The sequence below is a fragment of the Manihot esculenta genome, chromosome 4, assembly GCF_001659605.2.
Source record: "Manihot esculenta cultivar AM560-2 chromosome 4, M.esculenta_v8, whole genome shotgun sequence".
Lineage (NCBI taxonomy): Eukaryota > Viridiplantae > Streptophyta > Magnoliopsida > Malpighiales > Euphorbiaceae > Manihot > Manihot esculenta.
Window position 1 is genome coordinate 23,418,336 of NC_035164.2, and position 71,859 is coordinate 23,490,194.

Sequence of the window (71,859 nt, forward strand, 5' to 3'; positions counted from 1 at the left end):
AATTGCATAAAAAAATAGAGAGATCTAATTCTAGCTACCCAAACGCATGGAGATATCGCTAGATCATGCAATTTCCTTAGTTTTTACACCAAGTGTTCTTGTGTTTGAACAATCTAAGCAATTACAGACTTAAAACTATTCAAACTAATAATATACCACCTTGCAATCAAGAATCAATTGGCCACATTGATCAAAATAACAAAGCAATAATGGAATCAAGCATGAAATTGCATAAATATTGAATAAACAAAAGTTAAACAATGTGTGTTCAGATCTCTCAATCCATAAAACAACTAAAGTTTCAATCAATTTTCAACTAGAATAAAAGGTTTTAGCCACTCATGGCTGAAACAAAACAAGAAAATAAAGAAAAGAAGAAGAAAAGAGAGTGGTCGAATCCTTGGAGAAGAATGGAGTGGTCGATTGTCTTGTGAAGATGGAGTGGTCGTGCGGCTCCTTGAAGAGATGCTTATATAGGCTTTATGTGCTACCCTAGCTCCTTACTTGCTGCCCTTGCCGCCCAATGCACATTAATGAGGTGGAGCCTCTCTTTTGAATTTTGAATGTGCAAGACTTGGGGGGCAAGTATGTCTTCTTTAGCTTCCTTGACAAGCTGAGTTTGAATTTCGAATTTGAATGTGCATCTTCTTGAGATTTGGCTTCTTCAATAAGGAAAAGGATTTTTGAAGATTTGAGTTTCAAATTGTTCTGCTGACTGCACTTTTCTTATTTGCCACTTTCTTTATTTAGCACTTTCCTTAATAAGCTGAATCTTGAATTTTGAATATTCTTGGAGATTTGAAATTTGAATTTCAAATTACTTTCCTTGTTTATCTCCTCTTCAGTTGCAACTTGGCATACTTGCTCTCCTTTGTTCCATTTTAGGTAATTTTAAGAGCATTTTCTCCAAATTACCTCTTTATACCATTTTCTGTAAAATAAGATCAAAACCACAAAATTAAGTAAAAAAAAGTGTAAATTAACATCAATGACATCATGATAAAATGGTTTAAATTTGGACTCATCAGTGTTGATGATAATAAAGTGTTTCAAAGGTAGCTAGAAATGTATCGGAGAAAAAAAGATATAACTATTTTCATTTTGAAAATAAGTTTAAATTGGCTTCTCAAAAAATTATAGTTAAATTAATTCAGAAACTATTGAAAAAAAATATAAAAAAATATTGCCTATCGCGTTTGAAATTATTCGCGATGAAAATATTATTTTATTAATAAAATATTATGAAAGAGAGAAATAAAATTAAAAAATATATTTTTTTATATTTTCACATTACCCGCTGCTCTTTTCTTCCAAAAAAAAAACCTGCTCTTTCTCTGTAATTATAATCCTTTCAATCTATGGGTACTTTTGAGAAGATCATCAATCATCTCCATCTCCATAGATTTATGTGGTTTGAGTTTTTAGGTTATGATTCTCCTTCTCAATCCTTTTCCTCTCCTCCTGTACATCCTATTTTTCACATCTCTTTCAAATTCGTATTGAAATATGTGTCGTTGGATCAAGTAATGAATTTAGAATGGTTAATTCTTCAAGAAGCCACATTCAAGCATTTGGTTAACACTTGAAAGGTCTCAAATACAGTAAATAAGAAAAGAAATTCAAAGATTAGCCCACCATTTTCTCCTGTTTTTCTTTATTTTATTTCCTTCAAAAATACCATCATTGTAGAATTCATATTTACATAGTGAGCAGTATTCGACTTAAATCGAAAAAATCAATCGAATTGAATTAATTCAAAAATTCAGTTTGATTTTTTATTCATTTCAGTTAGGTTCAGGTTTTAATTTTAAAATTTTTTGTTATTTCAGTTCAATTCGATTTTAATTAGAAAAAATTAAAAAATTAAAGCGAACCGATTAGTGATAATAGTATATTATTTTTTATAATATAGAGATTAGAGTATAATCAAGATTAAAATATTTTAATTAAATTTTAAAATACTAAAAATAATGTATAAAAAATAAAAAATCTATTAAAAAGTCCAGTTAATCAAATCAAACAGAATCGAATTAAATCAAATTGATTTGATTTCTTTCCAAAATTAGTTCAGTTCGATTTTCACAAATACTAAAATTTAATTTTTAGTTTATTCAGTTCGATTTGATTTAAACCGAATCAATCAAATACTTATCACTATTTGTAGGTGCAAAAAGTAAAAAAAAAAAAAAAAAAAAATCTTCTTGTATGAGATCCTTAGTGCTTTGCATTGTTAGATAACCTATTCAGGAGTACCCAAATTATAATAACGTTGTTGATATTTATAAGTTGAAAACAAAAGAGCTTCTTTTTTAAGCATGAAAAATAATATTGTTGGTGGTATTTCTAGATTGCATTGACTGTAAAATTAATATTAAAACCGGATGAAATTAATTTTGGATTTGTCCAACAAGTTAATAAAAATCAAACTCTAATTTTATGCTATAATAATTGATGGTAAAAACATCGACTCTAATATGTAATAGTCTCAACACTTTTAATTATTGTCCAATCATAATAAGAATATCGATTAGAAATATTTGGAGACATTACGTAAATGTAATAGGAATCTCACAATTATAGCCACATTATAACTTTTTTGGCATAGTAATATAGTTTTATAAATTTTATCTTTACTCGAAATTCAATTAAATTAATACTAAAAATAAATAATTACCTTTATAAAATTGTATTTAAATACTTAAAATATACAAATAATGATATCCAATTACAGCACTCCGAGGCTTAGCCTGGTGGAAAGTGCATCCTGATGGACCTGAGAGGTCTAAGGTTCGACTCCCCCAACCCCTGTTTCAAAAAAAAAAAATATCCAATTACAACCAACAAATTATTCATAAAGTATATTACTAATAAAATTAGATGGTGTTATAATTGAGTTTAAATTTAAACAAAAATGAGAAAATACATCCTAATTAAACATGATTTTAATATTTAAGAATCAAATTTGAAGCCAAATTTTGACTTTAATTTCATTACTATTCAATTATAAATAATTTGAATATGATTTAGTTTGATTCTATTTTAGTTTTATTTTTATTTTCATTTCAATTTAGATCTTAATTTTTATACCTAAAAATATATTATTATTATTATTATTATTATTATTATTATTATTATTATTATTATTATAATATTGAAAATTAACAATAGTTATCTTAAAAAAATATTATTATTATTATATTATTTAAAATAGTAAAAGAAAATTAAATTTCTAAAATCAGAATAATAACAATAATAATAATAATAATTAATATAAACATATATTTTATATAAAATTCTTAATGACAATATGAAATTATCTCTTGATTGTATTTTTTTAGTAAAAGACACATATGTAATTAATAATTAAAAAGTATAGCATATGAATAACATGTTATTTAATAATTTAGCATATTTATCATTAGAATTATATAAAAAATATAAAAATAATATAATACTAAATTATACTCTTTCCCTGTATATTTCTTTCTCTACCCTGCCAACTCTTTTAATCAAGTTGTTTTTATCTTTCTCCATTCCTCACTGCACATTCTATATCTGGCTTTCTCTATCACAAGTTTTTTGTGTTGTATATTCCACCTCTCTTGATCATTTCCTGTTATCCAATAATCATCTAAAATAAATTATGAGTTGTCACTATAAAATAAGATCACGTGATAAGAATTTGATAAACCGATACGCAGTTCCATCCGTGAAATGGAAGACTTTGAAATCGTAACACTTGATTCTTATTCAAGACCCGTACTTCCCTAAAAGGACCAAGTCTTCATATAAAGTTACCCTTAGTAGGGACCATCCAGCAAAATCCCCATTATGCCTGTAATTACAGAATCACCAATCAATCTGTTAGGAAACCCAGAGATTACTATAACCCAAACACGCAGCGGAAAAATAAAAATCTCTGTTTTTCCTTTATGGGATTCGTGTGCTTTGCTTAATTCAAAATGAAGGATAAGAGACTAACCTGTTAAACTTGACAAGAAGATATTATTGCAGACTGATGTTGCTGCTTTTCAACGAACACCCGCTATGGTATCCACACGAATGTCTTTTACCCTTCTAGAGTTCTAGCTCTCTCAAAATGGATAAACTATGTGCTCCCGATCTGCAACTCAAAACGAATTCTCAAAAACGTTACTTCCACTTCGCAGAAGCAGTTTTTATTCATTTTTAGTCTTTTGGTTTCCCACAACTCTTTTCGTGAAAGAGTTGTATTCATAACCCACTATCACGATCTCGCAGATACTCAAATATCTTATAATAATAAATCATTAATATTAATAATAATAACACTTTATTATTATTAATTATATTAATGGGTTTTGGACTTTTAGCCCATTAATATGACATAGCACATCAACAACATTCTTTTGTGTGTGACCTAATAGGCTCACATTAATTGGCAATAGGTCTAATCCCACAAGGCCCATAAATCATAAGCGGTCTCTAGCAGGATATTATAACAACCTAATTAATATGAGGATCGATAGTCCGATAAAACCTAATAAATAGAACATGTATTAATCCCTTTTTCACATGATATCTAGTTTGAACATAAGTCATGGTCAATGTCAAACTTATAATATTCAAACTTATGATTTCTCGATCTCTAAGTAGACTGATAAATTCAAATGATATTGATCACACTATTAATTCATTTGAGCATGGCCATGCATTTCTCAGTCTCACTTATCGAGGGGCCCAGAAGATATCTCTCTCAAAGAGGGATAAATTTTATCTTGATTGTTCAATACACTCTATATAATTTCTGTTATGCTCAATCATAAATTTTATGATTGTCCGATTAAAGATAATGTTTGGTTATGTCAAAACATAACAGTCCTTATGTTGGAAACTATGACAATCTCAAGTCAAAGGATTAAAACATAACTACTTTGAAATTCACTTATGATAATAATCCATTTAGTGATCTCAGTGCGGGTCCATCCAATACTTTATTTTCTAACAAGTATCTATGATTATTGAATTATATCAATATATATATAATCATCTCATGATTATCAATAAATAACCATACTAGTTATATTTTATTATTATCAACATAATAATAAGTAATAAGGGATGTTAATCATTATTATGTAACATGCAAATAAATAATAATGATAGTAAAAACCTCTTTTATTAATAACCAAAACAACATACAAAAAGGTCCAAGATAATGGCTTAGGGCAAATACACTAACACAATCAGCTGATGGGATCCCTTATTAATTTGCTGACCACATCATTGCCGGATTTTCAGAAAATGTTATAATTAAATCCATATTCTTACAGTATAAAAGCGCTAACGATCACATAGACAAAGGTACACAATTTTTACACAACCATTCTTAAGTTCTAAGCATTATAATTCTCTCACTTTTCTCTTTAACTTATTGACTTGAGCGTCGGAATGGTTGTTGTAGGCGCCAACCACCTCACATTTTCTTTCTTACAGGATTGACTAATTACAGTACAGCTCTATTCCGGTTACATCATTTGGTCCATTGTCGAGAAATTTATTGATTTCTCTTTATTCATTTATATTAAAACTGATCTCTTATCCCTTTTCTCTTAAAAAGAAATCTCTTTTTCCTCTTTCGAAATGACCGACAATTCACAATCTGCTGTTAAGATTGCTACTAATGAGGGCCACTATCAATTATTCCACCCCGGGCAGTGAACAAAACACACTCTCTAGGGTAAAAGAAGCAGATCTCAACGATTTGAACAATAAACAAATGCTTCAATACATCAAAAGATTGCAGGCCACCCTTGAGCAATGCAAAACTCGGGAGGAGGCATAATTTACGGCTCCAAAAGGAAGGGAAGAAGCCTCCATTAATACCCTAAGGCCTCGGACAAAGACAATCCAAACATGGCCCAAAGGAAAGGCCAAGTTTGAAGAGGAAGAGTTATCAAGCGATGCGCCAAAGGATGTCAATTGGAAGCTAGTACGGGCTGTTCAAAGGTACCATAAAGAGTAAGAAGAAGACTATGGCCTAGACGGTGCCTCGCCCCTATCAAAAGAGATCCTTGTAGAAATATTCCCAACCAAGTTCAAGTTGCCAAGCTTAGACAAACATGATGGAGCAGTAGATCCTATAAGTCACCTAGCGATCTTTAGGATGACCATGCAGCTTCAAGATGTCAACGATTTCATATTATACCGAGTGTTTCCATCAATACTCATAGTTTTGGCTCAAAAATGGTACCAACATGTGAGTCTAGATTTAATTTAGAATTTTACACAATTTGCTATATTATTTAAGTCCAGGTTTATTACTTGTATGCCACCTAAAAGGGTCTTTTCTGACTTGTGAAAGATCTGCCAAGGAGAGGACGAGTCTTTTAAGTAGTTTTATTTCACGGTTTAATGCAGAAGCAATACAGGTGGAGGAATTAAATCATGAGATAGCATGTGAAGCATTAAAGAAAGAAACACACAATGTCAAGTTCATGAACTCCCTAATCAAGAACCCAATGGCTATTGTAATACCCGGCTAGACTCCGGTATCGGAATCCCTACCGTCCGGTGGGACCTCGGATGTCGGAAACCTCTAGAAGGGTAAAATCATGATTTTATGAAATGTTTTCATGTATTTCATGTTTTTAAGTAAGAATTAAATGAGTTTTTACATGAAAGATCTTTGGAGGAAAACCCAGGTTCGGCCGCCGAACTCCCAAGATCGGCCGCCGAACCTTGCATGCATGCGGAGGCACCTTCGGCCCCCGAACGTGGCCTGGCCAGCCACTATAAAAGGGACCCTTAGCCGAAATGGGCGAGGTTTTCTCCCATTTTCGGCCACAACAAGCTTCCGATCTCCCTCTCCTCAAATCTTGTGTTCTTTCACTAGATCTCCTCCATCTTTCTTGAGTTTTAAACCCACATTGCAAGTTTTAAGCTTTAAAGGCAAGTTTTGGAGCTTTGGAAACTCAGGAGCTCTCGTGCTTGGATCTCCGAGTTGAGTCATCTCTTCCTCGATCTTCAAGAGGTAAGAGCCGATCTTAAGCTCAATGTATGTTTCAAATGAGTTTCATGAAGTTTTAAGGGGTAGAGAAGCATGTTAGAGTTAGTTGAGCATATGTTAGGTTTATGTGATTTTTGAACAATGTGGCTTGCTTGATGTGTGTTTGAAGTGTTGTAGTTGGGGCATATGTTTGTATGAGGCCCCTAGGAACTGGTATGATGTGTATGCATGAGTAGAAACAAGTTTATGCAAGTTTTGAGGCGTTTTGGAGGCTGTGGACACAAGGGAGCCAAGTTTCTGCCCTTCGGCAGAAACTCAGGTTCGGCCGCCGAAGTGACTTTCGGCCGCCGAACCCCCTTGTGGAGGCAGTTTCGGCTGCCGAAGCCTGCCCCCGAAACTCAAGGTTCGTCTCTGTCTGGGAGGTTCGGCCGCCGAAAGTGCCGCCGAACCTGCATGGCTTTCGGCTGCAGAGGGACTTTCGGCCGCCGAACCTGCCGCCGAAAGTGCCCTGTTCAGCCATTTCTTGCATGTTTTCATGTGATGTTTTCAGGATGTTTTAGGGGTTTTTGGGGAGCTTTTCAGAGTCACGTTCATGTATGTTTGGTGCCTCATTTGAGTCCACCTGTGTAGGTTCGGACCCGAGGAACCGAGACCCCCGGTTGTGAGATAGTTGTTCAGAGTTCGTTGCCAAGCTTCAGTTACCAGGTGAGTGGAACAACCCTTAAGCTTTAAAGTAAATGAATAAATGAATGAATCATAAAGCATTGCCCATGCATCATTATGCCATGCAATATTAGGTTGCCTGCATTAGAATGCACGAATATGTTGCATTGCATACTTTGTTGTTGATGTGGATGAATGTTGAATGATCCATTAGCCCTTGTATGTCATGATAGCCTATGTGAGTCCAGGTGTGCCTGCTACGGCTCTACGCCCCTGGCACTATGATTGATGATGGAAGTCCGGGTGTGCCTGCTACGGCTCTACGCCCCCGGCATGTATAAGTAAGAAGGATAGGGGCTAAATGGTGACAAGTTCATCCTTGTTGTGAAATGTTTGTGTTATGACGCATACATGAAAGCATGAATAAGAACAAGAATGAAATTAAAAGTTAATTGATAATAATAATAATAAAATGAATAATAATATACCTAAAAATGGAGGAATTAAAACAAATGTTTTTAGTTTCTGCTCACTGGGCTTTTAGCTCACCCCACTCCCCTTATCCCCAGAGTTGCAGGTACAGGAGAGATCAGGAAGTCGGCTAGAGTGAAGTCAAGTCGTATGTATGTAATAGCTAGAGTATGTGGACATGATATATGATAAGAATGTAATGTAAAGTTTGAACAGTTATGTTTATGTAACTATGTTATTGAGGATAGATTTGTGCTTGACCATAATACATGTTAATCCCTTGGTATGTACATGATCTTATTATATGATGTGTATGTGAACCAACTCAACACAGATTACGTATTGCCATTGAGGTTTTGATGAAATCCCACAGAGGGATTAATGTTTATGTACATGATGATTACAGTGCATGCACAGGTTGAGTTTGGTGTATGAAGAAAAAGAAAGGTTTTTATTCTCATGTATATTTGTTGATCATGTGTGGGATTAAACAGGTAAACTGGATGTATGTAGGCTTGCTACGGGTCCCGGCGGCCTTAAGCCGATCTGGATCCTAGCGCCGGTAACGGGTCGGATTTCCGGGTCGTTACAGCTATATACCAACAGTTAATAGACAAAACCCAGAAGTATATCAGGCTAGATGATGAAATCCATATATCAAGAGAAGACAAAAGGACAAGCCAAAAATAAAACTAAAAGGCGAAAAGACGAGGATATAAAGCAGACCACAGAAATTACTCGATCTTTTGAAAAAGGGATGATCAAAGTAAGTATAAGAATTATACTCCATTAAATGACTCACGAACATGCATTTAAATGTGGATTGAAAAAAATAATAAAAAAGGCAGATGGCCTCCCAAACTCAATCCAGAGAAAGCTGAAAGGCGAGACAGAACTAAGTATTATCATTTTTATGAGGACCATAGACATATATCAAAGGAGTGTGTTAATATATAAACTGCAGTAACTTTAGCAATGTGGCAATGACAGCAACAACAGCAGCTTCCAGTAGCTTCCAGCAACTTCTAGAGCTTATTTGCTGTTATTTTACAGTTGTAACATACTTCTCTCAAGTGGACTTCTCTCCAAAGGAGTTACAACTAATTTCTCTCAAGTTACTTAGCAATGAAGTGTTTCAAAACAGCTGTTTAATTTATGAGCCAAATTTAGCGCCAATTCTGTTTTAATAGTTAGTTAGAATGGAAGATTTTGGATTAGTTAAGAGTTGTATAAATAGTAGAAGCAGGAACTTAGATTGACGGGTTGTATAATTGTAATCATTTTTTGATCATTAATGAGAAATTCTTCATTTCTTCTCATGGTATCAGAGCAGAAGCTTAGACAGTTTGCTCTGAAACTCCATTTCTTCTTCATATTTTTTGTTGCCTTTTGTGATCATTCTTGATCCTTGTGGATCGTGTCTGAGATAGCTTTCTTTGTGATCCTTGTTGATTGTATGAGATGGCAAATGCTACAAACCCTACTGCTGCAAATGTAACGCTTAATCCAGAGCTTGAATCAGCATTAACACTGTCAAATTCAGATAATCCTGGCATAAAACTGGTTAGTAATCCTCTCACTGGTCTAAACTACTTGTCTTGGATTAGATCCATGATAATTGCCTTAAGAGCCAAAGATAAGCTTGGATTTGTTACAGGCAAGATATCTAAACCTAATTCTGATGCTCCTGAATATAAGAAATGGATAACAGTAGATTCTATGATCATTTCATGGATTTTAAACTCAATTTCTAAAGATCTATCAGATGGATTTCTGTATGCACCATCTGCTCATGATCTATGGAATGACATAGCTGAGAGATTTGGGGAAAGTAATGGTCCTTTATTTTTCCAAATCAAGAAAGAATTGGCTAATATAAGCCAAGGATCTATGACTCTTGCTGCTTATTATAACAAATTGAAAAGATGTTGGGATGAATTGTCAGTACTTTGTCCCTTGCCACCATGTGCTTGCGGTGCAGCTAAGGAATTAACTACTTTTGAAGAAAGGGAGAGATTGATACAGTTTCTCATGGGCCTGAATCATCAATATGAGCATGTGTCTAATCAGATTTTGTTGCTTGATCCATTACCTTCTGCAAGTAAGGCATATGGAATGGTACAAAATGTAGAAAAACAGAAAGAAATTCAAGTAACATTTCCTGAATCTTCTGACATCACAACTGTTATGGCTGCTCAGAGATTCAACAACTCTAGAAGGCAATCTTCAGGTGACAGTAAGTTTAATTCTAAGAACAAAGCGGAAAGGTACTGTGATTTTTGTCAAACCTCTAGACACTTGAAGGAGAAATGCTTTAAACTCCATCGCTATCCAGAATGGTTTTCTGACTTCATGAAGCAGAAATATGGAGCAAAATCCAACAATACAGTGGCCTTTAATACCATAGCTGAATCTCCTTTGGATACTGAAACTACTAATGCTCCTCATACTGTCACTGACAATATGACAGATAGTATCTCCAGAATAGTGCAATTTGAGATATCAAAGGCTCTTAAAGGGAAATCTATCCAGTCAAGTGTTGAGGAGGTTTCCACTGCACATCATGCTTCAAGCTTTGCAGGTATTGCTTCTGTTAATTGCTCTAGCAACTTTAAATGTATGGATAAAGGAACCTGGATTGTTGACTCAGATGCCACAGACCATATGTAACGACCCGGAAATCCGACCCGTTACCGGCGCTAGGATCCAGATCGGCTTAAGGCCGCCGGGACCCGTAGCAAGCCTACATACCTCCTGTAAACCTGTGGAATCCCATACATAACAACATATACATGATCTGTAAAAATTTTTCTTTTCTCTTATCCAAGCAAAACCTGTGCATGCACAAAAAACATACATAAACCCCACACTGGAGTCCTCATCAAATACTCCAATGGGGTATCATCATCATACATATCAGCTTGGATAATCATGGTCATTAACATTATTACTCATTAAACACTCTGTACATAATGGGGATTCACACACCTCTAGGTCAAACACTACTATAATCCTCAATACATCATCAAATCATTCATTACATTACATGGTCATAATTACTCATTACATCATATTCATGTCCACTACTATCTATTACAACATACATGACTTGACTTCACTCTAGCCGACTTCTTGATCTATCCTGTACCTGCAACTCTGGGGATAAAGGGAGTGGGGTGAGCTACTAGAGCCCAGTGAGCAGAAACTAAAAACATTTGTTTTAATTCCTCCATTTTTAGGTATATTATTATTCATTTTATTATTATTATTATCATTAACTTTTTCTTTCTTTTTCTTATTCATGCTTTCATGTATGCGCCATAACACAAACATTTCACAACAAGGATGAACTTGTCACCATTTAGCCCCTATCTTTCTTACTTATACATGCCGGGGGCGTAGAGCCGTAGCAGGCACACCCGGACTTCCATAATCTGTCATAGTGCCAGGGGCGTAGAGCCGTAGCAGGCACACCTGGACTCACATAGGCTATCATGACATACAAGGGCTAATGGATCATTCAACATTCATCCACATCAACAACAAAGTATGCAATGCAACATATTCATGAATTCTAATGTAAACAACCTAATATATCTCATGGCATAATGATGCATGGGCAATGCTTTATGATTCATTCATTTATTCATTTACTTTAAAGCTTAAGGGGTTGTTCCACTCACAGGTAACTGAAGCTTTAACAACGAACTCTGAACGACTATCTCACAACCTGGGGTCTCGGTTCCTCGGGTCCGAACCTACACAGGTGGACTCAAATGAGGCACCAACATACATGAACATGACTCTAAAATACTCCCCAAAGACCCCCTAAAACATCCTGAAAACATCACATGAAAACATGCAAGAAATGGCTGAACAGGGCACTTTCGGCGGCACCTTCGGCGGCCGAAAGTCCTGGACAGAGACGAAACTCAGGTAGGTTCGGCGGCACCTTCGGCGGCCGAAAGTGCCAGACAGAGACGAAAGTCTCTTTTCGGGGGCAACTTCGGCAGCCGAAAGGCCTGCCTCCCCAGCCATGTTCGGCGGCCGAAAGTACCTTCGGCTGCCGAACCTGGTTTCTGCCAAAGGGCAGAAACTTGGCTCCCTTAGCACATTTCGCCTCCAAACCTTCCAAACATGCATATTGTTCAACCAAAGCATGCATACAAGTTCCTAGGGGCCTCAAACATGTATATACCCCATCTACAACACTTCAATCACACACAATCAAGCTACATTGTTCAAAAAAATCATCAAAAAAACCCATAGGTTTAACATATACCCTAACATGCATTCTACCCCTTAAAACTTCATAAAACTTGTTTAAATCATACATTGAGCTTAAGATCGGCCCTTACCTCTTGAAGATCGAGGGTTGAGGAGATCTAAACTTGGAGATGGGAGAAGTTCCAACTTTTGGTCTCCAAGCTCCAAAACTCGTTCTAAGCTCCAAGATCTTCAAAAACAAAGTTATAAACTTGTAAAGATCAGGGAAAAAGGAAGAAAAACTCAAGATTGGGGAAGGATAGCGGAATGCTCACCTTGGCCGAAATGGGGAGAAAAAGCTCGCCCATTTTCGGCTAAGGGACCCTTTTATAGTGGCTGGCCAGACCACGTTCGGGGGCCGAATGTGCCTCCGCATCCATGCAAATGTTCGGCGGCCGAACATGAGGTTCGGCGGCCGAACCTTGACTTCCCTCACTTATGCTTTCGGGGGCCTAACGTACCTCCAAAACGCATGCATGTTCGGCGGCCGAACTTCGAAGTTCGGCGGCCGAACCTGGGTTTTCCTCCAAGGATTTTCATGCAAAAACTCATTTAATTTCTTACTTAAAAGCATGAAATACATGAAAACATTTCATAAAATCATAGTTTTACCCTTCTAGAGGTTTCCGACATTCGAGGTCCCACCGGACGGTAGGGATTCCGATACCGGAGTCTAGCCGGGTATTACATTCTCCCCCCCTTAAGAACATTCGTCCCCGAATGTTCCTCAACTAACATACAAGGCATGGCATCAACATGGCATAAACATAACATACAGCATAGCATACATACAGACACTCAAAACAATTAACACTCACCTCAAAACAGATGGGGGTATTGCTGGAGCATAGACTCCCGGGTCTCCCAGGTGCATTCCTCTAAGTTGTGGTGGTTCCAAAGGACCTTTACCATCGGGATTTCCTTGTTCCTCAGCTTTCTGATCTGGGTGTCAAGAATCCGCACTGGCTGCTCTACATAGGTGAGATCCTCTTGGATCTCTACATCAGGCTCACTAAGAACCTTGCTCGGATCTGACACGTACTTCCGTAACAGAGAAACATGGAAAACCGGATGGATTCTCTCCATCGAAGCAGGCAAGTCTAGCTTGTACGACACATTACCGACCCTCTGAAGTACCTCGAAAGGACCGATGTACCGTGGAGCTAACTTACCCTTCTTCCCGAACCGAACCACTCCTTTCATAGGAGACACCTTGAGCAAAACCAAATCCCCCTCCTGAAACTCTAGTTGTCTTCTGCGGATATCTGCATAACTCTTCTGCCGACTAGCGGCAGTCTTGATCCTCTCTCTGATTATGGGTACTACCCTGCTGGTAAGCTCTACTAACTCCGGACCCGCAAGAGTCCTCTCTCCTACTTCCTCCCAGCAGATAGGTGATCTGCACTTCCTCCCATACAAAGCTTCATATGGAGCCATCCCTATGCTAGCATGATAGCTGTTATTGTAGGCAAACTCCACCAAAGGTAGATGCTGCCTCCAAGAACCACCAAAATCTAGCACACACATTCTGAGCATATCCTCTATTGTTTGGATGGTCCTCTCTGACTGTCCGTCTGTCTGTGGGTGGAAGGCAGTACTGAAGTCTAATCTGGTACCCATAGCGTTCTGCAGACTCCGCCAAAACCTGGAGGTGAACTGGGGCCCTCTATCTGACACTATAGATACCGGGACCCCATGCAGTCTGACAATCTCATCTACGTACACCTGCGCCAACTTGTCCACAGAGTAACCACTCCTGACAGGGATGAAGTGAGCAGATTTGGTGAGTCTGTCCACAATCACCCATATGGAGTCCAATCTGTTGGACGTCGCCGGTAACCCCACTACGAAGTCCATAGCTATATTCTCCCATTTCCACTCTGGAATCGGTAGTGGGTTCAACATTCCAGCCGGCTTCTGATGCTCTAGTTTCACCCTCTGACACACATCGCAGGCTGACACGAACAGTGCCACGTCCTTCTTCATAGCTGGCCACCAATACACTCTCTTCAGATCCTGATACATCTTGGTGGCCCCAGGGTGAACACTATACCTGGTATTATGGGCTTCCCCCATAATATCTCCCTTCAGACCAATGTCATCTGGCACACATAATCTGTTCCCGTAGCGGAGGATCCCCTTATCATCAAACTTGAACTCATTACTCTGGCCTGACTGAACCGTTCTGGCTATCCTGACCAACTCTGGGTCCTCATGCTGTTTCTGAGCTACCTGCTCCAGAAACACGGGTGTCACTCTCATCTGAGCCACTAAGGCACCTGTGCCAGACAACTCCAACTGTAATCCCTCACTCATAAGTCTGTGGAACTCCTTCACCACCGGCCTCCTCTCTGCTGAAATGTGGGATAGACTGCCGAGTGATTTCCGGCTTAGGGCGTCTGCCACAACATTCGCCTTACCCGGATGGTACTGAATCTTGCAATCATAGTCACTCAACAGCTCTACCCATCTCCTCTGCCTCAAATTCAAATCTCTCTGACTCAAGATGTGCTGCAGGCTCTTATGATCTGTGAAGATCTCACATTTTACCCCATAGAGGTAATGCCTCCACATCTTGAGTGCAAAGATGACTGCTGCCATCTCAAGATCGTGTGTGGGGTAATTCAGCTCATGCTTCTTCAGCTGCCTAGAAGCATAAGCGATCACCCTCTCATTTTGCATTAGCACACAACCCAGTCCCACACGGGACGCATCACAATATACTGAGAAGTCATCATCACTTTTTGGCAGAGCTAACACCGGTGCTGAAGTCAACCTCCTCTTAAGCTCCTCAAAGCTTTCCTCACACTGATCGGTCCATATGAACTTCTGATTCTTCTTTGTCAATTTGGTCATAGGAGCAGCAATCTTTGAGAAGTCCTGAACGAACCTCCTGTAGTAACCTGCTAAACCCAGAAAACTCTTGATCTCGGTCACTGTGGTGGGTCTAGGCCAGTTAGCTACAGCCTCTACCTTCTTGGGGTCTACTTCAATACCCTGTTCCGACACAATGTGCCCCAAGAATGAAATGCTCCTAAGCCAAAACTCACACTTGGAGAACTTGGCATACAAGCCATGCTCTCTCAAGGTCTGCAAAACTGTCCTCAGGTGATGGGCATGCTCCTCTGCATTCCTGGAATACACTAAGATATCATCTATGAAGACAATAACGAAGTGATCCAGATACTGACTGAATACTCTGTTCATGAGGTCCATGAATGCTGCAGGGGCGTTGGTCAACCCAAACGGCATCACAAGGAACTCATAGTGCCCATACCTGGTCCTGAAAGCTGTCTTCGGTACATCTTCATTCCTTATCCTCAACTGATGGTACCCTGATCTCAGATCTATTTTGGAGAAACAACCTGCTCCTGCTAGCTGGTCGAATAGATCGTCGATCCTCGGCAAAGGGTACTTGTTCTTGGTAGTGACCTTGTTCAACTGTCTGTAGTCGATACAAAGTCTGAGGGATCCATCCTTCTTCCTCACAAACAAAACCGGAGCACCCCAAGGTGAAGTACTCGGTCGGATGAAACCCTTATCTACCAGCTCTTGCAACTGTTCCTTCAGTTCCTTCAATTCAGCTGGTGCCATCCTGTAGGGAGGGATAGAGATCGGTCTGGTACCAGGCATTAATTCAATCTCGAACTCTATCTCCCTAGCAGGTGGTAACCCTGGCAGCTCGTCTGGGAAAACATCTAAGAACTCACTCACCACAGGCACTGAGGCGGGCTCTCTGACATGACTATCTGACTCCCTCACATGAGCTAGAAACCCCTGACATCCCCTCCTAAGCAACCTACGAGCCTGAAGAGCTGAGATCAGACCTCTAGGTGTACCCCTCTTGTCTCCTCTGAAGACGACCTCTGACCCATCCTGATCTCTGAATCTGACTACCTTGTCTCTACAGTCCAAGGTAGCACCATGGGTCGATAACCAATCCATCCCTAGAATGACGTCAAAATCTGTCAAATCTAGAACCACAAGGTCGGCGGAAAGGCATCTTCCCTCTATGAAAACTGGACTACATTGGCAGACTGCCTCTGCCACTGACGGGTCACACTTGGGTCCACTGACCCATAGGGGACACTCTAACCCAGAGACCATCAATCCTACCCTCTCCACGACTCTCGGAGCAACAAAAGAATGAGATGCACCCGGGTCCATTAAGGCATACACATCAGAACAACCAATGATGAGATTACCTGCCACCACGGTGTTGGATGTGCTGGCCTCCTGCTGAGTCATAGTGAAGATCCGTGCCGGAGCTGATGGACCTTCACCTCTGTATCCTGCTGATGAAGAGGCTGACCCTCTCCCTCTGCCTCTGCCACTGGCCTGTGTTGCGGCTGGAGCTACTGGCTGCACCACACTGCCGGAGGTGGTCTGCTGAGACGGTGCTGCAAAGGCTGCTCTAGGACAATCTCGAGCCAAATGACCCGCTTGTCCGCACCTGAAACATGTGTTTGTCCCTGCCAGACATACTCCCTTGTGTGGTCTCCCACATCTCATACATGCTGTAACCTCTGCGCCAGAGCTTGAGCCACTGCCTAAACCCAGACCTGACTTGATCTTGTTCCAGAACTTATTCTTCTTAGATTTTCTGTGGCCTCTGTCCCACTTCTTACTGCCTGCAACTGCTGCACTCAGAGAAGAAGAGTCTAACCTTTCCCCACCTGGGGTCTTGGAACCAGAAGACTGTGCCACTGACTGTTTTACCTTCCCCTCAACGATAGCACTAGCCTCCATTCTCCTAGCCATATCCACTATGGCATGGAAACTCTCCCTCTCTGCTGACTGTACCAAAGAGGAATACCTGGAGTGCAGCCTCATAATATATCTCCTTGACTTCTTTTGATCTGTGTCCAAATTCAGCCCAGCATATGGCAACAACTCCAGGAACCTGTCTGTGTACTCGTCTACACTCATGTCATCAGTTTGCCTCAACTGCTCGAATTCTATCATCTTCAATTCCCTTGAACTATCAGGGAAAGCCCATCCTGCAAACTCGTTTGCAAACTCTTCCCAATTCATGCTGTCCACTCTCGGGTTCACATAATTCTTGAACCATTCCCGTGCCTTCTTGCACTTAAACGTGAACCCGGCCATCTGAATGGCTCTACTGTCGTCAGCCCCTATCTCATCTGTAATTGCCTTGACCCGCTCCAAGTACACGAACGGATCATCACCGGTTTCAAACTGGGGAGCACCCAGCTTCATATAATCGGTCATCTTGACCTTGCTCCCTCCAGATGAGGTAGGTTTGGGTACTTGTGTTTCCGGGACAGTAGGTACTGGTGGTGGTGGAGGTACAACATCCCCTGGGGTAGGGTTTGCTGTACTGGTATAGGGAGGTGGAGGTGGGTACATGGGGTACTGAGAGTATGGTGGGTAGTAAGGTGGGTATGGCATATGTGGAGGATAAGGGCTAAAACTGGGGTAATCCGATGTACCTCCCATCGAATACCCTGGATGGTGTGAATAGGGTGGGTAGTGATGTGGCTGGACATAACTCGAGGCCTGAGTGCCTCCTTCTAATTCTCCCATGCCCTCTTCCGGCATGCTCACACCGAGACTGCCATCCCTCCTCTGATCTACTTCCATATCCTCAGACATTCCTCCCTGCACTGTTCCCCTTACTGATCTGCTTCTACCCAGATCCAAAGACCTTCTAGGGTCTCTAGCTACTCTGTCTCTGTTGGACCTACTGGACATTGCCCTTGGCAAAGCTGAAGGACGGGCATCAGCGCCCTCGTCCTGAGGTGGCACTCCAGTCAATCGTGCAGATCGACGAGTTCCTCTCATTCTATCTTCTGAAAAACAACACATAGCACAAGCAATCATTAGCATCATATGGTTCATGTGGAAACACATGAACCCTCATCACATACATAGCATCACATCATAGCATTTATGCACATGCATATCATCATGGCATATCATATCATCATATAGACAGGACTCTACATCCTATCCTAGTGGACATGATTTTCCTAGTGTGCTTGACCTTCTAGAACATCTATGAGCCCGACACTCTAGGTCCGATCATATGAACCTAGGGCTCTGATACCACTCTGTAACGACCCGGAAATCCGACCCGTTACCGGCGCTAGGATCCAGATCGGCTTAAGGCCGCCGGGACCCGTAGCAAGCCTACATACCTCCTGTAAACCTGTGGAATCCCATACATAACAACATATACATGATCTGTAAAAATTTTTCTTTTCTCTTATCCAAGCAAAACCTGTGCATGCACAAAAAACATACATAAACCCCACACTGGAGTCCTCATCAAATACTCCAATGGGGTATCATCATCATACATATCAGCTTGGATAATCATGGTCATTAACATTATTACTCATTAAACACTCTGTACATAATGGGGATTCACACACCTCTAGGTCAAACACTACTATAATCCTCAATACATCATCAAATCATTCATTACATTACATGGTCATAATTACTCATTACATCATATTCATGTCCACTACTATCTATTACAACATACATGACTTGACTTCACTCTAGCCGACTTCTTGATCTATCCTGTATCTGCAACTCTGGGGATAAAGGGAGTGGGGTGAGCTACTAGAGCCCAGTGAGCAGAAACTAAAAACATTTGTTTTAATTCCTCCATTTTTAGGTATATTATTATTCATTTTATTATTATTATTATCATTAACTTTTTCTTTCTTTTTCTTATTCATGCTTTCATGTATGCGCCATAACACAAACATTTCACAACAAGGATGAACTTGTCACCATTTAGCCCCTATCTTTCTTACTTATACATGCCAGGGGCGTAGAGCCGTAGCAGGCACACCCGGACTTCCATAATCTGTCATAGTGCCAGGGGCGTAGAGCCGTAGCAGGCACACCTGGACTCACATAGGCTATCATGACATACAAGGGCTAATGGATCATTCAACATTCATCCACATCAACAACAAAGTATGCAATGCAACATATTCGTGAATTCTAATGTAAACAACCTAATATATCTCATGGCATAATGATGCATGGGCAATGCTTTATGATTCATTCATTTATTCATTTACTTTAAAGCTTAAGGGGTTGTTCCACTCACAGGTAACTGAAGCTTTAACAACGAACTCTGAACGACTATCTCACAACCTGGGGTCTCGGTTCCTCGGGTCCGAACCTACACAGGTGGACTCAAATGAGGCACCAACATACATGAACATGACTCTAAAATACTCCCCAAAGACCCCCTAAAACATCCTGAAAACATCACATGAAAACATGCAAGAAATGGCTGAACAGGGCACTTTCGGCGGCACCTTCGGCGGCCGAAAGTCCTGGACAGAGACGAAACTCAGGTAGGTTCGGCGGCACCTTCGGCGGCCGAAAGTGCCAGACAGAGACGAAAGTCTCTTTTCGGGGGCAACTTCGGCAGCCGAAAGGCCTGCCTCCCCAGCCATGTTCGGCGGCCGAAAGTACCTTCGGCTGCCGAACCTGGTTTCTGCCAAAGGGCAGAAACTTGGCTCCCTTAGCACATTTCGCCTCCAAACCTTCCAAACATGCATATTGTTCAACCAAAGCATGCATACAAGTTCCTAGGGGCCTCAAACATGTATATACCCCATCTACAACACTTCAATCACACACAATCAAGCTACATTGTTCAAAAAAATCATCAAAAAAACCCATAGGTTTAACATATACCCTAACATGCATTCTACCCCTTAAAACTTCATAAAACTTGTTTAAATCATACATTGAGCTTAAGATCGGCCCTTACCTCTTGAAGATCGAGGGTTGAGGAGATCTAAACTTGGAGATGGGAGAAGTTCCAACTTTTGGTCTCCAAGCTCCAAAACTCGTTCTAAGCTCCAAGATCTTCAAAAACAAAGTTATAAACTTGTAAAGATCAGGGAAAAAGGAAGAAAAACTCAAGATTGGGGAAGGATAGCGGAATGCTCACCTTGGCCGAAATGGGGAGAAAAAGCTCGCCCATTTTCGACTAAGGGACCTTTTTATAGTGGCTGGCCAGACCACGTTCGGGGGCCGAATGTGCCTCCGCATCCATGCAAATGTTCAGCGGCCGAACATGAGGTTCGGCGGCCGAACCTTGACTTCCCTCACTTATGCTTTCGAGGGCCTAACGTACCTCCAAAACGCATGCATGTTCGGCGGCCGAACTTCGAAGTTCGGCGGCCGAACCTGGGTTTTCCTCCAAGGATTTTCATGCAAAAACTCATTTAATTTCTTACTTAAAAGCATGAAATACATGAAAACATTTCATAAAATCATAGTTTTACCCTTCTAGAGGTTTCCGACATCCGAGGTCCCACCGGACGGTAGGGATTCCGATACCGGAGTCTAGCCGGGTATTACACCATATGTCTGGTGACCTTGCCCTTTTTGATTCCATTTCCAAGCTAAAAACACCTAGACATGTCAGACTACCAGATGGAAGAACAAAACTTATTACCCACATTGGAACCATTCAACTTTCACCTAGAATTACCTTGTTCAATACACTTTACATCACAGATTTTCATTGCAATCTTTTGTTTGTGAATTACCATGCCTTTACCTGTAAAATCTTTGTTACTCAATATCCTGACCACTGTGTGTTGCAGGATTTGCAGAGTAAAGAAGAAATTGATGTTGGATTAGTTGTTGGTAGGTTATATCATATCAACAAACAGTCCTTTTCCATTACAAAAGTAAATAATGCTTGTACAGCACATGAACCTCACTTGTTTCAACTTTGGCATAGCAGATTAGGGCATCCTTCTACCAATAAAATGAGGCATTTATCTGTTGTACCCATCATTAGCAGTGATGTACTTCCTTGTACTGTTTGCCCAATGGCTAAACAAGAAAGACTTGTGTTTCCCTCCAAAGTTGAACATTCTCTCACTATCTTTGAATTGTTATATATGGATCTATGGGGACCATATAGAATTAAATCTGTGACAGGTGCATATTATATGTTCACCATTGTTGATGATCATTCTAGGTTCACTTGGACCTATATGTTAAATTCCAAAACTCAAGTATCTTCTGTGTTAACCCATTTCCTTGCTCTTATTGAAAATCAGTTCAAAACTCATGTCAAAACTGTCAGAACAGATAATGGTTCTGAATTCTTAAGCAATGACTGTTTTTCCTTGTTTAGTTCTAAAGGTATTAGACACCAAAGGACATGCATATATACTCCACAGCAAAATGGAGTTGTTGAAAGGAAACACAAGCATTTGCTACAAGTGGCAAGGTCCTTAATGTTTCAATCCAAGTTTCCTTCACATTTTTGGTCAGAAACTCTTTTAACTGCCACACATTTGATTAATAGACTACCATCGGAAATTTTAAAATGGAAAAGTCCATATGAGTTAGTTCATGGTCATAAACCCAAACTTGATTATCTGAGAGTTATAGGAAGTTTATGTTTTGCCACAAATCTGTCTCCTGGCAAAACAAAATTTTATGTCAGAGGTCTACCAAGTGTCCTATTGGGCTATGGTCCACAACAGAAAGGATACAAACTGTATAATCTTCATACTAAACAAATTTACATTTCTAGAGATGTTAGATTTCATGAAAATGTGTTTTCCTTTCATCTCACTAACCCTTCATCTGTTACAGACTTCTGTTTGCCTGAATGTATAGTAGATGAAATGGCTATACATTCTTCCTCTATTCCTATTGAACCTTCTTTCAATCCTCTTACAGATCAAATTCCCAATGCAAACGTCTTTGATATATCCTTATCTTCTCCAACCCCATCCATGGGTTTGTCATCACCAATACATAATTCAACTCCTGTTGAACCAAATATTGAGTTAGAACCTTTATCTACAGAAATTACTATGCCTGAGTCTTCACTATCCCAACCAGTTAGGAGAAGCACAAGAGTAAAACAAACACCAAAATGGTTAACTGATTTTATTATTCCTTCCAATATATCCAACAGCAATGCTGCCTTTACTGTCTGTAATTCTGTAAATTCTGCTAACGCTTATCCTCCCCATATTATTTTTTCCACTTCTTATAATGCTTTCCAGGCACAAGTGTCTCAAATCCAGGAACCTTGTTCTTACAAGCAAGCTACAAAAGAAATTAATTGGATCAATGCCATGCAAATGGAACTTGATGCCCTGGAGAAAAATAAAACTTGGATAATGTCTGCCTTACCTAAAAACAAGAAACCTATTGGTAGCAAATGGGTATACAGAATTAAGTACAAGCCAGATGGATCAATTGATAAATTCAAAGCCAGGTTAGTGGCCAAAGGATTTACATAGTTGTTGGGACTTGATTACACAGAAACTTATTCTCCAGTGGCAAAGTTAGTAACTGTCAGACTATTACTTGCTGTTTGTACAAGCTTAAACTGGCATTTACATCAACTTGATGTTAACAATGCTTATCTTCATGGTGAGCTTGATGAAGAAATATATATGGTGCCACCGGAGGGTTATGCTAAAGCTTTGCCGGGTCAGTATTGTAAGCTTAATAAGTCCCTTTATGGCCTGAAACAAGTAGGCAGACAATGGAACAAAATGTTTACTGCTACTATAGCAGAAATTGGCTTTGTGCAGTCCACTCATGATAATTGCCTGTTTATTAAAGGTAATGGAGATCAATTTCTGGCTTTATTAGTCTATGTTGATGATATATTGTTGACCGGACCAAATGAACATTTAATTGATGATGTCAAACAGTTTCTAGACAAGACTTTTACTATAAAAGATCTTGGTTCAGCAAAGTTTTTTCTTGGAATTGAGATTGCAAGATCACAACATGGCATGTTTATTTCCCAGAAAAAGTTCATTACTGATATGCTTTCTGAGGCTGATATGTTAGATTGCAAAGCTGTTTGTACACCTTTAATACAAGGCTTGAAACTTGTTCCTGAAATGAGGGCTCCAATTGATAATCCAGAAATGTATAGAAGGCTAGTTGGCAGGTTGATTTATTTGAGTTTAACAAGGCCTGATATAGCTCAAGGTGTTCAACAGCTTACACAATTTATGCAGAGCCCTTGTTCTGATAATTTGAAATCAGCACTGCATTTACTAAAGTACCTCAAAGGGACACTGTCGCATGGTCTCTATTATCCAGTTGAATCAAGTTTACAGTTAATTGCATATTGTGATGCAGATTGGGCCACATGCACCATAACCCGGAAGTTGGTTACAGGCTATTGTGTGTTTCTTGGAGATTCTTTAGTTTCTTGGAAAACCAAGAAACAAGCAACTGTTAGTAGATCATCTGCTGAAGCAGAATATAGATCAATGGCAACTACAGTTTGTGAACTTCAGTGGATTAGTTACGTTTTACAGGATCTTCAAGTCCCTTTACACTTGCCAATTCCTTTGAAATGTGATAATCTTGCTGCCATGCATATTGCGGTAAATCCAGTGTTTCATAAGAGAACAAAACACTTGGATATTGACTGCCATATTGTTAGAGAGAAATTAAAAGCTGGATTCATCACTACTTCTCATGTTCCATCAAAATTTCAGATAGCAGATATGTTTACCAAGGTTCTTCCTGCTGCTGCATTCAAATTTCTTGTTTCCAAGCTAGGAATGGTTCATATTTTCCCATCCCAAGCTTGAGAGGGGGCTGTTAATATATAAACTGCAGTAACTTTAGCAATGTGGCAATGACAGCAACAACAGCAGCTTCCGGTAGCTTCCAGCAACTTCTAGAACTTATTTGCTGTTATTTTATACTTCTCTCAAGTGGACTTCTCTCCAAAGGAGTTACAACTAATTTCTCTCAAGTTACTTAGCAATGAAGTGTTTCAAAACAGCTGTTTAATTTATGAGCCAAATTTAGTGCCAATTCTGTTTTAATAGTTAGTTAGAATGGAAGATTCTGGATTAGTTAAGAGTTGTATAAATAGTAGAAGCAGGAGCTTAGATTAACGGATTGTACAATTGTAATCATTTTTTGATCATTAATGTCTTCATTTCTTCTCAGAGTGCTAACAGCCGAAAAGATAAAATCGAGAAATTAATAAGTCACGACACACTTTAAAAGTTTGCTAGAAAGAACAGACAAGAGAGAAGGCTCGAACCTGAAGTAAAAAATATAAAATTATTTTATACATTTTTAGAGTCTTATTAAGACCTTTATATATAAATTTATATATATATTTTATTTTTTAAATTAAAATTAAATAATAAAAAAATGATTTTATTAGAAAATATTTTTTAAATACAAATTATTTTCTACAAATAAAAAAACTTTAAAATTAAAAAAAATCATAACAATTAAATATGAACCATTACATCATAAATAGCTTATTTAAGAAAAATTTAGGAATGATCTCATTTATTATTTACTGAAAAAAAAAAAAACTTTTTCGTTTTCTATTTTAAAGATCCAATACTTCAATTTCTAAAGTTTGATTCATTAAAATTAAATATTTTTCCGTAAAAAATCACCGTTAAGGATAATAAAAATGATCAAATTATCCTTTTTAAAAATCAACACTTTAGTTCTTAAAATTTAATTTCTGCAAATTTATAAATCTCCCAATCAAATAATCAAATCAATAAAATCTCATTTATAAATTAAAGCAATAAAATGAAAATTTCAAACCAATCTCCACAAATAAATAAAGATTTCAATATATTAAAGATTCAAACTCAATAAATATAATAAAAATCAAAGGAAAAAAATATTTTTTCATCTCTGAGATATAATATAATTAACAGATTTGTCCCTCTACTTTTTGAACCTAACGCTTTAACCTCTGAAATTTAATTCCGTCAAAATCAAGAAGGAAAATCTCAAATTCAATATCCATAAATAAATAAAAATTTTAATAAATTCAATATTCAAACTCAACAAATATAATAAAAATAAAAATATATAAAATTTAAATTATTAAAAATAAAAAATTAAAATTTAATAAAAGTTATTTTTGTAATGCTGTTCATTATCGATCACTACTTGCTATTTAAAAAATGCATTAAAATGTTTTGACATTTTAAAAAGTCTACTAGTTAGTCCTTCTATTAATTTTAGCCTTTAAGTATTATAAAAAAGAAATTTAAAATATCTTGATACAGATGGACTAATTAGTAAATTTTTTAATAATTGAAGGGATCACCTAATAAGTTTTTTAAAACTATAGAGACTAAATAGTAAAATGCTTAATGACAAAATTAACAGAGGGATTGACTAGTAAACTTTTTTAAAACGTCAAGAATGTTTTAATATGTTTTTTAAAATTAATGGACTAAATAGCGAGTTTCTCCATATTATAAAAACTAAATAGTAATTTTTTTTATTTTATTATTGATAAAAGTGTTTTTAAGATTATATTTATTCTCCATTAAGTGTAAATTATTAACCTTAATAAAAATTTTTGATGGAAAAATTTTAGATTTTAATGGAATTAAATTTTAAATATTAAAGTGTTGATATTCTAAAATTAGGGAGATTAATTCATTAATTATATCATATCTTAATGATTAAAAAATAATTTTTTCTATTTACTATTATGAGAAAGTTACTTTCATAAAATAAAATGAAATTAATTTTGCTGTTTTATAAAATTTTAGAATATAAATTTCTGCTTGTTTGTGAAAATAATTTATATTTAAAAAAATTTGTAAAAATTATTTATTTATTTATTTTTATTATTTAATTTTAATTTAAAAAATAAAATATATTAACAGATTTATACTCTATCTATCTATCTATCTATCTATCTATCTATCTATCTATCTATCTATCTATATATATATATAAGTGGAAGGTGAAAAATAATGAGATGGTCCATAATACCCTTAAACTTTTAAATTATTTACAATCATATTTAATTATTTAAATAGTTGATAATTTTAATTTTTAAAATTTAATTTTAAAAATAAATGATAATATTATATTTTATATTAATCTTAATTAGTTAAAAAAATTCAAAGAGATATATAAAATATAATAATATTAAATGTTTTAAAGTAAGAATATAAATTAGATGGTAATTTTATTTTATATATATATATATATATATATATATATATATATAGTATAAGTAGATTAGTATAAATTATTTAATATTATGCTATAATATGATTATTATAAAATTATATCATATAATAAAATTAATATAAAAGTAAATTTTTAAATATTTAAAAAATATGAAATTAAATGTTTTTGTAAATATATATGGGAGAATTTATTTATTAATAATTAATTAAGTACATAAATAATGATATTTGTAGTTTAGACTTTTTATAATAACATATTATTATATATCAAATAAGATATAACAATTACGGTTAAATTTAATTAAAGTTATCATATGAATAAAACATCTTTTTATATTGTTTTGCAATATGAATGATAATATTATATTTTATATTAATTTTAATTAATTAAAAAAATTTCAAAAAATATAAAATATAATAATATTAAAATTTTAATATATCTACTATTAAATTTATAGGTTTTGATATTCATATATATATGATAATTAAAAAAATTAAAATTTTATGTACGATTATTAAAATAACAGACTTAAATATTATTTAAAAATATCAAAAATAATTATTATAATATTAAAATAATAGTAGATAATTATTATTTATTTGAATGTGATTGAGTTGTGGTCATAATAATTAGTAAAATTTAATTAAAATTCATAATAGATATTAGCCTTTCAATTTCATATTCCAATTGTATGGTTAGCTTTTCAATTTTCAAAAATATTATTTGTACTGTTTTCTTAATCTCTAATTTACGTGTATAGCTAATTTAGGTTTATGTTGGGCTTAAGTTTTTATAATTTATGGAATTTATGTTATTACATATTTGATTTGATATATTTATTTAAATAAAATTTAAAAGGTTAAATAATTTTTTTACTATTAGATTGGTTTTATTTTTATCTGTATTTAATTTAATTTTTCAAATATTTTGTGTAATGTTCATATAAACTGTAACTAAAAAAATATATATATATTTTGAGTTCAAAATATATAATTTTTTTTTTTCATATAAACATCCCATGAAAAGATTAAAAAAAGAAAAAATAAATTACAAGTTTTTTTTTAATATTCAAAAATAATTTTTTTGTAAATGCCAAATAATGATTTTATCTAATAAAATATTTTTTTTTAAATTCAACTATTTTAAAATATAATTATACAATATATAAAAAATTGAAAATCATTAAAATGATCAATTGTAATTTAATATAAATTAATTTAAAATAAATATATTTATATTGATTTTTATTTTGATGAATGAATGAGATAAGTATATGAAATTAAAATTGAAACTAAAAAAATTTTAAAAATATTTAAATAAATATTTATTGAAATTAAGATTGAACTAATAATAATTTAATGGTATATATTTTTTAAATAATAAAATTATTCTATAATTAATGATGTTTATTTTTTTTATAGCAAAACTATTGATTGTATTAATAAAATTCTATCATACAAAGAGTGATATTATCGCAAATAGAGAGACGATTATGTCTGATAAATTCTCTAGCCAAAATATGAATAGTTAGAGTATCATTACGATAAACTCATCTAACAAAAATATCAGTTTTAGAGTCTAACAAAAATTTACAATCATTCAAAATCAAACCAGATAATTTGGCAAAAATACTCCTCAAGTGCCTGTCTAAATCCCTACATAATATAATTTGGTAAAAATACTCTTTCTTCTTTCTCACTCTCGAGTATAAATCAAATAATTAAAGTCTCCCGAATAAAGTTACGGAAGAGAGTTTCTACGAACTTGAATAAGATTTCAAGACTGATATCGTCGTTGCGATTCCAGAAACTCATAATAATTAGTAAACCTTCATTGAATATTACCTTCCGAAACAAACGAATCAATAAAATTTCAGATTACAAAAAGCCTCCTCTCAGTCTTATCTATTGACTCAGAAGCAATCATTAAAATGTAAAAAATTATGAAAAAAAATTCATACGAGAACTAAGAGTTTTTATTTCCATCAAAAATAAAATGTTCAGCTTGTAACTAGAAATCAAATCCTTTAATACATTAATTGTCCGAGGATTGCCGCCATAAATTTATATTGGATTGTATATGAGAAATATTCCTACCATACAGAAATCATGAGTGACAATCAAAATATCTCTAGAGCTCTTAACAGGGATAACAATATCTTTTTTTTCATCGATAGTCAATTGACGCAGATCATCTTTCATGGATAAAGGGAAAGAAAAAGTTAAGTTTAAAGAAAAGGAAAGACGAGAGTATCGAATTATAAAGGAACCACAGAGAGAAACATGGTTCGAAAGTTCTGTTATGTAAATTTTCATTAATGAAGTTTATTAACATGTGTTATTAATTAGTAATCGTTTAATAATTTAAACTCTCATTTCCAATAATCTGGTCAACTCCTTATTTCCTAATCTTCAATTTAAATTATTTATATATTATTAATTTTGATAAAAATATAATTTTTGATAAATATTTCAATTTTAAATTAAAGATTAAATTATTATAAAAAATATAAATAATTTAATAATATAAAAATATAAATAATTTAATAATTTCCGAATAAAAATTGTTTTATATAATCACTTTATACAATAAATAGATTTTATATATTTCTAAAATTATTGCGCGATAACTCTTAAACAATCCAACTTAACACATAAATTTATAAAATTAAGCTCCACTATTAAATGCAGCCAGTATGAAATGCCATCCTCATTGCGAAAAACCAACTTAATCTAACCATACCAGATCAAGCAATCCCTACATCAATCTTCATTTTAACAAAATCATAAGGAGGTCGAGACCAACTTCCAAATATAGGAAGAATTATAAAATTATTCTTTAAATTATTTAGCACGAATATCTGATTTATCTAATATTTCAATAATATATTTTGAACAAATTAAATCTCACAAAAATAAAAAAGAGTACATCAAGTTAAATTAATTTGAGCCAATTCGAAAATATATCGAATTCTAACGAATCTCTTTATGATAAATAGATTCATTTTTGAATTTGAATAAACTGATTTTTCTCTATTAAACCTTATTGATTTTATATAAACTTTAGTAATAGAAGTTTTTTTAAAAGAAGCAAACTCTCGTTTCTCTTAGCCATAGAAAGTACATGCGTAAAACTTATCATAAAAAAAGAGAGCTAATTATATATAATTCTTGACTCAATCTAGTACGTCTATCAATAAATAAATAATATTTATTTTACTTAACGTACATATTTTTTAATATTATACCACTTTATACAATTTTAGCCAATAGCTAATAAAAATTTTTAATTATGGATAAATTCTTATATTCTCTCACTTGACATGATGATTAAATGATATAAATTCATATAAATTGAAATAAACAAATTCTTTCGTTATATCTTTCATAAATGTCGTGCTAAATAAATTATTAAGTGCGAACTATGGCGATGATATATTGTTTAGTCATATACTCCTTTCATATACCAAATACTAATAATTTATTCTAGTAGGATCATAATGGATATATTATAATACATCATTATCCACATTAATATCTCAAAAACCTTTCCTATTTTCAATCATTCAATCATTCAATGATTATGCGCACGCAATCATAATAAAACAGAAAATTCATAAAAATAAGTAAAAACCACATCATTGAGCTCAAAGTATTTCATAGCTAATACATAATTCATTAATATAACCAACTTTCATTCTATTAGAATGTCGTGTGATTGTAATTTTTCAATCAATAATCTATAATCATGAGATCGCTCTTAATTATATACTTAATAAATTCTCTTTTTCTTTGAATTTTCTACTTTAACACCAAAGGTAAGAAAAATATATTATTTTTAAAGAAAAATATTATTGCAGAATTATACCAACAAATTGTCAGCGCGGCTTGATAATCAATAATGTTGTTGATTGCACAAGCCCTGAGATAAAATTACAGATTCGTAATACATAAATTGCAATTTTAAAATATACCACAAATTATGCTTGACAATACAGTGACAAACTATATTGCCTTTTGCTGCTTCTATTAGTCACTCTTTAGTTACTCTTTAGTCAAAACTTCAAATACTATCTTAAATGCTATTTGATGTTGCAACTTTGTTTTTTTTTTCTCCTATATCCTAAAAAAATTGAGAATCGCAATAGCAAAAAGCACTTAACATTTATTTAAAATGTGAATTTCTCTCCCATAAATTAGGAGACAAATAAATAACTTTTGTTATCTAAAAAAAAAAAGTGATGCATGTTAATGTAATTATGGTCATAAAATTAAGAGATGAGAGTATAATCAACTTGTAATAAAAAAAAATGTAATCAATAACTAATCAGTGGCATTTGACTTAGATTTTGGCAAGACAAGACTTAAAATAGAAATAAAAGCAAGGATTGATAAAATAAGAGAGAATTAATATGATATAAGAAATCCCAGAAACAACATGGAAGTGCTTACGAAATGTTAAGCTTTCCAAGAACCAAATCCTCCTTGTATAGCTTCCAACGAACATTAGCTAATGCTAGTTTCTCTTTAGCTCCAAGCCAATCCACATTAGCCTGCTTGATTTCACTTTCCAGATTTTTCCATTCTTCTAAATCTTTGGAAGCTTCATTATTGGATTTCTCCAACTCAACCAAAACAGACTTCTTATGAGCAACAATATCTTCCTTCTGGGTAATTAAGAGTTGAATTTCAGCCTCTAGTTTTTCTTCTTCTTTTGAAAGTCTTGAGAATTCAGCCTCCTTGTAACTTAGCTCCTCATGCCTTTATGCCAATTTTGCATCAAGAACAACAGTTTTTTCCTGACAGAGATGTTCTGCGAGCTTGCGCAGTTTCTGCAGTGTTTATAGCCACAGGAACACTCTCTCCAAATTCTGCCAGGTGAGAGAGAAGGTCTTCCAGAATTATCTTCTCACTCAAATTGTCACTGTGTTGAATGAGTGTAACGATAATTCCCTCAATATTGCTATAGGCATTAGCTAGTTGTATAGCCTCTAATGACATATTAAAAAACCCTTTTAATGTTTCTTTTTGTTGCTGAACATCAAGTTTAGGTGCTTGGTTTGACATGGAGATTTCACTGCTCAAAGTTCTAGTCTTGCTTGCAAGTTCTATAGTAGACCCTTGTATATTGTATGCACATTTGGGGAAGGTTTTCTAGGCTCAAAGGGATGATCCTACCATGCCAACAAAAGAAACATGTCTATCAAACATTAAAATATCGGTTTTAGGTGACCAAAAAATCTACAGTTTGCAACTTGAGCAGTGTAATAGAAGGTGGAGTCATCAATGCCTATTCTATATAATATATAAAATGGGAAGAATCAGTACTTTTTGAATAAACTTTTTCTAAGCTACCATCCGAGGAGGTTCTCCTTGCTATTAAAAAACTTATAAATTAATGTGAATGAAGATCAGCAAATAACACCATCTGATATTATTATTGAACATTGCTTTTAGTGTTTATGATGCTAAAACTTAAAAGTTGTTAAACCTAATATATACTGCATAACCTTATATATGCAATACATAAAAAGAACAGAATTACCATTAAAGGAATAGTCTCAGCAATCATTGAAGGAGGTGGTGAAGACTTGATAACCTCTTTATCATTGGTGGGAATACCAGTTTGAATGCCTTCTATAGTCTGGTTCAGAGGTTTAGTTGTTAAAGGAGCTTCAATAACAGTTGTTGATACAACATTTGCTTTAGTATCAACTACTTTGTTTTGTAATAAAGGAACTTGGTTTGTTTGTGGTGCAATCACTGGCTCAGATGGTTTTGTTTCATTCCTTGCTACTTCCTTTGTAGGGTCCAGCCTGGAGTAATGCTGGATACTGTGAACAAGAACCTCCACTTCAACAAGAAGCATATTGCCCACAAGATACCCTTCTGCAGAATCTTTTATTTTGCCAAGAGGAATGAAAGATTTGAAACCCCAATCTTTTGCCAATGCTTGGAATACATGTCGTGTGTCTACAAAATATAAAAGGCAAAACAATGTTAGAAGCATTCTTAGACATTCCAATTATGATTTACAAAGAGGATAATTGTGATCAAAGTGTTCTCTCTTTTTTTTTTTTAATTGATGTGAGACGAAAGGGTGAATTAGTGGAAGCTTATTAGAAGACACTGGAAGTGATTCTCAAATGGAGACTTGGGCTGGAGAAGCAAATGCAATAAAAATTCTTCAATTTGCTGCATAACATGACAGGATTAGCCCCCTTGTTTGACTCCACAAAAGAAAAGCAACTTAGAAGACTAAGCTCGTTACCAAATTCTGTAGCCAAAGAAGAAGCAGAAGGAATTATGTGCCAATGAATCTATAGTTTTTCATTAATGCAGCAATTTGGTGAAGGCTGTGCCTGAATGGCACGAAGATGTAATCAAAGGTGTCAAGAATATGGTGGAGTTCTTGGGGGAGAAAAAAAAGGTGGTGTTGTATCAAGGACAACTTAATTTGAGAGATGGTACCGTTTCAACTGAATGGAAGGAAATAGAGAGGCTTCTTATAACGGAATGAAAGGTGTGGGTAGCAAATGGAGAGCTTGCTGGGTTTGTGCAAAGCGGGGGAGATTGAGCAGTATGGGTTTATCATAAAAGAAGAGTACATTGTTTAAACGCTTGCTGAAATTTATCCAAATTAACTAAATAGTCCTTATTTTTTCTAAGAAAAAAACTAATTAAAACATATCTATATTTTGTAAAATATAAATCTTTAGTTCTTCAGTCAAAAAGATGTTAGTTAACTTGTCTTAGTCTCTTAAATGTTTATAGTTACTATTCATATTGTTTAATCACTCTAAACAAGGCCAAAATAAATTGACTAGCTTTTTTATTTTTAGGCTAAATTAAGCTTAAATTTTAACTTGTAAACTAATTTGACAAAAAAATAAAATGGGCTGAATTGAACATCATTAATAAACACAGATTTGGTCATGACTTATTTTGATAAGGATAGATAAATATTAAATAGGTAAGATATAAGATATGTGTGGTTATATAGCTTAATTATGCTGAATCAGAGTACCTTCTCCGACTGTCAAACTATTGTTGAGTTGATTTTTAACTGCAAAGCTAATTTTTGCATCTCTAATCCATCCTTGTGGCAAACTTGTTGAATCAGCAACATCCAAGTATATTGACAAATGATTCACATTGTTTCCTTTGGGGAAAAGAAGCAAACACCTGCCGGACAATAAATAAAAAAGAAAAAAAATAAATTTTCAGGACCACATTGTTTCCTTTGGGAAAAATAAGCAAACACCTAACGAACAACAAATAAAAACAAATTTTCAAGAAAATATTGCATCACAACAAAAAAAGAAAAAAAGTTAACAAGAAGAGATCAGGAGTACCAATTACAACCACCAGCACAGAAAACCTCTGAATACAGTTTATTTGTAGTCAATGTGGAAAAGTTAAAACCTAAGAACCCCCTTCTTTAATTTAAGGGAAAATCCATTGTGACCTTCAATAGCTCTTCAGGTATACTTTTTTTTTTTTTTAATTAATGTGATACTTAAAAATATGTTCCTCAAAAACATAAATATGTATATATTTTCTCTTGAAAAATTTACTTTTTAATTTTTATGGTATAAAAAAAATTAATTAATTCTTCAGTTTTCAAAAAATCTTTTAAAACATCTATGAAATTTTAAAAACTGCTAATTAGTCTCTCAAATTACTCCTACAGTGTCTCAGCTGTGCAAAATATTAAAATTTTAAGTTATGAGAAGTGTGTTTGGTTGGTAAGAAACCATTACAAAAATAATTCCATTTTCGCATCAACTTGCAGTATTTCTCAAATAGAAGGGCAAATGTGAAATCATGACTCATAATTATTTTTTAATTTTGTTAGACCAAAATATACAAAGACATTGAACACTTTAACATCAATTAAAATGAAAATTGAAGAACCCAAATCTTTTTTAAAGGAAAATCAAGAAAAGAAAGTTAAAAAAAAAACCCTTACGTGACAATGGAGTCCCACAAGTGCTAAAGGCAGCATGAGAATCAGGAGCCGAACCAGAATCCATAGAGAGTTCGAACGAGTCCTAAGAATTAGTAATGCTTCGAATGATAGTTGGGTATGTGAGTAGAGAGACGGTGAAAGACAAAAGTGAGGGGGAAATTCGTCCGTGCATTAGGGCGTATACATCCATGGATGTAACCATGACACATAATTTTTTATTGGTTGGTATACAAATACACTTGTATATCCAGGTACATGCAATAATTTTTTTAAAATAGGCTTATTTGATCTTAGTGAAAAGTATAAGGACAAATATACGATATTCTGTGCTAAGACATGTGCTAGCTTGTTCCCTTCCCTTTTAATAAACTTGAAACAGATGGACTCAAACTGGGAACTCAAGCAATTGATGTCATATACACTGTTCTGAATCTGAATATAAACAAGAGCACCCTGCAAACCTTGAATCAATTGAAGGCAATCACCATCAATGATAGCTTTAGAAAACCCTTGAGCTGACAATAAATTGAGCGCTTCCCTGTAAGCTAGCAACTCAGTTGTAGGAGGATCAGAGATATAACATAGGTTTGTATGACCAATCCACAATATTGCCACTAAAATCCCGAACCACAACTGCTAGCGCACTACAGGCATTAACTAAATCAGTAGTAACATTAAAATTTACTTTGTTTATAGTGGTAAGAGGAGGTGACCAGAAAGGAGAATGTGCCTATTTAGTTTCTGGCTCCATAGTATCTTTTAGATTGCAATCTCTTAATTCCTTGTGAAAGTTTAGGGTTGAGGATATAACTTCATGAGGTTGTTAGATTGCACCAATGAAAATCGCAATGTTCCTTGATTTCCATTCTCATAATGAAAACCATGAGTTGGAGCAATGTTCCTTGATTTCCATCGGGTCGTCCCTTATTTACCTCTCAATCTCATTTTTTAGTTGCCGACACTCTTTTGTCGTATGTATGATCATGATTTTCGTGAAAATGGTAGTACTTGGTCCTATGTCGTTTGATAAAAGACTATTTAGATTCCGTCAGGAGTTTTAACCAATATTATTTAGCTAAGTCGAAATAAGAGAAAAGATAGGCTGGAAGACTAAAAGTCTTATTGAAATTCCTCAAAGATTGAAAAGTGAGTTTCTAATAGCCAAGGGAGACTATTTATAATAGAAAACAAAACCCTAATATGCAAAATTATGAAAATACCCAAAATATCTAAAAAAATAATTAAAATACAAAATTGACCCCTAAACAATGGAATTTCCATATCGGACTTTGTGATAGGCCTGCGGCCCTCGTCATACTTTTGAAAGTCATGCATCTCGAAATTCCCTTTCCGAAAATCTATCGTGGGTCTCTATTGGACGTCGGCAGCAAAAGTTAGGGTCAGTCCAATCTGCCGTAAAGTCCAAGGCTAATTGCTACATGTCATCGTTTCTCTGTTTTTTCAAGATTGAGTTTGGGCAGCCACTAATCTCTTTGTCATTTTTCTCGATCTATATTAAGATATAAGTTCGTGATTTAATTCTTCTACCTATATGGCTTAAACATTGAACCGTGGGATAAAACTCCTTAAAGACTCGCCATCTCCTTGGTGGATCTTCCGCAAGTTAGAGGAATATTTTTTAGGAGGTATACACGTAATAAATTATTATTTAAACAGCATAGCAAATTATATAAAGTTTTGAATTAGACCTAGATTCAGATGTTGATACTATTTATAAGCTAAACCTGTGAGTGTTGATGGAAACACTCGGTATAATACAAAGTTGTTGACATCCTGAAACTCAATGGTTGTCCTAAAGATTGTCAGGTGGCTTTTCCATCATATTTGTTCAAGTTAGGCAGTTTGAACTTAGTTGAAAAGGTTTCTGCTAAAATTTCTTTCGAAAGAGGTGAGGCGCCATCTAAGCCAAACTCTTCCTTGTTCCTTTTAGTATCTTTGCACGGTCTGTATTAGCTTCCAATCGATGCCTTTCGGATTTTCACCTGATTCATCTTCGGATTCGGCCTTTCCCTTAGGCTGCCTTTTAACCACTTTTGTCCGAACCCTTAGGGTATCTACAGAGGTTTTCTCCCTTCTTTCGACAGTCATATGCAATGCCTCCTCTCGTGCCTTCTACTGCCCAAAAGTAGCCTGCAATCTTTAGATGTATTGGAGCATCTGTTTGTTATTTAAATTATTAAGGTCCACTTCATTAACCATTGGGAGCGTATTTTGTCCATTGTCAGGGGCGGAAGAAATAATGACACCCTCGTTGGTGGCGATATTAGCAGCAGTTCGCGAATTACCGGCCATTTTGAAAGTAGAAAGAGAGAGATGTCTTCCATGGGAGAAAGAGTAGGAGATCGGTTGTAATCCAAATGAATAGAGAGGATTCAAAGGATTTTTCAGCAATGGAACCATATGATATTGTAGAAATTAGATTATTGACGTGACCGAAATGGAACGATGTTGTGATTGGGTAGAACTACAAAAAAGAGAATATGAAGTGATGAGTGCCCATGACAGCCACTCCGATACTCAAGTCAGTATACTGAAAAAGAGAGCGAATGTAATATATTGCTTAGAACTTTTGTGTGTGAGAGAATAACTATATTTGCCTCTGTAATTCTTCTCCTTTTATATTGTAAAAAGATAAAGAAAAATATAGCATTTTCTAATAATCTAGCGATGATGTGGCCAGTTCGTTGGGAAGGGATCTTCATCGGCTAATTGGTCGGGAATTCCATAATCGCAAGCGTAATGAGGATATGCTAAACTGTGTTTCATGATGGTAACTTTGTGTTGAGACTCACGTGTTAAAAAGAGGGTGAATCTTGTTTGTTATGTAATATCACTATCATAATTCCTAATTTAAAATTTAAAATTTAAAATTTAAAAATACATAGATTTAGGATTCATTTGAAGTATGGATTTATATTTTAAAGTAAGGATTAATTAAGACTATAAGTGTTATATATCTTTGGAGTATATAATTAAATAGAATTACAAATATACTTATGTGAATTTTAACAAAAGTTAAAATATATAAATAACACTTGATATGGTGGATGTACCATTTAAATTAGTAAAATTTATTTTAAAGGTTTTACTAATTTAAATAAATTAGTAAAAAATACTAATTTAAATGTTAAGCAAAAGAAGCTTAACATTTCGTAATCACTTCAATGTTAGATATCCAGACAGCCAAGGATTGTGTTTAGTACTGTCAAAGCAGGCTTAAGTCAGTGGACAGTTCAAAATTATCGGTATTTTTTAAAATTTAAATAAAAAATTTAGATTTTTTTTTAAAATAGATTTTTTTACTCAATTTGTTTTTGGGATTGAGTATGCACAGATCGAATCAGAATCAATTTACAAATAAAATTTAAATATTGTTGATTTGGAGAAAAATAACATCCAATGATATTTTTTTATTTTGTATAATTTTTAATAAATTTATTATATTATTTAGACGATATTAATGGAATTTATTTAGATTTTAATTTAATCATTTTTTTTTTCATTTGAAAATTTTAAATAGTGAAAATTGTTAATATTATAATTTATTATTATTTTTTATATTAATTTCTGCTAATATGTAATGCATAGTCGGTTGAATTGGCAAAAATAAAAAAAAATATAGAATTAAAATTTATTTATTAACTATAATATAGTTCTTTGTTGATTATGGTTAATATAATATGAAACTTTTATAACTGTAGTTACTCTTGTGAATTGAATTAATTTTTTCAATTAAAATTTATTTTTTATAAATAAAAGAACATGTTCATGATCTCAATATAAATATTTATTTTATAAATAACAATTATTTTTATCATATTAAAAATATTTTTGAACATCATTATTAATATTTTTATAATATTTAATAGCTAACTTTACATAATTTTTTTTACCATTAAAAAGTTTAAATTAAGATGGAAAACCTTTTATAAAAAATTAAAAATAATATAAATAAATTTTTAATAATTAATACTTAACATTAAATTAAATTAAATTCTACAAATAAAGTTATTAAGTAACAAAACATAAATAAATTTGAAGTTAAAATTACAAAAAATAAGAAATACAAGGAAAGGAAAGGAAAATGGAGTTCTCAAGGCTAGTTAAGTAATTTTAATACAAATAATTTTAATTGAAATTATTTTTTCTAAATTTTTTATAATTTTAATAAATTTTACTGTAAATTCAAATAATTCTCACAAAAATTTGAATTTTCATATTTTTATCAAACACAAAAATTTAAAAAAAATTCAATTCATTTGAATTATCTCAAAATTTATCATTCTAAATAGAAATTTAATGATTTCTTTTTCACTATTAAATAGTAACAAAAGACAAACTTTTTCGTCATTTTTCAATTTTAATTAATTTTTTAAATTTTATTAATTATAGCCCACAGTCAAAATTACAATTGAGATTATCGGTTGACATATTATATTATTATTTTAATTATAAAATTAATTAATTTTGGTATAAATAACTCAAACTTAGTATTTTAATACAATAAAATTAAAATTTGTTTTCTTGGAATAATAAAAATAATCCTCTCTGTACCATTTCTTTAAAGCGTGGGTATATAATTTATTTGTAAATTTTTAATTTTGAAAAGTAAAAAAAAATTCTATATTTTTATAAATAAGCTTTTATAAATATATCTTAAAAATAGCTCTTTTATTATATTAATTCAAATAAAAACTGATTTTAAAAAGGAAAATAAGAACTAATTTAATTAATATTTTTTATTACTTTATTTAATAAAAGTTTTAGCTAATTAAAATTAAAATAATTGAAAAAAATTTTATTGCCAACAAAATTAAAGAATTGACAAAATTTTAATTGAATAAAGTAATAAAATAGTAATTGAATTAGTTAAAATTAGTGAGGAAATTTTAAAATTGGATTATAATTGATAAAAATTAAAAAAATTTAGATTTTTTTATTGCCAAAGTTCATCCAAATCAGTAATCAAATATTAAATAATATTTTCAATGCCACAACAGTAATTATACTAATAATTCTAATTTTTAATTTTCAATTTCAATAATGGCTAAAATTAATATAAATCTTTAAAATTAGATTAAAATTGTTAAAATTAAAACAATCCGCTATAATGTCAAATGCCCTAAAGATAATTCAGAGTTTTTATTTTTATTATATTTTATCTGTATTTAATTTAAATTAAAAAATCAATTAAATTGAATTAATTTAAAATTTTAATTTCATTTTTTTATTTATTTCAGTTTGATATAATTTTTAATTTTAAAAATTTTAATTATTTCGATATAATTCAATTTTAATAAAAAAATTTTAAAAATTAAATTAAATTAATTAGTAATAATAATATACTATTTTTAATAATGCTAAAAAACTAAATCATAATAAAAATTAACATATTTCAATTAAATTTTAAATATTAAAAATAAAGCATAAAAAATAAAAAAAATTATAAAAAATTTAATGAATTTAATTTGATTTAATTTTTATTTAAAAATAAATTTATTTAATTTTTATAAATAATAAAATATTAATTTTTAATTTATTTAATTTAATTTAATTTAAAATCGAACCATGGATGATAGCTGAGCAAAAGTGGGCTTTTTATCTGTTAAAATTAAAAAAACAAAAATTAAAACCTTATACGGACTCCATCGCATTTTAAAAATACAGTAGAATCTACCTTACTCTTAAAATGTGATAATAAAAGAATAATTAAAAAAAAAATTATATTATCAGACTTTAAAAATAAAGTAATGTATTTATGCAATTTGAAATTTGAAATTTCACATTTTAAAATTTAATTTTTATTTAATTAATTATTATATTATATTTTATTAATTTAATTTATTTAATTATATATTAAATTTATATAAATATAATTATAAAAAGTATATTAATATTAATATCAATTAATTTAAATTATTTATAATATAATATTATATTAATTTTTATTAATTATATAATTTAATTAATTATATATTAAATTTATATAAATATAAATATAAAATTGTATTAATATTATTATAAATATTAATTATTTTAATTTATTTATAATATAACATTATATCTTTCATATTTATTATTTTATTTTATTATTTTTATTATAATTAATTTATAAATATTTAATTCTTGAAATAGTAATAAGTTTTAGAATTTTTTTTTTCTTTTGAAATAGTAAAAGGTCTGAAGTTTTTTTTGTAGGGGTTGTTAGTTGTATAATTTTTTAGGAATTTTATAATAATAAAAATAATAAAATAAAATTATAAATGTAAAAAATATAATGTTATATTATAAATAAATTAAAATAATTAATATTTATAATTATATTAATATAATTTTATAACTATATTTATATAAATTTAATATTTAATTAATTAAATTATATAATTAATAAAATGAATAATGATGTTCTTAAATTTAGAAAATAAGACAAAAAGTTGTTGCTCTCTTTTATTTATTTATTTTTTATCTGTCAGTGACGTTTGATCTTTCTATTACAGTGTCACCTATTTCTTTTATGCAGATTCATATATATGAAAGTATCTCCTTTCCATACTAGACGGCTATTTAATTCTCTCGGCGTGCATGCGAACAGAAATGCGAAATGACTGAACTTACTATTTTTTATCACATCATATCACCGAACTGAATTAAGGCCCAACAATCATCAAACATAATATTATATTATAAATAATTTAAAATAATTAATATTAATATTAATATAATTTTATAATTATATTTATATAAATTTAATATATAATTAATTAAATTATATAATTAATAAAATAAATATTATATTATATTATAAATAATTTAAAATAATTAATATTAATAAATTAAATTAATAAAATATAATATAATAATTAATTAAATAAAATTAAATTTTAAAATATAGAATTCTATATTTTGAATTGTGTAAGTATATTATTCCACTTTAAAAATACGGTAATATAAATTTTTTTTAAAAAATTATTATTTTTTATTATATTTTTAGAATATAATAAAATTTATCATATTTTTAATGTGCGGTAGAGTTGATGAACAAAAAAAATTCAGCACCGAAATTTGAGATTTTTTTTTTTTCAACTTAAAAGGGCAAAAGTTATCAAGCCAGGCCGTAGGACTTCATCAGTTTCTATATGTCGTGTGGAGAGTAACGGCAGAGGACGAGGAAAGAAAATTGTTGATGAAAAATAAAATATTAAAATATTATTTTCCCCCTAATTTTAAGTAGGGTCCAACATTATGATTAAATGAATTATTCCACATCAACATATTTAAAGAGATTACTGTAAAAATCTCTCAATCCTTATTACTGTAAAAATCTCTCAATCTAAAAGGGCGAGATACCATGTTCTTACAATCTTAATTTTACACTCTATTTGAAAAATGTGAAACTATAAAATATTTTTATAATTAATTGAATAAATAATTCCAATTTTTTTAAAAATATATACTAATATAAATAAATACCCAATTTTAAATGATACACGTAGATTCAAACAAGAGTACTAAGATTGAAAGAAAAGTAAAGACCCATCACTTAACAGACCATAATATATATAAGAAATCAATGAACCAACATTGAAGTGACTACGAAATGTTAAGCTTTCCAAGACCCAAATCCTCCTTGTAGAGTTTCCAGCGAACATTAGCTAATGCAAGTTTCTCTTGAGCTCCAACCCAATTCACATTAGCTTGCTTGATTTCACTTTCTAGTTTTTTCCATTCTTCTAAATCTTTGGAAACTTCTTTATTGCTTTTCTCCAACTCAACCAAAACAGACTTCTTATGAGCAACAACATCCTCCTTCTGTTTAATTAAGAGTTGAATTTGAGCCTCTAATTTTTCTTCTTCTGTTGAAAGTCTTAAGAATTCAGCATCTTTGGAACTTAGCTCCTCATGTGTCTGTGCCAATTTTGCATCAAGTTCATCAGTTTTCCCTGACAGAGATGTTCGACGAGCTTGAGCAGTTTCTGCAGTGGTTATAACCATAGGAGCACTCTCTTTAAATTCTGCTAAGCAAGAAAGAAGACCTTGCAAAATTGTCTTCTCATTCAAATCCTTACTATGTTGAATGAGTGTAAGGATAATTCCCTCAATATTGCCATAGGCATTAGCAAGTTGTATAGCCTCTAATGGCATATTAAGGAACCCTTTTAATGCTTCTTTTTGTTGCTGAACATCAGGTTTAGATGCTTGATTTGACATGGAGGTTTCGCTGCTCATAGTTCTAGTCCTGCTTGCAAGTTCTGTCAAGAGACCTTTAGATGTTGCATGCACATCTTGGGAAGATTTTACAGGCTCAGAGGGAGGATCCTGCCATGCAAACAAAACAGATACTGAAACTTTAAAATATCAGTTTTAGCTGACAAAGGCAAAACATCTGTGTAGTTTTCTATTTTAGTAGTACTGTAGAAGGCGGAGGAATCAGCCTCTTCTTCCTGAACCGATGAACTGCTCACCCTAAAAATAATTACCTTTGGAGGAATCTTTGTCTCAACAGTCACTGAAGGAGGAGGTGATGATTTGATGACTTCCTTATCGCTGGTGGGAGTAGCAGCAGCTTGAATGCCTTCTTTGGTCTGGTTCAGTGGTTTAGTGTCTACTTTTGCTTTAGTGTCAACTACTTCTTTTTCAGATGAAGGAACCTGGCTTGTTGGTGGTGCAGCCACTGGCTCAGATGGTTTAGTTTCATCCTTAGCCTCTTCCTTTTTAGGTTCAGGCTTTGAGTAATGGTTGACACTACGAACAAGAATCTCAACTTCAAGTATAAGGGTGTCGCCCACAAGATAACCTTCAGCAGAATTTTTTATCTTGCTAAGAGGAATAAAAGATGTGTAACCCCAATTTGTATAAAATGCTTTGAATACATTTTGTGCATCTGCAAAACAAGAGAGGAAAAGACAATGTTATGGGCATTCTTAGCACAATCTAAAAGTTTTAATTTTTAGACTAAATTGAGATTAAATTGACAATTTTAGGTTAATTTGAATAAAAATGTAAAATGGGCTGAATTAAACACACTCAATAAATATAGGGGTGAAATTGAAAATTTAATCTTTTTTATTTAGACAAGGATAGATAAACAGATAAATATTGGTGTGTATATGTAAATATGCTAAATGAGAGTACCTCCTCCTCTTCTAACAGTCAGACTGTTATTGATTTGATTAATAACTGCAAGGCTAAATTTTGCATCTCTGCTCCATCCTTGCGCCAAACTTGTTGAGTCAGCGACTTCCAAGTATATTGACAAATAATCCACTTTATTTCCTTTGGGGTAAACACTCAAACACCTGCCAAAAAGTGAAAAGAGAAAATAATATTTACACGACATAATATGAAAATATTATATTAAATATATCAAAATCTACATGAGATCTTTAAAAATATATATACTAATTATTTGTCATTCAATAAATTTATTAGTAAATTTTTTAAAATATTAAAAATATTTTTTAAAATTATAAAAATTAATTAATCAATTTTCCATTTTAACCTCAATTGCATCAGAAAGATAAAAATAAATAAATAAATAATAATTTGAGGAGAAGAGATGAAGGATACCATTGACAACCGCCAGCATAGAAAACCTCAGAATAAACTTTTTGAGTCAACGTGGAGAAATTGTTAATTCTCCATGTGAATTTAAATGGAGTTGCATCCCCCATGTTAATTGCTCTAATTCCTGCATAATAAAAAAATTCACTTTTATTATTTAAAATAAAAAAATCAATTCTTTTTAATTTTAAAAATTTTCATTTTAAAAAAAATTAAAATCTTATATAATTTTATAAAAATTTATTTAAATAAATGGGACAAAGTTAATTGTTTTGATAATAATAATAAATCAATGCAAATAATCCTAAATAGTTATAATTATAAAATATTTTGATAATAATGACCGTTGGACCACTGTGACTCAAATCGTAGTCAAATTTTATAGGAGATTGAGGCCTATGACTTATTAAAATCCACTATATAAATTAGCCCATTAGTGCGCAATTCAATTCATGATCGAGTAGGCCGGATTGATCGGAATCCGAACTCATTAAAGAGGGATCCAACTCATTTGACACGCGACGGAACAGTAGGGAAATGGACCTACTATACCACGGTCCTATCAGTACGAGTTCCAAAAGAGAATTAAATGGTGGTTTGATGATGGTGAAAAGATAAGTACATCCGTATATACGACTTTGTATGATAGCGACAGATAATATAGTAATACGATGGCGATTATGCGTCATTAGTCGATAAATAAAAAAAATAAAGAAAAAAGGTGTGAATCACTTAGATTAGACTCATTCACACAGAAAAAAAATCCTATCTTCTTTTGGATCATCTTATTCTCGATCTCAGATCATCAAATAATATAAAATTTTTCTTTTTTTCTCATAGAAAATTATTATATACAGTAATGATGTACAAAATATATAGATTTTAATTATCCATTATAATAAAATACACATAAAAGTCATTGTGATTAATGGATTTAATAAAATTATTACACATATAATAATAATAATTTTGAAATTTCTCCTTTCGTAGGCTATAAATAAGAAATAATGAAATAGTTTATAGAGAAATTTAAGAGGATCAAACAAAGAAAAACATAAATACCTTGAATGATTGGGTGAGAGTGTTAGAAGGAAGACAAGTTCTTGAAAATCAGATACTGCAATATATATATATATAAAATAAAGACAAGCCTCAATTACTTGTAAATTTATCTTTTCATATTCTGACCCATCTCTTACTTTTCAATTTCCATGATTCTTTCCTTTTTATATCAAGGAATTACTTGCACAGTGTGTGTGCTTTATTCCCTTCCTTTCTTTCCTTAATTATCCTATAAACTTTTTATAATTTATAATGTGGTTTTTCAAATTTAATAAAATTCAAAATTTATACCCGCTTGTTTAAAAAAAAAAAGTATATTTAAAAATATTTTTCATGGAAAATATATTTTTATATTTTTTATAGAAAATATTAAAAATATTTTTTATAGAAAATATTAAAAATATTTTTTTTGAAAATATTTTTTAACAAAATAATTTATTTTATATTTTTTAATTTTAATATGAAAAATAAAATATATTAATAAATTTATGTATATAATTGTTAATAAATTCTCAAAATATAAAAAATAACTTAATTTTTTTATTTAAAAAATATTTTTCATTAATTAATATTTCTAAGTGTTCTAAATACTTAAAAATATGAAAATTATTTATTTGAAAAATATTTTCTTCAAAATAAATGAAGTTTTAGTTATTAATATTTTAGTGAAAAATAATTTAATATCTATGATACTATTTTATCAAAATAGTCACTTCATTAAATTATATAGTTTAATAATTTTAATTTTAATAATCTATATAATTTATTTATATAAATTAGTTTATTTTGTGAAAGACGCTCCATACAACTAAATTCCTCCTTAAGTTTAGTTTGATTATGAAGCGTTTCCTAATTAAACACTAGTTAATAAGTTGTCAAGAAACGTACTTAAAATTCTTCACTTTTCAACTGTTAACTGTTTTAAGAAATAGAGAAATCTAATTCTAACTTTGCCAACCATGTGATTTAGTTAGATCATACAACTAATTGTCACTTGTATTCAAACAATCTAAACAATTACGGAGCTAAATCATTCAAACTAACAATATATAGTTATGCAATTAAAAGCAACAAGTCCTTATTGATTCTAATAGCAATGCAATAATAACATGAAGAACAAGTTGCATAAATATTGAAAAAATAGAAGTTTGACAATGGAGTTTCAGATCTCTCAATTCATAACAAAACTGAAATTTCCCCCACTTCAACGAGAAGAAGATGTGTTTAGCCATTCATGGTGTACAAAGAATACATAAAGAGAAAAGAAAGAAGAAAAGAAGAGAGGTGTGGCGCCGCTGATATTGCTGCCTAAATTAGTCCTTTCTGAGATGAAATTCCTTTTTGACTTGGTTTTTTATTCATTCCTTACTTGTATTTCTTCATAAATAGACTTTCTTGAGTAAAGAAATTTTTTTTGCAGAGTGTTTGAAATGTTTCAGATATGCCTTGATGTGTTTGAGATAGGATATAACTTTTAAAATTTGAATTTCTATAATTTTCTTGTTTCTGCACTTTTCTACTGGTGATAATCGATTTGCGCAAATCGACTGCCCCAATCGCGAGTCTGTGATGTCTTGTTTTTCTCTGTTCTGCGGTAATTGATTTGGACAAATTGCTTGCCCCAATCGTTTTTGTGCTGTCCTGTCCTTCTCAGTTTCTGCGGTAATCGATTTGACATATCAAAACTTGACTTTTGACTTCTTCTTCTCTCCACTTGTGCAGCCTCCTTGGTCATTCTTTGAGATTGATTTAGCCAAATCAACTTTTCAACATTTTTAGGCCATTTTTCACCAAGTTTCCATTTTCCATCATTTTTTGCAAAATATAATCAAAAGCATAAAATTAGATAGAAAATATATAGTTTAGCATCGATAATAATAGAAAAAATGCGCCTAATTTATGTTCGATCACATGTTAAGCCACAAGACAGGAATCTATTAGACCATTCGGATGTCAGTCTCGCAACACAAGGCATCTCATGCCAGGCCACAAGACGGGAATCTGTCAAGCCATCCGGGTGTTAGTCCCGTAATACAAGGCATTTCATGCTAGGCCACAAGACGGGAATCCGTCAGCCCATCCAGGTGTTAATCCCGTAACATAAGGCATCTCATGCCAGGTCACAGGGCGAGAATCCGTTAGGTCATCCGGGTATCAGTCCTGCAAAACCAAGGTATCTCATGCCATGTCACAAGGCGGGAATCTGTCAAGCCATCCGGGTGTCAATCCCACAAAACAAAGACATCTCATGCCAGGCCACAAGACAGTTATAGGCTAGGCCGACCAACCGAGTGTTAGTCTTGTTTCACAAAGGGTTTCTAAGGCATCTTATTCCAGGCTATAAGACAGGTAAATGCCAGATCGACCAACCGGGCACTAGCTCCATTTCACAAAAAGTCTCTAAGGCATTTATTACTACTCTTACAATCACTCCTTAAAATCTAAAACTTTTTGAGAAGGAAGAAGGCCCATTGTAGGCTGGCAGGACTTTTTGACGATCAACAAAGGTGGGATGGACTGCTAGGTGAGCAAGTGAAGTCTGCAAGGAGAAAAATGACCAGAAACTCATCAAAGCTAGTCGGGATAAGAAAATGCTCGAAAGCGCGCCAGAGCTAGAAAATGCCTAGAAGCTTGTCAGGTCTAATCAGGACTGGAAAATGCCCAGAAGTACGCTATGATTAAAAAATGTCCAGAAGCTAGTCAGGGGTAAAAAATGCCCAGAAGATCAATAGGTTTTAATATTTCTAAAATTATTGCGCGATAACTCTTAAACAATCCAACTTAACGCATAAATTTCAAAAATTAAGCTCCACAATTAAATGTAGCCAATATGAAATTGCCATAGCTTTAAGAATTTTAGATGCAGAAGTCATAAGAATGCCATCCTCATTGCGAAAAACCAACTTAATCTAATCATATTAGATCGAATGATCCCTACATCAATGTTCATTTTAACAAAATCATAAGGTGGTCGAGACCAACTTCCAAGTATAGAAAGAATTATAAAATTATTCTTTAAATTATTTAGCATGAACATGTGATTTATCTAATACTTCAATAATACATTTTAAACAAATTAAATCTTACAAATATAGAAAAGCGTACATAATGCGAAATTAATTTGAGTCTATTGAGTAGTAGAGAGTTTTGAATTTAAATAAACTGATTTTTCTCTATTAAACCTTATTGATTTTACGCAAACTTTAGTGACAAAGGTTTTTCTAAAAACGATGTCCCTCATTTCTCTTATCCACAGAAAGTGTATGTGTAAAACTTATCATGGATAGAGAGAGACAATTATATATATATATATATATATATATATATATATATATATATATATATATTGACTTAATTTAGTACATTCATCAATGAATAAATAATATTTATTTTAATTAAAATAAACATTGTCCCTTGATAAAATTTTAGTCCAGTAAAAAATTCTAATTTATAATAAATTTTTATATTCTCTCACTTGACATGATGATTAAATGATATAAATTTATATAAATTAGATGGGTATGGAATAAACAAATTCTTTCATTATGTTTTTCATAAATATCGTACAAATTCTTTCGTTATGTTTTTCATAAATATCGTGCTAAACAAATTATTAAGTGCGAAGTATGGTAGTTGTAAATTATTTAATCGTATACTCCTTTCATATACCAAATACTAATAATTTATCATAGTAGGATCATAACGGATCTATGTATAATACATCACTGTCCACATTAATATCTCAAAAGCCTTTTTGTTTTCCATCATTCAATAATTATATACACACAATCATTATAAAACAGAAAAGTTATAAAAGTATGTCAAAAACCACATCATTGAACTCAAAGTATTGCATAGTTAATACATCATCTTGAATGTCTTTGATTGTAATATTTTAATCAATAATCTATAATCATGAGATCACTCTTATATACTAAATAAATACTCTTTATCTCTGAATTTTCTACTTAACAACAATTAAGAAAAATATATCATTTTTAGAAAAAAAATATTATTGCAGAATTATACCAATAAATTGTCAGCGGCTCAATATTCAATATATTGTTGATTTCCCAAGCCCTGAGATAAAATTATGCATTCATAATACATAAATTGCAGTTTTAAAATATACCACAAATTATGCTACTATATTGCCTTTTGCTCCTTCTATTAGGAGGAACAAATATCCAAAAAATAGACTTTTATTGCTAATGCATTCAACAAATTCTGAATCCAAATATCTATTTTCAAGTGATTAGATTTTCTAAAATGAGTATATAGCCTTTAGTTTCCTTAAAAGCATCTAAAACTTTCTTTGTAGCTTTTTTATAATATACACTAAATTATTCACAACAAATAACATAACGTTTTTATTATATTCCGTTAGATTCCATATCATTTTTTGATATTGTTTAAAACTAAATTCATCTCTTTTCTTTAGTCTTTCATGCTCAAATCATTTACAAAAAACAATAAGTCATCGATACACAGAATTAAGAAAATAAACTTAATCGCACACACTTTAGTGGTATCACAAAATTATACATTCATTTATATATATATAATTTCCTTATTTTTCATATCCCAATTAGAAGAAACTATGCAATGAAGCAACTACTTCACGTAAACATACTATGTGGAATGATAATTACATACAAGATTGATGCATAAATAAATACAGTTAATATTTTTTAAAAAAATGAAAATCTGCTATGTCACTATAAGTTTTTGAGACCTCTCATTCATGCATTATCCTTTTTAGGACCAACCACGTTTATTTGTTCTATCACCATTGGTTTATCATCCAATGTATATTATCCAACATAGAATAGCCAATGTAATGTTATTCTATATTCAACCCATGTACTCGATTTTTCTTTTTCTAATCGGAGTCCAATTAGTCAATACTAGCTATTCTAATGGTTTTTTATTTTTATAATAGATGATTAAAAATTCAATGAGTTAGTTTTTCATGAATCACTCTTTAGTTACTCTTTAGTCAAAATTTCAAATACTATCTTAAATGCTATTTGATGTTGCAACTTTGTTTTTTTCTCCTATATCCTAAAAAAATGGAGAATCGCAATAGCAAATGAGCGTGAAGCACTTAACATTTATTTAAAATGTGAATTTCTCTCCCATAAATTAGGAGACAAATAAATAACTTTTGTTATCTACAAAAAAAGTGATGCATGTCAATGTACTTATGGTCATAAAATTAAGAGATGAGAGTATAATCAACTTGTAATAAAAAAACATGTAATCAATAACTAATCAGTGGCATTTGACTTAGATTTAGGCAAGACGAGAATTAAAATAGAAATAAAAGCAAGGATTGATAAAATAAGAGAGAATTAATATGATATAAGAAATCCCAGAAACAACATGGAAGTGCTTACGAAATGTTAAGCTTTCCAAGACCCAAATCCTCCTTGTATAGCTTCCAACGAACATTAGCTAATGCTAGTTTCTCTTTAGCTCCAAGCCAATCCACATTAGCCTGCTTGATTTCACTTTCCAGATTTTTTCCATTCTTCTAAATCTTTGGAAGCTTCATTATTGGATTTCTCCAACTCAACCAAAACAGACTTCTTATGAGCAACAATATCTTCCTTCTGGGTAATTAAGAGTTGAATTTCAGCCTCTAGTTTTTCTTCTTCTTTTGAAAGTCTTCAGAATTCAGCCTCCTTGTAACTTAGCTCCTCATGTCTTTGTGCCAATTTTGCATCAAGAAGAACAGTTTTTCCTGACAGAGATGTTCTGCGAGCTTGCACAGTTTCTGCAGTGTTTATAGCCACAGGAACATTCTCTCCAAATTCTGCCAGGTGAGAAAGAAGATCTTCCAGAATTATCTTCTCACTCAAATTGTCACCAGAATGAGTGTAACGATAACTCCCTCAATATTGCTATAGGCATTAGCTAGTTGTATAGCCTCTAATGACATATTAAAAAACCCTTTTAATGTTTCTTTTTGTTGCTGAACATCAAGTTTAGGTGCTTGGTTTGACATGAGATTTCACTGCTCAAAGTTCTAGTCTTGCTTGCAAGTTCTATTAGTAGACCCTTGGATATTGTATGAACATTTGGGGAAGGATTTCTAGGCTCAAAGGGATGATCCTGCCATGCCAACAAAAGAAACATGTCTATCAAACATTAAAATATCGGTTTTAGGTGACCAAAAAATCTACAGTTTGCAACTTGAGCAGTGTAATAGAAGGTGGAGTCATCAATGCCTCTTCTATATAATATATAAAATGGGAAGAAGTACTTTTCGAATAACCTTTTTCTAAGCTACCACCCGAGGAGGTTCTCCTTGCTAGTAAAAAACTTATAAATTAATGTGAACGAAGATCAGCAACTAACACCATCAGATATTATTATGAACATTGCTTTTAGTGTTTATGATGCTAAAACTTGAAGTTGTTACACCTAATATATACTGTGGAACCTTATATATGCAATACATAAAAAGGACAGAATTACCATTAAAGGAATACTTGTCTCAGCAATCATTGAAGGAGGTGGTGAAGACTTGATAACCTCTTTATCACTGGTGGGAATACCAGTTTGAATGCCTTCTATTGTCTGGTTCAGAGGTTTAGTTGTTAAAGGAGCTTCAATAACAGTTGTTGATACAACATTTGCTTTAGTATCAACTACTTGTTTTGTAATAAAGGAACTTGGTTTGTTTGTGGTGCAATCACTGGCTCAGATGGTTTTGTTTCATTCCTTGCTACTTCCTTTGTAGGGTCAAGCCTGGAGTAATGCTGGACACTGTGAACAAGAACCTCCACTTCAACAAGAAGCATATTGCCCACAAGATACCCTTCTGCAGAATCTTTTATTTTGCCAAGAGGAATGAAAGATTTGAAACCCCAAGCTTTTGCCAATGCTTGGAATACATGTCGTGTATCTACAAAATATAAAAGGAAAAAAAATGTTAGAAGCATTCTTAGACATTCCAATTATGATTTACAAAGAGGATAATTGTGATCAAAGTGTTCTCTCTTTTTTTTTCTAATTGATGTGAGACGAAAGGGTGAATTAGTGGAAGCTCATTAGAAGACACTGGAAGTGATTCAAATGGGGACTTGGACTGGAGAAGCAAATGCAATAAACAATTCTTCAATTTGCTGCATAACATGACAGGATTAGCCCCCTTGTTTGACTCCACAAAAGAAAGCAACTTAGAAGACTAAGCTCGTTACCAAATTCTGTAGCCAAAGCAGAAGCAGAAGGAATTATGTGCCAATGAATCCATAGTTTTTCATTAATGCAGCAACTTGGTGAAGGTTGTGCCTGAATGGCACGAAGATGTAATCAAAGGTGTCAAGAATATGGTGGAGTTCTTGGGGGAGAAAAGAAAGGTGGTGTTGTATCAAGGACAACTTAATTTGAGAGACGGTATGGTTTCAACTGAATGGAAGGAAATAGAGAGGCTTCTTGGACGGAATGAAAGGTGTGGGTAGCAAATGGAGGCTTGCTGGGTTTGTGCAAAGCGAGGGAGATTGAGCAGTATGGGTTTATCATAAAAGAAGAGTACATTATTTAAAAGCTTGCTGAAATTTATCAAAATTAACTAAATAGTCCTTATTTTTTCTTAAAAAAAAAAATAATTAAAACATATCTATATTCTGTAAAATATAAATCTTTAGTTCTTCAGTCAAAAAGATGTTAGTTAACTTGTCTTAGTCTCTTAAATGTTTATAGTTACTATTCATATTGTTTAATCACTCTAAACAAGGCCAATAAATTGACTAGCTTCTTTATTTTTAGGCTAAATTAAGCTTAAATTGAAACTTGTAAACTAATTTGACAAAAAAATAAAATGGGCTGAATTGAACATCCCCAATAACAGATTTGGTCATGATTTATTTTGACAAGGATAGATAAATATTAAATAGGTAAGATATAAGATATGTGCGGTTACATAGATTAATTATGCTGAATCAGAGTACCTTCTCTGACTGTCAAACTATTGTTGAGTTGATTTTTAACTGTAAAGCTAATTTTTGCATCTCAACTCCATCCTTGTGGCAAACTTGTTGAATCAGCAACATCCAAGTATATTGACAAATGATTCACATTGTTTACTTTGGGGAAAAGAAGCAAACACCTGCCAGACAATAAATAAAAAAAAATCTTTCAGGACCACATTGTTTCCTTTGGGAAAAATAAGCAAACACCTAACGAACAACAAATAAAAACAAATTTTCAAGAAACAATCGCATTACAACAAAATAAAAAAAAGATAACAAGAAGAGATCAAGAGTACCAATTACAACCACCAGCACAGAAAACCTCTGAATACAGTTTATTTGTAGTCAATGTGGAAAAGTTGTTAATTCACCATGTGAATTTAAATGGAGCAACATCACTCATGTAAGTTGCCTTGAGTCCTGCACAATAAAATTGGCAATAGATAATTGTAAAATCACCCTACCAAAAGTCATATATATATATATATATATATATATGTTTGTGTATATTGGCTTCAAGGTGGAACAAAAGGGTCCTATCTCAAGATTTAACACAAGGCAGGTATTTTTTATTCTTCCTTGATATTGTTTTATTCCTAAATAATCTACATTGATCAAAATAAACAGGTTCAACTTGGGGATATATAACATTAGAGTACTAATTAGTCCCTGAAATTTTAAAAACTACTAATTAGTCCCTGAAACTACTCCTATAGTGTCTCAGCTGTGCAAAGTATTAAAATTTTAAGTTACGAGAAATGTGTTTGGTTGGTAAGAAACCATTACAAAAATAATTCCATTTTCCCATCAACTTGCAGTATTTCTCAAATAGAAGGGCACATTTGAAATCATGACTCCTAATTATTTTTTACTTTTGTCAGACCAAAATATACAAAGACATTGAACACTTTGACATCAATTAAAATGAAAATTGAAGAACCCATATCTTTTTAAAGGAAAATCAGGAAAAGAAAGTTAAAAAAAAAAATCCTTACGTGACAATGGAGTCCCACAAGTGCTGAAGGCAGCATGAGAATCAGGAGCCGAACCAGGATCCATAGATAGTTCGAACGAGTCTTAAGAATTAGTAATGCTTCGAATGATAGTTGGGTATGTGAGTAGAGAGACGGTGAAAGACAAAAGTGAGGGGGAAATTCGTCCATCAATGATAGCTTTAGAAAACCCTTGAGCTGACAATAAATTGAGCGCTTCCCTGTAAGCTAGCAACTCAGTTGTGGGAGGATCAGAGATATAACATAGGTTTGTATGACCAATCCACAATATTGCCACTAAAATCCCGAACCACAACTGCTAGCGCAATACAAGCAAACTAAATCAGTAGTAGCATTAAAATTTACTTTGGTTATAGTGGTAAGAGGAGATGACCAGAAAGGAGAATGTGCCTATTTAGTTTCTGGCTCCATAGTATCTTTTAGATTGCAATCTCTTAATTCCTTGGGAAAGGATAGGGCTGAGGATATAACTTCATGAGGTTGTTAGATTACACCATTGAAAACCTAAATGTTCCTTGATTTCCATCCTTATAATGAAAATCATAAGTTGGAGCAATGTTCCTTGATTTCCATCGTCATAAGGATAGGGTCGTCCCTGCCTCTCGTTCTCATCTTTTAGTTGTTGACGCTTTGTATAATGATGATTTTCTTTTAATTGTTGACGATTTGTATAATGATGATTTTCGTTGAAATGGTAGTACTTTGTTCCATCTCATTTCTCTACTTATGATTTTCGAGATTAAGTTTGAGCAGCAATCTAATTTTTTTGTTATTTTTTATTGATTCACATAAGATACGAGTTTATAAATCATTTAACGGAATATAATTTTTATACTTACATATATTATCTTTTTTTCAAAAGATGAATAATTTTTATAGTATTTTTCATATTCTCGCATCTCGAATTTTATTATAATTATAATTAAATCTAAAAATTTAAACTTTTTATTTCCATTTAGCTAAATTATATTAAGGATGGATTACAATTATTAAAAAAAAAAGTTTAAAGATGGATGTTGTTATACAAAATTAGAATGCTAGAATATAATTATTAAGCATAAAGTATTAAATTTTTACATCGAATAAATTTATTTTGTAAAATTTAAAGGTTAAATAATTACATTTTTATAAAAATTAAATGCAAAAAGTTAATAACAAAAATCAAGATACCATCTAGTATTTTGTGGAAAAATTAGAGATGAAAATATGCATTTGATTTTTTTTTTTCTCTTCAATAATTTTCTTTGCTGCTACGGAGGTTGTGTTAATATTAAAAATAAGAGAAATAATTATCTAGATCCCCTCTACTATGGAACAAGAGATTTTCAAGATATATTACGTTATTTAGACAATTTTAATAGGATTTATTTAGATTAATTTAATTATATGTTAAATTTTTTTCATTTCAGAATTTTAAATTGTGAAAATTATTAAAATTATATATTTTTTATTATTTTTTATATTAATTTCTGTATGATGAACAATAAATTATTATAATATCCGGTTAAAAAAATATGGAGTTTGAAACTTTTTTATTGATTATGGCTTACTTTTTTATTTGTCGATTATAGTTAATATAATCTGAAATTTGTTACTCTTGTAAATTGAATTAAAATTTTCAATTAAAATATTAATTTTTTCAATGAAAATCTATTTTTTTATATAAATAAAATAATGTATTTGAAATCTAATCGAATCGAGACTAAATATTAAAAACATGTTAAATCAAGTTGAGACTAAATATTAGAACCATGTTTTTTAACAGACTTTTTTTTTCAATCCATTTTAGAATCAAATCTGTTCGGATCACGGCCTGAACTGAATAGCCTATTTTTGATGGCGCTAATTGTATTGTTGTCCTTTATTTTTTGTCTGGACTATTTTCTGGAGTTAAGAGGTTTTATTTTTGGGTTACTTGACCCAAAGACTTGTGTCTATATGAGCTTGTACCCTTGTTTTTAGGCCAAACTTATATCCTGCATCGTTTACTCCTTGTTTGAAATGCCATTTTTTGTATAAAAAAATTATGAAATAATACAATTCTTCTATTTAATTTTTTAAATAAAGTAATAATAAATTTAAATTAATTTATTCTCTTTATTATCCTTATTATTTTTAAACCAAATATAAATATTTATTTACTAAATAAGAATTATTTTTATCATATTAAAAATATTTTTAAACATCATTATAATATTTTTACAATATTTAATATCTAAACTTTACATAATTTTTTTACCATTAAAAATTTTAAATTAAGATGGAAAACCTTTTATAAACAATTAAAAAATAATATAAATAAATTTTTAATAATTAATACTTAACATTAAATTAAATTTTAAAAATAAAGTTATTAAGTAACAAAACATAAACAAATTTGAAGTTAAAATAAATTAAAAAAAAGAAATACAAGGAAAGGAAAATGGAGTTCTGAAGGCTATTTAAGTAATTTTGATACAAATAACCTTAATTGAAATTATTTCTTCAAAATCAATTCTCCTAAAAATTCAAGAGAATTGAATTTTTATATTCTTGTTAAACACAAAAATTAAGAAAAATAATTATATATTTATTTGTAAATGTTTAATTTTGAAAAGTAGAAAAAAATTATATATTTTTATAAATAAGCTTTTATAAATATATCTTAAAAATAGCTCTTTTATTATATTAATTCAAATAAGAACTGATTTTAAAAAAGAAAATAAGAACTAATTTAATTAATACTTTTTTATTACTTTATTTCATAAAATTTTTAGCTAATTAAAATTAAAAGAATTGAAAAAATTTTGCCAACAAAATTAAAGAATTGACAAAATTTTAATTGAATAAAGTAATAAAATAGTAATTGAATTAGTTTAAATTAGTGAAGAAATTTTAAAATTGAATTATAATTGACAAAAATTAAAAAGATTTGGATTTTTTTTTATTATCAAAGTTCATCCAAATCAGTAATCAAATATTAAATAATATTTTCAATGCCACAACAGTATTTATACTAATAATTCTAATTTTCAATTTTAAATAATGGCTAAAATTAATATAAATTTCTAAAATTAGATTAAAATTGCTGAAATTAAAACAGTCCCCTATAATGACAAAGGCCCTAGAGATAGTTTAGAGTTTTGTTGGCGCTTAAATAAAATAGACAAAATATTTTTCACAATATTCAATTCACGTTTATAATTAATTTTAAATTTTAATTTAATTTATTATTTATTTTAATTAAATTAAATTTTTAATTTTAAAAATTTTAATTATTTTAATTTATTTTAATATCAATAAATAAATTAAATTAAATTAATTATTAATAATAATATATTATTTTTTATAATATAAAAATTAAATTATAAAAAAAATTAAAATATTTTAATTAAATTTTAAAGTATTAAAAATAAAATATAAAAAAGAGTACAAAGATTGAAAGAAAAGTAAAGACCCATCACTTAACAGACCATAATATATATAAGAAATCAATGAACCAACATTGAAGTGACTACGAAATGTTAAGCTTTCCAAGACCCAAATCCTCCTTGTAGAGTTTCCAGCGAACATTAGCTAATGCAAGTTTCTCTTGAGCTCCAACCCAATTCACATTAGCTTGCTTGATTTCACTTTCTAGTTTTTTCCATTCTTCTAAATCTTTGGAAACTTCTTTATTGCTTTTCTCCAACTCAACCAAAACAGACTTCTTATGAGCAACAACATCCTCCTTCTGTTTAATTAAGAGTTGAATTTGAGCCTCTAATTTTTCTTCTTCTGTTGAAAGTCTTAAGAATTCAGCATCTTTGGAACTTAGCTCCTCATGTGTCTGTGCCAATTTTGCATCAAGTTCATCAGTTTTCCCTGACAGAGATGTTCGACGAGCTTGAGCAGTTTCTGCAGTGGTTATAACCATAGGAGCACTCTCTTTAAATTCTGCTAAGCAAGAAAGAAGACCTTGCAAAATTGTCTTCTCATTCAAATCCTTACTATGTTGAATGAGTGTAAGGATAATTCCCTCAATATTGCCATAGGCATTAGCAAGTTGTATAGCCTCTAATGGCATATTAAGGAACCCTTTTAATGCTTCTTTTTGTTGCTGAACATCAGGTTTAGATGCTTGATTTGACATGGAGGTTTCGCTGCTCATAGTTCTAGTCCTGCTTGCAAGTTCTGTCAAGAGACCTTTAGATGTTGCATGCACATCTTGGGAAGATTTTACAGGCTCAGAGGGAGGATCCTGCCATGCAAACAAAACAGATACTGAAACTTTAAAATATCAGTTTTAGCTGACAAAGGCAAAACATCTGTGTAGTTTTCTATTTTAGTAGTACTGTAGAAGGCGGAGGAATCAGCCTCTTCTTCCTGAACCGATGAACTGCTCACCCTAAAAATAATTACCTTTGGAGGAATCTTTGTCTCAACAGTCACTGAAGGAGGAGGTGATGATTTGATGACTTCCTTATCGCTGGTGGGAGTAGCAGCAGCTTGAATGCCTTCTTTGGTCTGGTTCAGTGGTTTAGTGTCTACTTTTGCTTTAGTGTCAACTACTTCTTTTTCAGATGAAGGAACCTGGCTTGTTGGTGGTGCAGCCACTGGCTCAGATGGTTTAGTTTCATCCTTAGCCTCTTCCTTTTTAGGTTCAGGCTTTGAGTAATGGTTGACACTACGAACAAGAATCTCAACTTCAAGTATAAGGGTGTCGCCCACAAGATAACCTTCAGCAGAATTTTTTATCTTGCTAAGAGGAATAAAAGATGTGTAACCCCAATTTGTATAAAATGCTTTGAATACATTTTGTGCATCTGCAAAACAAGAGAGGAAAAGACAATGTTATGGGCATTCTTAGCACAATCTAAAAGTTTTAATTTTTAGACTAAATTGAGATTAAATTGACAATTTTAGGTTAATTTGAATAAAAATGTAAAATGGGCTGAATTAAACACACTCAATAAATATAGGGGTGAAATTGAAAATTTAATCTTTTTTATTTAGACAAGGATAGATAAACAGATAAATATTGGTGTGTATATGTAAATATGCTAAATGAGAGTACCTCCTCCTCTTCTAACAGTCAGACTGTTATTGATTTGATTAATAACTGCAAGGCTAAATTTTGCATCTCTGCTCCATCCTTGCGCCAAACTTGTTGAGTCAGCGACTTCCAAGTATATTGACAAATAATCCACTTTATTTCCTTTGGGGTAAACACTCAAACACCTGCCAAAAAGTGAAAAGAGAAAATAATATTTACACGACATAATATGAAAATATTATATTAAATATATCAAAATCTACATGAGATCTTTAAAAATATATATACTAATTATTTGTCATTCAATAAATTTATTAGTAAATTTTTTAAAATATTAAAAATATTTTTTAAAATTATAAAAATTAATTAATCAATTTTCCATTTTAACCTCAATTGCATCAGAAAGATAAAAATAAATAAATAAATAATAATTTGAGGAGAAGAGATGAAGGATACCATTGACAACCGCCAGCATAGAAAACCTCAGAATAAACTTTTTGAGTCAACGTGGAGAAATTGTTAATTCTCCATGTGAATTTAAATGGAGTTGCATCCCCCATGTTAATTGCTCTAATTCCTGCATAATAAAAAAAATTCACTTTTATTATTTAAAATAAAAAAATCAATTCTTTTTAATTTTAAAAATTTTCATTTTAAAAAAAATTAAAATCTTATATAATTTTATAAAAATTTATTTAAATAAATGGGACAAAGTTAATTGTTTTGATAATAATAATAAATCAATGCAAATAATCCTAAATAGTTATAATTATAAAATATTTTGATAATAATGACCGTTGGACCACTGTGACTCAAATCGTAGTCAAATTTTATAGGAGATTGAGGCCTATGACTTATTAAAATCCACTATATAAATTAGCCCATTAGTGCGCAATTCAATTCATGATCGAGTAGGCCGGATTGATCGGAATCCGAACTCATTAAAGAGGGATCCAACTCATTTGACACGCGACGGAACAGTAGGGAAATGGACCTACTATACCACGGTCCTATCAGTACGAGTTCCAAAAGAGAATTAAATGGTGGTTTGATGATGGTGAAAAGATAAGTACATCCGTATATACGACTTTGTATGATAGCGACAGATAATATAGTAATACGATGGCGATTATGCGTCATTAGTCGATAAATAAAAAAAATAAAGAAAAAAGGTGTGAATCACTTAGATTAGACTCATTCACACAGAAAAAAATCCTATCTTCTTTTGGATCATCTTATTCTCGATCTCAGATCATCAAATAATATAAAATTTTTCTTTTTTTCTCATAGAAAATTATTATATACAGTAATGATGTACAAAATATATAGATTTTAATTATCCATTATAATAAAATACACATAAAAGTCATTGTGATTAATGGATTTAATAAAATTATTACACATATAATAATAATAATTTTGAAATTTCTCCTTTCGTAGGCTATAAATAAGAAATAATGAAATAGTTTATAGAGAAATTTAAGAGGATCAAACAAAGAAAAACATAAATACCTTGAATGATTGGGTGAGAGTGTTAGAAGGAAGACAAGTTCTTGAAAATCAGATACTGCAATATATATATATATAAAATAAAGACAAGCCTCAATTACTTGTAAATTTATCTTTTCATATTCTGACCCATCTCTTACTTTTCAATTTCCATGATTCTTTCCTTTTTATATCAAGGAATTACTTGCACAGTGTGTGTGCTTTATTCCCTTCCTTTCTTTCCTTAATTATCCTATAAACTTTTTATAATTTATAATGTGGTTTTTCAAATTTAATAAAATTCAAAATTTATACCCGCTTGTTTAAAAAAAAAAGTATATTTAAAAATATTTTTCATGGAAAATATATTTTTATATTTTTTATAGAAAATATTAAAAATATTTTTTATAGAAAATATTAAAAATATTTTTTTTGAAAATATTTTTTAACAAAATAATTTATTTTATATTTTTTAATTTTAATATGAAAAATAAAATATATTAATAAATTTATGTATATAATTGTTAATAAATTCTCAAAATATAAAAAATAACTTAATTTTTTTATTTTAAAAAATATTTTTCATTAATTAATATTTCTAAGTGTTCTAAATACTTAAAAATATGAAAAATTATTTATTTGAAAAATATTTTCTTCAAAATAAATGAAGTTTTAGTTATTAATATTTTAGTGAAAAATAATTTAATATCTATGATACTATTTTATCAAAATAGTCACTTTATTAAATTATATAGTTTAATCATTTTAATTTTAATAATTTATATAATTTATTTCAATAGATTAGTTTAGGTTGTAAAAGACGCTCTACACAACCAATTCCTCCTTAAGTTTAGTTTGATTAGGAAATATTTTCTAATTAAACACTAGTTAACAAATTGCCAAGAAACGTACTTGAGGTTCTTCACTTTTCAACTGTTAACTGCTTTAAGAAATAGAGAAATCTAATTCTAATTTTGCCAACCATGTGGTTTAGTTAAATCATGCAATTAATTGTCACTTGTATTCAAACAATCTAAGCAATTACAGAACTAAATCATTCAAACTAACAATATATAGTTATGCAATTAAAAGCAACGAGCCCTTATTGATTCTAATAGCAATGCAATAATAACATGAAGAACAAGTTGTATAAATACTGAAAAAATGGAAGTTTGACAATGGAGTTTCAGATCTCGCAATTCATAACAAAACTGAAATTTTCCCCGCTTCAACTAGAAGAAGATGTGTTTAGCCATTCATGGTGCGCAAAGAATACATAAAGAGAAAAGAAAGAAGAAAAGAAGAGAAGTGTGGCGCCGCTGATGTTGCATGTTTACTGTTGGTTGCTACCTTTTTATAGATGCAAAAATCCTAGATCAGTCCTTTATGAGATGAAATTCCTTTTTGACTTGGTGTTTGATTCATTCCTTACTTGTATTTCTTCATAAATAGACTTTCTTGGGTGAAAGAATTCTTTTTTGCAGAGTGTTTGATATGTTTCAGATATGCCTTGATGTGTTTGAGATAGGATATAACTTTTAAAATTTGAATTTCTATAATTTCCGCGTTTCTGCACTTTTCTACTGGTGACAATCGATTTTGGCAAATCGACTGCCCCAATCGCGAGTCTGTGATGTCTTGTTTTTCTCTGTTCTGCGGTAATTGATTTGGATAAATTGCTTGCCCCAATCGTTTATGTGCTGTCCTGTCCTTCTCAGTTTCTGCGGTAATCGATTTGACATATCAAAACTTGACTTTTGGCTTCTTCTTCCCTCCACTTGTGCAGCCTCCTTGGTCATTCTTTGAAGTTGATTGGGCCAAATCAACTTTTCAACACTTTTAGGCCATTTTTCACCAAGTTTCCATTTTCCATCATTTTTTGCAAAATATAATCAAAAGCATAAAATTAGATAGAAAATATATGGTTTAGCATCGATAATAATAAAAAAATGTGCCTAATTTATGTTCGATCACATGTTAAGCCACAAGGCAGAAATCTGTTAGATCATCCGAGTATCAGTCCTGTAACACAAGGCATCTCATGCCAGGCCACAAGACGGAAATCTATCAGACCATCCGGGTATTAGTTCTGCAATACAAGGCATTTCATGCTAGGCCACAAGGCGGGAATCCGTCAGCCCATCCAAGTGTTAATCCCGAAACATAAGGCATCTAATGCCAAGTCACAAGACGAGAATCCGTCAGGTCATCCGGGTGTCAGTCCTGCAAAACAAAGGTATCTCATGCCATGCCACAAGGCGAGAATCTGTCAAGCCATCCGAGTGTCAGTTCCACAAAATGAAGACATCTCATGTCAGGCCACAAGGTAGGTCTACGCTACGCCGACCAATCAGGTGTTAGTCTCATTTCACAAAAGGTTTCTAAGGTATCTTATTCCAGGCCATAAGACAGGTAAATGCCAGATCGACCAACTGAGCACTAGCTCCATTTCACAAAAAGTCTCTAAGGCATTTATTACTGTTCTTACAATCACTCTCTGAAATCTAAAAGTTTTTTAGAAGGAAGAAAGCCCATTGTAGGCGGGCATGACTTTTTGACGATCAACAAAGGTGGGATGGACTGCTAGGTGAGCGAGTGAAGTCTGCAAGGAGAAAAATGAACAGAAACTCATCAAGACTGGTTGGGATAAGAAAATGCTCGGAAGCGTGCCAGAGCTAGAAAATGCCTGGAAGCTCGTTAAGTCTAGTCAGAACTGGAAAATGCCCAGAAGTACGCCATGACTGAAAAATGCCCAAAAGCTCGTTAGGGGTAAAGAATGCCCAGAAGATCAATAGGTTTTAATATTTCTAAAATTATTGCGGGATAAATCTTAAACAATCCAACTTAACACATAAATTTCAAAATTTAAGCTCCACAATTAAATATAGCCAGTATGAAATTGCCATAGCTTTAAGAATTTTAGATGCAGAAGTCATAAGAATGCCATCCTCATTGCGAAAAACCAACTTAATCTAATCATACCAGATCGAACAATCCCTACATCAATGTTCATTTTAACAAAATCATAAGGTGGTCGACACCAACTTCCAAGCATAGGAAGAATTATAAAATTATTCTTTAAATTATTTAGCATGAACATGTGATTTATCTAATACTTCAATAAAATGTTTTAAGCAAATTAAATCTTACAAATATAGAAAAGCATAAATAATGCGAAATTACTTTGAGTCTATTTCGTAGTAGAGAGTTTTGAATTTAAATAAACTGATTTTTCTCTATTAAACCTTATTAATTTTACACAAACTTTAGTGATAGAGGTTTTTCTATAAGAAATGACTCTCATTTCTCTTATCCATAAAAAGTGTATGTGTAAAACTTATAATGGATAGAGAGAGCCGAGAGACAATTATATATATATATTGACTTAATTTAGTACGTTCATCAATGAATAAATACTATTTATTTTAATTAAATAAACATTGTTTAACATTATCTCCCTTGATAAAATTTTAGCCCAGTGTAAATTTTTATATTCTCTCACTCTTGATATGATAATTAAATAATATAAATTAGATGTGTATGGAATAAACAAATTCTTTCATTATGTTTTTCATAAATATCGTGCTAAATAAATTATTAAGTGTGAACTATGATAATTATACATTATTTAGTCATATACTCCTTTCATATACCAAATACTAATAATTTATCATAGTAGGATCATAATGGATATATGTATAATATATCATTGTCCACATTAATATCTTAAAAGCCTTTTTGTTTTCCATCGTTAATTATATGCACACAATCATAATAAAACAGAAAATTTATAAAAGTATATCAAAAACCACATCATTGAACTCAAAGTATTTCATAGTTAATACATCATCTTGAATTTCTTTGATTGTAATATTTTAATCAATAATCTATAATCATGAGATCACTCTTATATACGTAATAAATACTCTTTATCTCTGAATTTTCTCCTTAACACTAATTAAGAAAAATATATCATTTTTAGAAAAAAAATATTATTGCAGAATTATACCAATAAATTGTCAGCAGCTCAATAATCAATGATATTGTTGATTGCCCAAGCCCTTAGATAAAATTATGCATTCATAATACATAAATTGCAATTTTAAAATATACCACAAATTATGCTTGACAATGCAGTGAAAAACTATATTGCCTTTTGCTCCTTCTATTAGGAGGAACAAATATTCAAAAAATAGACTTTTTATTGCCAATGCATTCAGCAGATTCTGAATCAAAATATCTATTTTCAAGTGATTAGATTTTCTAAAATGAGTATGTAGCCTTTAGTTTCCTTAAAAGCATCTAAAACTTTCTTTGTAGCTTTTTTATAATATACACTAAATTATTCACAACAAATAACATAACGTTTTTATTATATTCCGTTAGGTTCCATATCATTTTTTGACATTGTTTAAAACTAAATTCATATCTTTTCTTTCGTCTTACATAATATGTTCAAATCATTTACAACAAGCAATAAGTCATCGATACACAGAATTAAGAAAATAAACTTACTCGCACAAACTTTAGTGGTATCACAAAATTTTACATTCATTTATATATATAATTTCCTTATTTTTTATATCCCAATTAGAAGAAACTATGCAATGAAGCAACTACTTCTCGTAAACATACTGTGTGCAATGATTATTACATACAACATTGATGCATAAATAAATACAGTTAATATTTTTTAAAAAAATGAAAATCTGCTATGTCACTATAAATTTTTGAGACCTCTCCTTCATACATATTCCTTTTTAGGACCAACTACGTTTATTTGTTCTATCACCATTGGTTTATCATCCAATGTATATTATCCAACATAGAATAGCCAATGTAATGTTATTCTATATACAACCCATGTACTCGAATTTTTTTCGTTTTTTTCTAATCAGAGTCCTATTAGTCAATACTAGCTATTCTTGTAATACCCGGCTAAACTCCGGTATCAGAATTCCTACCGTCCGGTGGAATCTCGGATGTCGGAACCTCTAGAAGGGTAGAGTCATGTTTTTATGAAATGTTTTTATGTATTTCATGTTTTTAAGTAAGAGATTAAATGAGTTTTTGCATGAAATCAACCTTGGAGGAAGACCCAGGTTCGGCCGCCAAACCTCAAGTTCGGCCGCCGAACATGCATGCACTTCGGGAGTGCCTTAGGCCCCCGAAAACATGAGCGAGGGAAGTCCAGGTTCGGCCGCCGAATATGGCATGCATGCGGAGGCACGTTAGGCCCCCGAAAGTGGCCTGGCCAGCCACTATAAAGGGGTCCCCATATCCGAACGGGCGAGATTTTCTCCCCATCTTCGGCCAAGGTGAGTTCTCCGTCGCCCCTTGTCGATTTTGAGTTCCTTCCTTCGAGTTTTCTTGATTTTCATGAGTTTGCAACTTGGTTTTGAAGATTTTGAACAAAAGAACGAGTTTTAGAAACTTGGAGATCTAAGGGTGGATTTCTCCTCATCTTCGAGTTGGATCGCTTCTCCTCTCGGTTTTCAAGAGGTAAGCCTAGATCCGACCCGCCTTGCATGTTTTAAGTAAGTTTTAAGTTGATTTATGGAGTAGAAATGCATGTGTAGGATTTTATTGAGTTTTTGGTGATTTTTGAGTTTATGTACAATGTGGGTTGTGTGTATGTGTTTAATGTGTATTGGTTGGGGCTTAGGATAGTTTGAGACCCCTGTGAGCTGATGGATGTGAGTATGCATGTTGTAGAATAGGATTTTGCATGATTGATTGTTTGGAGACTTGGTTGTGCATGTTGGAGCTGAGTTTCTGCCCTTTGGTAGAACTCAGGTTCGGCCGCCGAAGGGACTTTCGGCCGCCGAACCCGCTTGTGGAGGTAGCTTTCGGCTGTCGAAACTTGCCCCGAAAGATGACTTTCGTCTCTGGAGGGCAGTTTCGGCCGCCGAACATGCATGAGTTTCGTCTCTGGAAGGGACTTTCGGCCGTCGAAGGTGCCGCCGAAAGTGGCTGAGTTTCGGCTCTGGAGGGACTTTCGGCCGCCGAACCTGCCGCCGAAAGTGCCCTGTCCAGCCTTCTTTTGCATGTTTTCTATGATTATTGTAAGGTGTTTTAGGGGGTTTTTGGGGAGTATTTTTAGAGTTATGTTCATGTATGTTTGGTCCCTCATTTGAGTCCACCTGTGTAGGTTCGGACCCGAGGAACCGAGGACCCCAGCAGTGAGATAGCTGCTTCGGTGTTTTGTCAGAGCTAGCCAGAGGTGAGTGGAATAAACCTTACTGTTTTAAGATAATGAAAGTTCTAGCATGATTCACGCATCATGAATGCCATGAGATATATTAAGTTGTTTGCATTAGAATTCACGAATATGTTGCATTGCACATTATGTTGTTGATGTGGGTGGATGTTGGATGATCCTTTAGCCCTGGTATGATATGTTATGATGAGAAAGTCCAGGTTGTGCCTGCACTACGCCCCTGGCACCATGTAAGAGAAAGTCCGGGTTGTGCCTGCACTACGCCGCCGGCACGATTAATTATGTATGAGGGCTATTGGTGACAAGTCTATCCTTTATGTGAATTGTTTGTGATGTGATGCATACCATGAAAGCATGAAGTTAATTAAATATTATATTAGTATTCTGCTCACTGGGCTCTAGTAGCTCACCCCTCTCCCTTCACCTCCAGGTTTGCAGGTACGGGCTAGTTCAGGAGGTCAGCAAGTGTAAAGAGAGGTTTATGTAATAGCTAGTAGTGGACATGAAAATGATGTAATGATGTTAATGAACGGTTATGTAATGTAATTTATGTCCTTGAGAATTAGTTAATGTGCTTGACCCTAATATGTTAGCGGATCCCTTGATACATGATTTATAAATGAATTAATGATGTTTTATGCGATCCAAGCATATTGTATGTTATGATACCCCATTGGAGCATTTGTTGAGGACTCTAGTGTGAGGTTTATGTTTATGAGATGTGCATGCACAGGTTATGCTTGGAAACAGAAAAGAAAAATTTTTATAGCTTATGAACATGTTTGACCATGTATGGGATTCCACAGGTACTCAGGGAGGTATGTTAGGCTTGCTACGGGTCCCGGCGGCCTTAAGCCGACCTGGATCCTAGCGCCGGTAGCGGTCCGGTTTCCGGGTCATTACAATTCTAATGGTTTTTTATAAAATAGATGATTAAAAATTCAATGAGTTAGTTTTTCATGAATCACTCTTTAGTTACTCTTTAGTCAAAATTTCAAATACTATCTTAAATGCTATTTGATGTTGCAACTTTGTTTTTTTCTCCTATATCCTAAAAAAATTGAGAATCGCAATAGCAAATAAGCGTGAAGCACTTAACATTTATTTAAAATGTGAATTTCTCTCCCATAAATTAGGAGACAAATAAATAACTTTTGTTATCTACAAAAAAAGTGATGCATGTCAATGTACTTATGGTCATAAAATTAAGAGATGAGAGTATAATCAACTTGTAATAAAAAAACATGTAATCAATAACTAATCAGTGGCATTTGACTTAGATTTAGGCAAGACGAGAATTAAAATAGAAATAAAAGCAAGGATTGATAAAATAAGAGAGAATTAATATGATATAAGAAATCCCAGAAACAACATGGAAGTGCTTACGAAATTTTAAGCTTTCCAAGACCCAAATCCTCCTTGTACAGCTTCCAACGAACATTAGCTAATGCTAGTTTCTCTTTAGCTCCAAGCCAATCCACATTAGCCTGCTTGATTTCACTTTCTAGATTTTTTCCATTCTTCTAAATCTTTGGAAGCTTCATTATTGGATTTCTCCAACTCAACCAAAACAGACTTCTTATGAGCAACAATATCTTCCTTCTGGGTAATTAAGAGTTGAATTTCAGCTCCTTGTTTTTCTTCTTCTTTTGAAAGTCTTGAGAATTCAGGCTCCATGTAACGTAGCTCCTCGTGTCTTTGTGCCAATTTTGCATCAAGAACAACAATTTTTTCGGACAGAGATGTTTTGCGAGCTTGCGCAGTTTCTGCAGTGTTTATAGCCATAGAAACTCTCTCTCCAAATTCTGCCAGGTGAGAGAGAAGATCTTCCAGAATTATGATACGGATCCAATAGGACAAATTTCTAACAATGGTGTGGAGTAAACTTATGTCCTTCAAATGGATCTAAAAAGAGTTTAAAATCATATTCATATGATCCATATATATTTGGAGTGTGTTTCAACTCATATGGGACAGATTTGGTACAACACTTACAATCATAGGTTTAAGGAGCCTAATCAAACCTATGGGTTAAAACTATACAAAGGAAAGCCTAAAGTAAAGATCAAGAAAAGATTTTGTGAAAATTTAACTTTGTTATGATGGACTTATTATGTTTTATTATTTAAACACTTGTTTTACTTAGGCTTGTATTCTGGTTATATTTTATCTTTTAAGTTTTAGAGTGTTGAGCCATGTTTTGGACTTATGTTTTAATATTTATGTATTTGATGTATTATTTTAGCGTGTGGTTGGACTTGGATCTTGTGTATAGTTCGGTCAGACCTAAAAAGAGTGTCTTAGGGTTTTATTTTCTCTCCTTACTATATAAGGATAAGAAACACTTGTAAGAGGCAGTTTTGAATCAAAATTTTAAAAATAAATTAAATTTTTAAAAATAAATAATATAAATAAATTTTTAATAATTAATACTTAACATTAAATTAAATTTTAAAAATAAAGTTATTAAGTAACAAAACATAAACAAATTTGAAGTTAAAATAAATTTAAAAAAAAGAAATACAAGGAAAGGAAAATGGAGTTCTGAAGGCTATTTAAGTAATTTTGATACAAATAACCTTAATTGAAATTATTTCTTCAAAATCAATTCTCCTAAAAATTCAAGAGAATTGAATTTTTATATTCTTGTTAAACACAAAAATTAAGAAAAATAATTATATATTTATTTGTAAATGTTTAATTTTGAAAAGTAGAAAAAATTATATATTTTTATAAATAAGCTTTTATAAATATATATTAAAAATAGCTCTTTTATTATATTAATTCAAATAAGAACTGATTTTAAAAAAGAAAATAAGAACTAATTTAATTAATATTTTTTTTATAAAGTTTTAGCTAATTAAAATTAAAAGAATTGAAAAAATTTTATTGCCAACAAAATTTTAATTGAACAAAGTAATAAATAGTAATCGAATTAGTTAAAATTAGTGAAGAAATTTTAAAATTGAATTATAATTGACAAAAATTAAAAAGATTTAGATTTTTTTATTATCAAAGTTCATCCAAATCGGTAATCAAATATTAAATAATATTTTCAATGCCACAACAGTAATTATACTAATAATTCTAATTTTCAATTTTAAATAATGGCTAAAATTTATAAATTTTTAAAATTGGATTAAAATTGTTAAAATTAAAACAATTGGCTATAATGATAAAGGCCTTAAAGATAATTTGAAGTTTTTTTTTTATTATTATAGTGTTGTCTTTTTAAACAAAATGAATAAAATATTTAAGTAGTAGTAGGGTGAAATCGAAAAAATCAATTTAATTGATTTAATTTGAAATTTTAATTTAATTGTTTATTTATTTTAATTTTTATATTAAATTTTTTATTTAATTTAATTTAATTTAATTGTTAATTTTAAAAATTTTAATTATCTCAATTGAATTCAGTTTTGATAAAAAAATAAAAAGATAAAACTAAATTAATTAATAATAATAATATATTATTTTTAATAATATAAAGAGATTATACCATATAATAAAAATAAAAATATTTTAATTAAATTTTAAAATATTAAAAATAAAAAATTTATTAAAAAATTTAATTTAATTTAATTTTTATAAATAATAAAATATTAATTTTTAAATTATTTAATTTAATTTAATTTAAAATGGAATCCAGAGGATGCTGACTCCAACAAGGGAGCAAAAGTTATCAAGCCAGGCCGTAGGACTTCATCAGTTTCTATATGTCATGTGCAGAGTAACGGTGGACGATGAGGAAAGAAAATTGTTGATGAAAAATAAAATATTAAAATATTATTTTCCCCCTAATTTTAAGTATGATTAAATGAATTATTCCACATCAACATATTTAAAGAGATTACTGTAAAAATCTCTCAATCTAAGAGCGTGAGATACCATGGTCTTACAATCTTAATTTTACACTCTATTTGAAAAGTATGAAACTATAAAATATTTTTATAATTAATTAAATAAATAATTTCAATTTTCTTAAAAATAAATACTAATATAAATAAATACCCAATTTTAAATGATACACAGATTCAAACAAGAGTACTAAGATTGAAAGAAAAGTAAAGACCCATCACTCAACAGACCATAATATATATATAACATAAGCAATCAGTGAACCAACATTGAAGTGATTACGAAATGTTAAGCTTTCCAAGACCCAAATCCTCCTTGTAGAGTTTCCAGCGAACATTAGCTAATGCAAGTTTCTCTTGAGCTCCAAGCCAATTCACATTAGCTTGCTTGATTTCACTTTCTAGTTTTTTCCATTCTTCTAAATCTTTGGAAACTTCTTTATTGCTTTTCTCCAACTCAACCAAAACAGACTTCTTATGAGCAACAACATCCTCCTTCTGTTTAATTAAGAGTTGAATTTGAGCCTCTAATTTTTCTTCTTCTGTTGAAAGTCTTAAGAATTCAGCCTCTTTGGAACTTAGCTCCTCATGCCTCTGTGCCAATTTTGCATCAAGATCAGCAGTTTTCTCTGACAGAGATGTTCGACGAGCTTGAGCAGTTTCTGCAGTGGTTATAACCATAGGAACACTCTCTTTAAATTCTGCTAAGCAAGAAAGAAGACCTTGCAAAATTGTCTTCTCATTCAAATCCTTACTATGTTGAATGAGTGTAAGGATAATTCCCTCAATATTGCCATAGGCATTAGCTAGTTGTATAGCTTCTAATGGCATATTAAGGAACCCTTTTAATGCTTCTTTTTGTTTCTGAACATCAGGTTTAGATGCTTGGTTTGACATGGAGGTTTCGCTGCTCATAGTTCTAGTCCTGCTTGCAAGTTCTGTCAAGAGACCTTTAGATGTTGCATGCACATCTTGGGAAGATTTTACAGGCTCTGAGGGAGGATCCTGCCATGCAAACAAAACAGATACTGAAACTTTAAAATATCAGTTTTAGCTGACAAAGGCAAAACATCTGTGTAGTTTTCTATTTGAGTAGTACTGTAGAAGGCGGAGGAATCAGCGTCTTCTTTATGATTCGATTTTAAACCGAATCGATCAACTGCTTCACCCTAAAAATAATTACCTTTGGAAGAATCTTTGTCTCAACAGTCACTGAAGGAGGAGGTGATGACTTGATGACTTCCTTATCGCTGGTGGGAGTAGCAGTAGCTTGAATGCCTTCTTTGGTCTGGTTCA

At 31.8% G+C, this 71,859-nt stretch overlaps 5 protein-coding genes across 5 annotated transcripts in view; 1 reads left to right on the top strand and 4 right to left on the bottom strand.

Moving 5' to 3' along the window:
- Positions 1-9,583: 9,583 nt before the first annotated feature.
- On the top strand, positions 9,584-10,792 carry LOC110612583. The gene has a single exon (XM_021753361.1). It carries the CDS (start codon positions 9,584-9,586, stop codon positions 10,790-10,792), a length of 1,209 nt encoding a protein of 402 aa, XP_021609053.1.
- A 19,871-nt stretch (positions 10,793-30,663) lies between these two features.
- LOC110612584 lies at positions 30,664-36,661 on the bottom strand. The gene is made up of 5 exons (XM_043955606.1): positions 36,566-36,661; positions 34,740-34,981; positions 33,404-33,561; positions 31,922-32,349; positions 30,664-31,550 (listed from the first exon to the last, which is right to left on the bottom strand). Exons 1-5 carry the CDS (start codon positions 36,659-36,661, stop codon positions 31,485-31,487), a joined length of 990 nt encoding a protein of 329 aa, XP_043811541.1. The 3' UTR covers positions 30,664-31,484.
- Positions 36,662-41,806: 5,145 nt separating this feature from the next.
- Positions 41,807-60,544, bottom strand: LOC122723491 (MATH domain and coiled-coil domain-containing protein At3g58270-like). Its single transcript, XM_043955726.1, has 6 exons — positions 60,511-60,544; positions 59,455-59,575; positions 59,020-59,183; positions 58,365-58,768; positions 57,401-58,203; positions 41,807-41,882 (listed from the first exon to the last, which is right to left on the bottom strand). The coding sequence occupies exons 2-5, from the start codon at positions 59,556-59,558 to the stop codon at positions 57,478-57,480; spliced, it is 1,398 nt and encodes a 465-aa protein (XP_043811661.1). The 5' UTR covers positions 59,559-59,575; positions 60,511-60,544; the 3' UTR covers positions 41,807-41,882; positions 57,401-57,477.
- Positions 41,812-45,026, bottom strand: LOC110614016 (MATH domain and coiled-coil domain-containing protein At3g58270). The gene is made up of 5 exons (XM_021755463.2): positions 44,993-45,026; positions 43,937-44,057; positions 43,502-43,665; positions 42,847-43,250; positions 41,812-42,685 (listed from the first exon to the last, which is right to left on the bottom strand). Exons 2-5 carry the CDS (start codon positions 44,038-44,040, stop codon positions 41,960-41,962), a joined length of 1,398 nt encoding a protein of 465 aa, XP_021611155.1. The 5' UTR covers positions 44,041-44,057; positions 44,993-45,026; the 3' UTR covers positions 41,812-41,959.
- A 10,164-nt stretch (positions 60,545-70,708) lies between the features above and the next one.
- The window catches only part of LOC110607319 (MATH domain and coiled-coil domain-containing protein At3g58270), a 3,802-nt gene continuing 2,651 nt past the window's right edge, over positions 70,709-71,859 (bottom strand). The window contains exons 4-5 of the mRNA XM_021746406.2: positions 71,747-71,859; positions 70,709-71,568 (exon numbers count right to left, since the gene is read on the bottom strand). The exon at positions 71,747-71,859 is cut by the window's right edge and continues 288 nt beyond it. Coding sequence (XP_021602098.1) covers positions 70,843-71,568; positions 71,747-71,859 — 839 coding nt within the window. The 3' untranslated portion in view covers positions 70,709-70,842. The remainder of the gene's footprint in view (positions 71,569-71,746) is intronic.

Bases quoted from the DNA above. Each gene is read 5' to 3' on its own strand.
- LOC110612583 (XM_021753361.1), top strand. From the start codon at position 9,584: ATGGCAAATGCTACAAACCCTACTGCTGCAAATGTAACGCTTAATCCA.
- LOC110612584 (XM_043955606.1), bottom strand. From the start codon at position 36,661: ATGGCCGGTAATTCGCGAACTGCTGCTAATATCGCCACCAACGAGGGT. The intron at 33,562-34,739 runs GTTTGAGTCCAT...ATTGTCCGGCAG, and splicing joins ATCAATTGCTTGAGTTCCCA to GTGTTTGCTTCTTTTCCCCA. The intron at 31,551-31,921 runs GTAATTCTGTTC...TTGGCATGGTAG, and splicing joins CTGAGACTATTCCTTTAATG to GATCATCCCTTTGAGCCTAG.
- LOC110614016 (XM_021755463.2), bottom strand. From the start codon at position 44,040: ATGGGGGATGCAACTCCATTTAAATTCACATGGAGAATTAACAATTTC. The intron at 43,251-43,501 runs GTACTCTCATTT...CTTGTTTTGCAG, and splicing joins GACTGTTAGAAGAGGAGGAG to ATGCACAAAATGTATTCAAA. The intron at 42,686-42,846 runs GTAATTATTTTT...TTTGCATGGCAG, and splicing joins AGACAAAGATTCCTCCAAAG to GATCCTCCCTCTGAGCCTGT.
- LOC122723491 (XM_043955726.1), bottom strand. From the start codon at position 59,558: ATGGGGGATGCAACTCCATTTAAATTCACATGGAGAATTAACAATTTC. The intron at 59,184-59,454 runs GTATCCTTCATC...ACTTTTTGGCAG, and splicing joins TATGCTGGCGGTTGTCAATG to GTGTTTGAGTGTTTACCCCA. The intron at 58,769-59,019 runs GTACTCTCATTT...CTTGTTTTGCAG, and splicing joins GACTGTTAGAAGAGGAGGAG to ATGCACAAAATGTATTCAAA.